The sequence below is a fragment of the Cryptotermes secundus genome, unplaced genomic scaffold (assembly GCF_002891405.2).
Source record: "Cryptotermes secundus unplaced genomic scaffold, Csec_1.0 scaffold356, whole genome shotgun sequence".
Taxonomy (NCBI): domain Eukaryota; kingdom Metazoa; phylum Arthropoda; class Insecta; order Blattodea; family Kalotermitidae; genus Cryptotermes; species Cryptotermes secundus.
Window position 1 is genome coordinate 601,751 of NW_019739946.1, and position 62,282 is coordinate 664,032.

At 38.1% G+C, this 62,282-nt stretch overlaps 1 protein-coding gene across 6 annotated transcripts; it reads right to left on the reverse strand.

The window, feature by feature from the left end:
* Positions 1-3,502: 3,502 nt before the first annotated feature.
* LOC111872090 (centrosomal protein of 89 kDa) lies at positions 3,503-49,956 on the reverse strand. Of its 6 annotated transcripts, none has more exons than XR_004513863.1 (12): positions 49,205-49,428; positions 48,017-48,211; positions 46,856-47,028; positions 43,115-43,341; positions 36,038-36,573; positions 33,973-34,111; positions 27,063-27,243; positions 17,920-18,087; positions 15,582-15,813; positions 12,565-12,734; positions 9,045-9,276; positions 3,503-3,865 (listed from the first exon to the last, which is right to left on the reverse strand). XR_004513863.1 is itself a non-coding variant. In XM_023865639.2 (11 exons), exons 1-11 carry the CDS (start codon positions 49,803-49,805, stop codon positions 9,177-9,179), a joined length of 2,124 nt encoding a protein of 707 aa, XP_023721407.1. In that variant the 5' UTR covers positions 49,806-49,956; the 3' UTR covers positions 8,517-9,176. The 6 variants fall into 6 exon arrangements, 3 of the variants coding, with proteins under 3 accessions (XP_023721407.1, XP_023721409.1, XP_033610415.1); XR_004513865.1 differs by lacking the exon at positions 3,503-3,865 and adding an exon at positions 6,790-7,850 and having other exon boundaries at positions 9,125-9,276; XR_004513864.1 differs by lacking the exon at positions 3,503-3,865 and adding an exon at positions 6,790-7,850.
* Between the last annotated feature and the right edge of the window lie 12,326 nt (positions 49,957-62,282).

A 62,282-nucleotide genomic window follows, 5' to 3' on the forward strand; every position in this document is an offset into this window, starting at 1 on the left:
CCCTGATAAATTAAAATATGCTATTATACCTATTTATAAAAAGGTGATAAAAACTTTGTAAATAATTATAGACCCATTTCCATATTAACATCCATTAATAAAATTTTTGAGAAGGTAATGTAAAACATTAACATTAAAAAACTGCTAAAACATTTGAAAGAAAATTATATACTAAGTAAATATCAGTTTGGATTTAGAGAAAATCAAGGGACTGATAATGCAATCTATTGTCTAATTTTGAGAATACTAGACTCTTTAAATAAAAAAATGCAAGTCAGTGGGATATTTTGCGACTTGGAGAAGGCCTTTGATTGTGTTAGTCATGAAATATTATTAAACAAATTAGGGTATTATGTAATAAAGGACAAACAATATAATCTATATGAATCATATCTATTAGATAGAAAACAGAGAACTGCCATTCTCAATGGATTAGATAGTAGCAAAGTAAACTCAAGATGGGCTAAAATAACCAATGATGTCCCCCAAGGATCCATAATGGGACCACTGCTGTTCATAATTTATATAAATGACTTACCAAAAATATTGGAGGTGATGAGTACTCCCATACTTTTTGCTGATGATGCCTGTGCATTGATTGCTCATGCCAACACAATAAAATTCAAAACCACAACAAATTAAGTATTCAGGATATTGGATGATTGGTTCAAAAAGAATTTAACGTCTCTTAATATAATAAAAACATATTATATAAATTTTACTGCAAAAATTAGGTGTAATAGAGATATGGGAGATCTTGATACTAACATGCGCTAATTCCACAAAATTTCTTGGTCTGACTATCCAAAATCAAATAACTTGGGATGGTCATACAGAAGACATAAGTTAAAAATTGAGTATAGCCTGCTATATGATAAGAAATGCAAAACAAATGGTCCCCATGAAAACATTAAAAAGTGTTTAATCTTCATATTTTCATTCTGTCATGTCACACAGTATAATGTTTTGGGGTAACTCGTCTTATGCTGAAAGAGTTTTTAAGTTGCAGAAGAGAGTTATAAGAATAATGAGGATGTGGCTCGAGAGATTCGTGTAGAGGACATTTTAAGGATATGAATATATTTCCTTTAAGAACACAATATATATATATATACACACACCTTGATAATGTTTGTAGTAAAAAACAGAAGAATATTTGATTCAAACAAAGTTCACTATGAAATAAATACTAGACACACTATGGATATACATGTGACCCAGGTTAATTTGGCGATATATGGAAATGGGGTGTATCATATGGCTGTAAAAATATACAATGCACTTCCTGATACACTTTAGGAAATTTCTAGTGATACCGTTTTAAAGTTGTAAATATTATTATTTGTATTCTTTATTACCTTTATCTTAAATTTTAAACTGGTTACTGTAATACGACTAATTAGTATATTCAACTTTCTAACTTGTCTTATATTATAAACTGGTTTTTAAATAGCTGTCATATTGTATAAGCATGATTAGTAAATAATATTTGGACTGAATTTTTTATCTTAAAATTGTCAATGTCTTACTTATTATTTTCAAGATAAATTTTTAGATGTGACTTAAATCTTGTACACTATAAACTTGTTATTTTGACAACTGCTTGATTTCTAAGCAAGATGAGTTTATATTTCTGGATGATTTCTATATCTATTGGTTATTTCAACCTTGTATGGATTTTATGGAATGTGAATAAATGAATGAATGAATTCTCTATCACCACACAAGTCTGCTAAGCTTCACAAGCTTACTGAAGTTCCTCTCACTGTTATCTGCAGTAAATCATTAAATTCCAATCACTGGCATGCCCAGCCATCAGTGGGTCTCCAATGTCATGAATTTTCACTTCAGAAAGACAATGAAATGAAATTGACTGACTTTCTAATATTATTTTATCACAGAACCCAATTGGTTATGGGGAATAGCATGTCCCAATATGCGTTACCAAGATGAGACGCAGAAAGAAACGGTATGAGAACTGGGGTTAGAGCTATATGTATTTTCATCCTTCAGAACAAGAGGAAGAAGTATAGATGGTACAACTAATCACTTTAATCACAGTGACTGTGCTACCATAGCATTAATAAGTTTTGTCTGACTGACGTTTAGAACCTTAAATGTTAAGATTTTTGCAATTGTTTACCGATTAAAAACTGCCTTTACATCCACGGAAATTTAGAGGGCTATAATTTTCATTTCATGCATCCTGTTGTGTTATAATGTACAATTTCTATACAATTAATATTTGAATATTGCTCCAGACTGAAATGAATGTTACTGCATGTCATATTTTGCACATCCCTTGACTAGAAGGCACTAACTGGTAACTGGAGTATGCTAATTACGGTGCCATGTACCTACTTACATCTAGATCAGCTGTATTACACTTCTGAAACATGAGATTGAGGTAACTATTTGTTAACATGGCCACCAATCGAGTATTCATCAAACTCTCAGCCCTGATGAAGTTCTTGTGTAAAAAAAGGATGGACACATTTAAAATGCTCATGTGTATCAGTGTTTGCTTGAAATCATCATTTTTATGCTATCCCTATGAGAGCATCAAATGTTAACATTCATGAACTAGAAATCTAGGGACAATAACTGAGTGAATGTGCCAGTACTTTTATGCTCTGTGCACATTTCCAAACTTGTTTAATTCCTGGGCTGGCTACACTACGTACCTTCTCCCAAAACCAAACCTTGCAGTACAGTGTGTGTCAATATAAAAACAACTATGTACAACACTTCTGGACTCCAAGGTTTTTTTTTTATTGTTAGTGGGGTGGGACTAAGTCACTGCGGTCACTTCTGGCCTATTCTACCAGCCCCAGCTGATAGGTGAGGGTGATTGTGGAGCAATCGGTGGAATGAAGATTGGCAGGGGAAAACGAAGTACTCAGAGAAAACCTGTCCCAGCACCACTTTGTCCACCACACCCACTTGACCAGACCCAGGGATTCCAAGGGTTTGTGGGAATAGGCTGAATATTAAATTTATAAACAGCTTTTATAATTTTTATTTCATGCATCCTGTTGTGTCATAATATACAACTTCTTTATTAAAACCATCACAATACAACTATATTGAGGTCAGTGCTAGTTTTGGCACAACGAATCGTTGTTTACATTCCCTACAGAATGGACAATACTTCGCACGATGAGGCACCGACTAAATAATTAACATTAATATTACTACATCTACATCACAATCCACCAATAACAGTTTTTTATATACACACAAAACATAGAATACTCCAATTTGTCAGTGGGAAAGCAACAAAATTACAAAACCCAACGAATGACTCGATGATGTAAAGCATGAATTGAATAATTTTATTCTTGTTTTATACTATAACTTTTGTTTTATATAATCTAACTTATTGTTTTTTTACTTCAAGTATTTTATATAATTAATATTATTGTATCCAATTTTACTAGTACTGCAGTTCAGTGGTGTATTAGCCATGTATTTACCTGATGATGGCTATTAATAGCCGAAACATGTAGCAGAGCCGAAACTAGGCACTGACCTCGATATAGTTGTATTGTGACAGTTTTAATAAAGAAGTTATGAACAGCTGATACCCCAGTTTGATTTCCTCTTTATGGTGTTAAGACACTAAAATTATCATAAAAACAACAGTGAATTATCTGATTTCTGTACCTCCTTGTACAAAACAATGACTAAATTTATTTAATAAATTTTAAGCATGTAATGTGCATAGCTTCCTAGCAAAATTGCAGACAGGTCCAGCCCATCTAACATAACCTAATTCTTCACATAATTACACAAGAGAGAATGCTTACTCAACATACTCACATAGGAAGAGCACAGTGACATCAGGGTATTCTTTCAATAATACCTGCAAGCAAACCCCAAAAATTAAATGTACAGAACCTGATTTTATGTACAACAACAAAAGAACATATTCTTCTGTTACATTCTGGGCTCAATATGTTATGCATTCTGAGCGCTCTTTTTCTAAAAACATATTTGGTTGTACACTCATGCTTAGTTTAAGCCTCAAAGTCACAACACATTGTGATATAACACCTGAAAGCTTGAATACTGAAGTCCGAATAGATGTTCATTCCTAGGCAAAAACTTGGTGAACACATTCCCATGGCAACAAATACACAAGAAACAACTGAGTAACTTCCATTGCTATGCAACAGTGATGTAAACATACTTTCTCAACAACAGAGGTTGTGTTTTCTGCGTGGTCTGTGCAAAGTGGTTATAAAGAAGAGTTCATTTGAGAAGTAGTAGTCAAGATGAGTCGAGTTTTGAGATGCCAGCCTCCCAAGATATGAGCTTGGGAGCAGGGGAATTGAATTGAGTCTACTGAAATGGCAAGAAAGGAATTAGGCTGTGAAAAGAAGGCTTCATGTGTGATTTGAAGCGACACTGAGACTATTATAAACCTGCCGCCTGGATATGACTAGTGAAGGCTGAGAACCCTAGTATGTGTACAACGGTGAACTGTGAAGTGTGTAGATCAGCGATAGTCCTGTACTGCCTGTAGTTCCAAGTGGAATGTATAAGGTGTCAATAAATCCAACCATCCAATCCAAAACCCGCCTGATAAGTCAAGCGCAGATCCCCTACATGTGACAATAAGATGAAGTGGCAGATGGGCCTCTTCTGACTTGAGAAGTTTGCTGGCAGGCATCAGATATTTGCTGCTATGCATACTAGCATATAGTGAGTGGCTGAATGAAAGCCCTGTGTCCTCTACAATGGAGGGATATCCACCAAGATATATATTTTCCTACTATTTACACAGACAGCTATATTCTGTGTGCATTTAAAAATTAGCTGAGTTCATTCCTACAAACTCACTTTTGTCTAAGGAAGTAAGTAGCCCAGTATGTTGACAACCGTGTATGAAAAGATTTGACTGTGGAAATTTTAGCATGCATCGCGACCAGTTGTTGATCTAGTGTACGTCCCCCTTTGATATTCTACCAGTTGCCATACCCTCCTGGTACTGGTGCGTGCTAGCCCCGTTGAGCCAACGAGGTTGGCCCTTGGTACCTTGATGCTTCCCCCATCTACCAGAGGCATTGGAAACTACTTGGGCGGGAAACTTGCCTAATTTTGCTCAGAGGTCTCCTAGAGACATGAGGATCTTTTACGTGCCATAAATCTATGACACGAGACCCATGGCTTAAAGTCCCTCCCGGAGGACTTGTTCTCTGAAATTTTCCGCCCTTAAAAATTCCATGACCTCCGCCGGGTTTGAACCCGCGTACCTTGAGTCATGAGGTGGGAACGTTACCCCTAGACTACGGAGGCCGCTTACTGTTATACTAAGTAAAATACAAGGTAGAATTGTGCACAGCCAATCAACTCTAGTAGTGAAACAGATTTCATAGTCATTATGTACATTCCCCAGATGACCTATAGCCACACAGTCACTACCTCTCTGGCTACTGTCACTGGAACTCAATATCTTCCCTTCCCTCCCTTCCTGCAAACAACAAACCCACCATAAAGTAATAGGCCAGTAATATGATGGAACTATCTACAACCGATACTGACTTGCAGCAAAGGCTTCTCTTGGGCCACATAAAATCAGGCAATAGAGCAATAACAGTCATATCAGACATACCAACAAATGATATAATCCACCATGCAACAAGACTGCCTAACATTCCTTCTAAATGACATTCTATCAGAACAAATCTGAAAAGGGTGCATGTATATTTGTAACATATGTATTTTTCAAACGTGTTCTTTGCAGTTCTGATACTGCATTTGGTTTCATGTTCATCTATTGCTGGCACATAATTATTGACAAGTTCATCTTGCTACATAAAATAGTGTGCACTCATGTTAATTTTTCTTTGTACTTCATTGAATGCACAGTACACCGAAAAAAATGTTTCAAATAAATTTGTAGATATTAATGGATTTAGTATTTTATGTTACACATTAGTATTTTGTATGTTAAAACATTTCTTTTTTTAATATAATGTGGCACATAGACTTGTTGCTAAGTGGTGGCTTTGCAAACAGTGGCCATTGCTAGGCAACATCTGCACCATACACGTATGCAACAACAGAACAATGGGGTTATGCAACCTGTTTTTAAGCAACGGCTTGGTAAACAAGTTCCTGTGGAAACAAACATGAGCGCAACAACAGAACAACAATGTTTTCTATTGGGTGTCAAAATGCATAAAAATGCAATGAAAATACAAAACATTTGCTAGACTGTCATAATTACAATTTTTCTGTTTCATATCTAAAAACAATGGTCCTAATCCTGACACATGATATTAATAACTGAGCCGTTCTAAGGTTTAGCTCGCTCACGTATGATGTCATCATGTTTCCCTTCACGGATTCCATCCCCACTATGCAGTATCCTGACGTCAGTCACGTGGTCCCATGTACCCTCTCGTGAAGAGGAGACTTGTACAGTTCAGTCGTGTAGACCAAGTTGACTTGGAAGGTCGGTTACTAGCCAGCAGGTTTGTTGTGGAAAATATTGGTTTCAGCTGGGTTTGTTCTAAATTCCCTTTTGGTGCTATCTGGCTGGCCGGTAAGGACTGCCCGCGGTCGCAAGCCATTGCTTGAATGCTTGCGACGCGCGTTATTAGATTTGGTTTGGTATTTTTTCAGAATTTGATTTGTGTTTGTATAGCCTGAGTGTTTAACGTCCTAATATGTCTAGTGTCGACACAAGTGGTGCCGACGGGAAATTGTTTTGTTCTAAATGAGCTTGCATTAGTTTCTTGGTCAAATGTGTCGTTTGTTATTTATGTATTGTTATATATATTTTTATTAAAATTGTATTTGTTCTTATCTAAGCCAACGAACTGAGTGTAGCTTCCTCCTCCTAGCTTGGATACCCCACGTCCATCTCGGGGAGCGTGGGAACCAACAATAAGTCCAGTAACGATTGCACTGTGCCCTTCCTCTTCGTAATAATAATCCCAGGGAGAAGAAGATGAAGGGCACGGTGCATAACAAATATAACAAGATCACAATATGATCACTTCAACAAACATATACCGGCTACTGATATTAGAATTCTATAACATCTTATTATGTAGTGTTCATCTCATGTCCCACTTATATGTAATATTATACTCATATCATTGAAATTAAAGTAAACGCCATAGTTCTCCACAGTATTAACTTAAATATGTCTAGAAATGTTTCTTTCTTGTGGGAACATCCCACATATCACACTATTTCTACAGTGCTCACTTTTCACCATCACGCATGCTAACCAATCAAATTGCTTCCAATGTTCGCATTTATACAGCACTTGCTGCTAGCCCGCATTCACATCATTACGCGCGCTAGCCAATCAGCGTTCTGCAAATTGTTGCTCCTCAAATGCAAGTTTTGCTCCGCCCACCGAGCACTGTATAAAAGGCGGAGCACAACGCTCGCAAGTCAGTCAGTCTTCAGTCAGTTCCACGTCAGTTCCTCAGAAGTCTTCAAGCAGTCTACAAGCAATCAGCACACTTCGTCGCCAGTGCTCAGTCTTCGGAGGCATCGGCACTTTGCTGCGCCAGGCACGACTGCCTTGGCTGTCTGGCGGTCACACCTGACTCACTGGGCAACTCGGCCGCCTCGATTCACCGGTGGTCATGCCCGACACACTGGGCAACTGGCGTAGCTACCGCCTCTCCACTCCTGTGACCGCGCTCGGCAAGCAGACCTTTTCCAGCAACCAAGCAACCTCCAGCAACGGCTGCACTGCGGCCAGTCAACTGACTCAGCCACCTCAACACACCGCAACCAACATCCCTTCCTACTGGCGCGTGCCACGCTACTTCACTGGCCAAGCATCTCAGCAACCAACGGTCGTTTTCAGGACCTACAAACTATTCCGAAGAAGTGGGTTGTCATTGAAGTAACGACAAAATCCCCACATTCTTATTTACCTTCATGTCACAAGATTCTGTCTTCAGTTGTCTTTTATTTATAACAAGAATGTAACATGAATTAAAAAATAAATGAAAACGAGGGAAAAAACTGAGGCATCGAAACATCGAAGGTTCCCATATTCTCAGCAGTTAATATAAGTTTATTTCAGCCAATAAGCACAGAGAATTAGGCAACATTTGGAGAGTCAGAGGCAAACTGCAGAGAGCCATTAACCAACCAGAAGATGTAGTAAATGAGTTTAACTTGGGGGGGGGGGGGGGNAAACATTTTGAGTGAAGAATCATGCCAGGTGTAAAACAGAGGCAAATAATAAAATAAGTATCCAGTTTCAATTTCATAGGCTACAGAATGTCCTACTCCTAGAATTAAGATATACATACCAAACTGCATATATTTCACAGAAAAAGCAGAAAAATAAAAAATAATTCTGAGATAAGAACAACAAAAATTTTATAAAGTGACAGAAATGCCTAGGTCAAATTGAAACTATGGAAACTGGACCACGAACTGACTGGATAAGAGAAAGATGGAAACAGATCCAGTTTCTGAAATGTCGTGTCCTCTATTACCTAGATTTCCGGATGATGGAAAAAGTCCAAAATCCCAGTAATTCTGTATGTCATCCACCTTCGTCAGAACTCTTTAGAATCTAAGAGATAGATTGTCAGTTGAAACATAGATTCTAAGATCAGTAACTGGATTTACACTCCTAGGCTTTAAGGGAAATAATACAGAAATATGGAACCAGTTAAATATATATATAGATCTGAACTCTGCTGGGAAAACGAAAAACAAGATTGGTATGAAGACACTTCAAGATGATATGAAATTAGACTTCCAAAGAACTGATTAAATCACAACCAGAAAGACAGAGATACAGGAAATACAAATTCAATTGAAGACAGGACATGCAAGACAGCATAGCTCTCAAATCAGAAGATAAAGAATTTTTGTACCTATTATTTCCTACTATGGACAGACTTGTGTTTTGAAAACCTATTAATTGTTTCAAAATTTTAAAAATTTTTAAACAGTTGCAACAATATTTAAATTTCCAAATAAAATTCTTGTGCAGTACATGTTTAAATTCCACCTCAATTTGATATGCATATCTTTCATACTGTACTTACACTTGGAATAATTTGGAAAAACATGATCATTGTATTTTTGTCAGCAAATTTGCATGTTCCGACTTCTCTTTTGTACATACAGACAGTTTTTAACTGCTGAGTTCTGCTGTGGTTTCGGAAGAGATCACATTCCTATTCAGGTAAGAAGCTGGCTTGCTTCAACTTTTCTTTTATGTGCAAATCCTCTGAAGTTGCTGCTCGCCACACCACTTCAAGGTCTTCCTGGGTCTTCCTGCAACCAATACAGCTTTGTTCACCATACAAAAGCACACAGACAAATCGAGAAATTGCTTTTTTTTTTATATTTCATTAACACCAGGAGTAGCCCTCAATAATCACAGGACAGGAAGCAGCGTCAGGCTCAAAGCTAGCCTGGATCTGGGACCAAAGAAAAAATCCTGTTCCTTCTGGAAATGAAACAGATTGTCTAGCACCGTGAAGGTCTGTTGAGGTATTTTTCCACAAGTATCCAGATGACCACCTACTGCTTTCAGGATTCAGGTACAGGACACAGAAGAAGAAACCCATGAGAACTATGAATATTGGTATCATGGGCAGATTACCTGATGTGTGCAATACAATGGGACTTTAGAGCCCCCTCAGTTACTGAGCATAAAAAAAAACAAAGAAACAAATTCCATAGTCTGTAGTCCGCAAGTGAACTATACTGACTGAGTGACCGCCACTTGTTGGCAAAGTTGGTGGCAACTTTTGCGGGTAAAGGGTGTCAGGTGGTCAGAGCAAGGGTATCCCACAGCCGTTAATTTCGGTTTTCTAAACCGGAGCTGCTTTTTCCTTGAAACAGCTCCCCAATTATCCTCATGAGGCTGAGTGGACCACGTTTCAGACCCACTACTTCTCAAGAAATCTGGTTATCTGATCTGTAGCCAGGAGCTCTGACCACTAGACCACAGAGGCAGTCAAGTTTCCCATAATGATTATATTTCTTTCAGTAACATGTATGAGTGATACTTTGGATAAATTTGCAGAAGACTACATCTTCTCACCCTGCTGCCCATTTTTTTACTTTATTGCTTTTCATCTAGGCCTAGTACCGCTAAAAAGGGTTACTTTTTCTGTTGGAAAGATATTTTGTCTTAACTGTCTGGCAGAATTCACAACATGGCAACTAGCAACAAGCAGTAGGTGAGAAGTAACCAGCAATATTCAATATCATATTAAAACATTTGATATTGTAAACATGCCAGTGAATGAAGTGGTCCTTGCATATGGCATGTTGCAGAAAATGAAAAAAATCACTAAATGGGAGGTTAAACGCCTGTGGGCCCAATTGTTTTACACAATAATAATAAAATCAGCAACTCTGCTCCATACTTCTCTGATAAAATCCACTTCGTGTAATCGAAAATAAAGCAATCACTGAGGTACTGATATGTTTGTACAATTTGCTTGAACTCAGTATCTCATTATTTTTCTCAGCCATATTAAAGCATTACTTAATGTTAGGCACATTTCCTTACCTGTGGTTATGCAAGATAATTAGCTGATGTGGAGGGGAAAACAAGAGCCATAAGCAAAGGGCAACAAAAATCACTAAATGAGTGAGCAAGTAAGTTGGTCAAAAAACCATGCCATATATCATTTCAGGATACTTCTAACTGCAAAACTGTCATATTTCTGGTGCGAACTGCTGCCATTAAACACCTTCAATTTATAAAAGTGATATACATCAACAGCTGCTAGTTGCCTCTTCTGTGTTACAAATTGCTTTGGCATGAATCCTGCCTTTACTGATGAGTAGTGTGTCATGTAAATTCTATAGTTTACAGTTTGTTACAGGTTTCAACTTCGCATAGAGTTCATTAGCTTCTGTATCATCCATCACTAAAATGCACTGCTACAACCGATGTATTTAATTTCAGATTTTTGTGGTGCAGTGTTCTTTAACCTTTCAAATTCAATTTTGAATGGGTGCAGTTTTATTCTTTTCATTTCTTTCTCTCAAATTTAGCTGATATAGTGTTATTTAACCTTATGTATATTTATTTTGTGTTCAGTTAAAAGAATGGAAGAAAAGTGTAAGCATGTAATTTTGAAAAGATAACAGATTACTTTTAAGTGCATGAACTTTTATTTTTTTATTATTTTTTGTTGTGTCTGTTTTTCCAGGACATTGTGAAAATGGCTAAACCAAAAGTTCAAACAGATTATTCAAAGTAGTAGGTCATTTTCAGGGTTGAATGCAGCACAGAGAGTGGGTATTTCTAGATCTTTGGAATATATATTGCTTTTAATTATCTATTCCACTTTTCCCCTCCATTACCATGGAAAATTTAATGTTTCCTGTAAGGTTATTAGAACAGGCTGACTTCAACTTAAATTTAATTCTAGCATTGATATATGGAATAAGACTTCAACAGGGGTGTAATACTAAAAATAAAAGCCCTGACGGAGTCTGGCATGGTGAAAGATGTGGACATGAATCATGATATACACATTTCTTGTCATTTAATTATAGCTTTGTAATTTTACAAACAGAACTGAATGACAAATAGTTCATGAAATGCACACAGGCCTACTCAAAGCACTGGGTCATTACTCCATAACTAAAAAAATACCAGGGTGTCCTCCTGGAGTTCCGTGTCTCAACTACAGCCCTGAGCTTGAAATAACAAATGAGGAAATGTAAAAATATGATCTTTAAAAACGTTCTCAACATATACAAATACATGGAACTGCACCATATATACCAGTATCAGCTCAGAAAAAGATATTTTACTTATTGAATATTTGATAAACAGAATAGTGCTGCCACTTACCATTTCATCAGAAAGTCTATGACAGAAGTGAAGTAAAACATAGATTTTCATCTGGGATGATTTCTATCACACTGAAGCTTCATGATGCTATGACCAACCAGATCTGAACTGAAGGTAACTCTAAATTAAAGTATGTGATCACACACCTTGCAGACCCAGCAGAAACCTACATATGTTTGCTACGTGATGAACTATTTTCTTTATTGCTAGTGGGGTGGGACTAAGTCCCTTCTACTGCGACCACTTCTGGCCTATTGTACCAGCCCCAGATGATAGGTGAGGGTGATTGTGGAGCAATTGGTGGAATGAAGATTGGCAGGGGCAACCGAAGTACTCGGAGAAAACCTGCCCCAGTGCCACTTTGTCCACCACAAATCCCACTTGACTAGACCTGGGATTGAACCCGAGCCACCGCGGTGGGAAGCCAGCGACTAACTGCTTGAGCTAAGGCACGGCCCTTCTGACGAACTATGTATGAGATACTGCATATGAGATTACAAATGACTGCATACTTCAAAGGAACTGAGCCATGCACACTGTTTGTACTGCCCATTATTATTAGAGCCATATAGTATCACATATTATGACATTTTTCCTTTAGTAGTTATGTAAGCCAGTTTGTGGCCAGTGCAAAGTTTCAATCCAGTAAAGTGCAACCATTGTGTGGTTCCCTCCATATTGAGTTTAGTTCCATACAATCTGTACACGAGCACAAGTAACATACAAAGTTGTTAACATACGTTTTCTCCTGCTGCAGACGACTGATGATAATTTCCTTCTGTTTGATAAGATTACGCAAACGCAGAAGTTCTCGATGGTATTCATCCTTCATTCTCTCCACGTCTGTCTCCTGTTGACGAATGCGTTTTTCAATCACATTGAGGTCAGCCCGTGCATCCTTTTGCACAGTCTGGAAAGGACATAAGAAAAAAGAAGAATGGGACAAATTTGTTTGTTGCAGATCAAGCTGACTGATAAATGTATCCTCCAGTCTGCCTCAAATGAACTAAATCCATAGAGCAGAGGCCTTCTTGAGAAGGTGACAGTCACTCAACTGATAAAAATCTTCTCTGTCATTTATGGAACTCAAATAGTCATCACCATGTTCACATGAGCCTGCTACTGGTTCCTAACCACAGCCAGATAGTCCACACTGTCAGACACCATTGAGATCTACTTTAATATCATCCTCCTATCTATACCTATATTTCACAAGTGGTCTCCAACCTTAAGCATTCTAATCAAAATTCTACGCACATTTCTCCTTTCTCCTATGCATTCTATATGCCCTACTCACCTCATCCTCCTTAGTTTAATCACCCTATTAAGATCCGAAGAACACAAATTGTAATGTTCCTCATTATGCAATTTCATCCATCCTCCTGTTACTTCCTCCCTCTTATGAAATTATTTATTTATTCAGGTTTATTTAACGACACTTTCAATGCCGCATAGTATATAGTATTGAATGGTGGGACAATTAGTGAATAATGTACTGGAAAGGATGTGTAGGGAAGCAGACATCATCTCTTTGCAGAACTGATGGACTGAGAGAGACCACAAACAATCTCAGACACAAGAGCCACCAGTAAGCTGAGATTTGAACCTAGAACCTTCTGGATTCAAGGCAGCAATACCAACATCCCAGCTGTGACATTCAGTCCTACCTTAGGCCCATATATTCTCCCCAACATGCTGTTTCAATCATCCTAACAGGGGCGGCCCGCGTATAGGCACTGCGGAACTGCAGCACCCCCAATTTCCACTTGATATTATCGATAACATTTATATAATGAGTCCTTTTTTCTTTAATTCTTTCTTTATACTTGTACAATACAATACATATTCCTTAAGCTTAATGTCAGTAGCCAAATCTTTGTATGGAACTGTGCGTTTCACAGTTGCAGCGGCAAGGTGTTCGTTGACTGTGCGCATGCGCACATAGGAAGCTGCACGCGAGGCTGCAAGGGAGAGGGAGCACTGCAGGAACGACAGTGCCGACCGGTGCCAACCCTGGCGTGCTGATGGAAGGTAGTTTTTTTTACTCCGTGGGTGTTGTGCTTAAAAAATATGAGTTAATTGTAGAATTAGATTATTATCCTGCTTCCAGCTATTCTATTAGATTCATTTTTTTTCGGTTCTTTTATTTAACAGAAAATTTTAACCATGGCCTTGCATCCCCGAGAAATAAGTTCTGTGACTGTAAGTGAACTTCAACAGCTTAAGTTTTCACAACTGTCTCTCCATGAGAAAGTTGCAGTTAAGAAAAGAGGTCGTTTAACACCTGATATTCTAATATCTCAGCCAGGCATAAGCAAGAACAAGAAATATATTCGTAGCTTTAATTCTGAATGGTACAAACGGAAAAGTTGGCTTTGCGGCTGTGAAGTAAAATATGCACTGTTTTGCTTCCCGTGTTTGCTGCTTGGGGGTGATGTAACGTGGACAAAAGATGGTTTTAGAAATATAAACAAAATGAAAGAAAAAACTGAAAAGCATGAGAAGTCAAAGAAGCATGTTGATAATGCAGTTTCACTGTCACTTTTAGGAACCGTAAGTATTAAGGAGAAACTTAGTGAGGCATGCAGACTTTCAATCAATGAGCATAATATAAAGGTTAAAAAGAATGGATTTCATTTTTAAATGAATAGATTAAGCTTGAACTGTAACAATTTAGGTTAAAGTAAGTAAAAAATGTTTGATTTTGTTCTTTTAGGATTTTATCAAGTTTCTGAATAAATTTTCTTTTTATACATGTTTGTTTCCTTTTATACAATTTTAAAACAAAGGCTACAAATTTTCTGGAGCAGCACCCCCACTAATTTTAGCTACGAGCCGCCACTGCATCCTAAGCATATTTTTCCCCCTCAATATGAAATGCCAAGTTTCACACCCATACAAAACCTTATAAAACAATATGTAATAGGTAGTATGCAGGAGGGACAAGAGTGTTCTCTTCTCTGTGTTGCACAGACCCAACCTCCTATCCAATTGGTACTGGGGGGCTCTTTCCTTGAGGGTAAATTATTCGCTTAGTGGGGGGTGGAGTCCAATTGGGTCCGCTCGGCATGGTGGCCACTGATTGGCCTATTGTAGCCTGCCCTGGGTGATTATGATGATGGAGAATTTGGTGGAATGAAGATTGGCAGGGGAAACCGAAGTACTCAGAGAAAACCTGCTCCAGCGCCACTTTGTCCACCACAAATCCCATTTCATCAGACCCAGGATTGAATCTGGGCTGCTGCGGTGGGAAGCCAGTGGCTAACCGCTTGAGCTATGGCATGCCCCTTTCCTTGAGGGTAAAGCAGCTGGTGTGTGAAGCTGACCACTCACCTCCAACTAGTCTATACATCCACTTCCCCATACGCCTTCATGGTGTAGTGTTTAATTAATTAAGCACAGGGACAACTTTACCTTTTATCTTACCTTGTATTCCGCATTAAGTAAGACTCATGACATTAATATCCAGTGTATGTACATAATTCTTAATTTTACACAACCCAAACAGTATAAAATAAATATTAGCAATAACATGAAGAAGATTAATAATTTAAAACAAACTCATATCAGAAAGAATTTAGTTAAAAAAAAACACTTGCCTCATGAAAAACTGAAGATGGCAAATGAAAGTTTGCCAAAACACTGGGAAGCCTTCAACATTTTATGCAGTGCATTCTTGAAAGCCTAAGTCACACATTTATTGGTGCTCTGATGTATGCAAAGCTCTGGTTTGTATGTGTTTTTGAAAAGCACTCACCTTAAGTTTGGTCTTCAGAGAACCCATACGGTAGACTATTGTAGTGCCTAGACGAGCTATAGAGTTGTTCTCTTCTTGTTTTGCATGCAGCTGACGCAACAGGTTCTCTTGCTCTGCTACAAGTTCCTCTGCAAAGGTCATAGCCCTCTGAAGCTGTCTCTTTGATGCATCTCGTGAGACCTGACAGGTAACCAGTTGATTCTGCAACTCCTCACACCGGTGCTGTGTCCTCCTGAGATGTTAATTGAAACATGGTGAAGTAAATCACAGGGCCATATATGGGCCCAGAAGGATCTACATTCACACACTATTTGAATTCTCTAATGGTTCCTTCCATTACTTTTAACTATTAAGCCAAAACTTTCTGTTATTACTGCTAATTTCATGGTAGAGGACCTTCCCTGCAAATCTTATAGGTACTAAGCTGGCCAAGAAATTACCTGCTTTATAGTACCTGAAAGTTATTTACTGACTTAAAAAAGGCTCACCACTGGAACCTATTCTGAGCCAGTTCAATCCAGACTGCACATTCATATCCCATTTTCTAAAGACCAACTTAAAAATTACCTCCTACCTGTGCCTACCTTTCCACCTTTCCAAGTGGTCTCTTGAATTTTCAGCAAAGGAAATTGTAAAATTGCAAGAAACGATATAAACAAAAGATCTGCAGAGACAAGAACAAACATTAGGTTATCAGTTATGTGATGGTTTACAAGGCAATGAGTCATGTGACACTACCTAGCATGTGCAAGCTCTCCCCTGCTCCTACATTAGTTGCCTCAAATAAATGGAGGTTACTTTCCGAATATCCCTCGTATATGATGTAGGCCAAGAGTAGGTACTTAAGCACAGTGTAGACTCTCAGTAGTTTCAAGTTGGAATTCAAGTTTCAAGTTCAAATTATGCTAAGATATAACATTCTTGTTAGCCTACTTTCCTCATTTTGAAGGAATAAAAGTAGGTTTATGAGATCACCTTGCTGTTTGTGTGTATCCTTTCCTGTCAACTTTTGATTGCCTGAACCACTCTTTGTGAAACTTGGTATATAATATCATGGCACCTGAGCCCATCTCAATGGTGTACTTAATAAATCCCTCCCTTGTGTATATCCCACCTACAGTTGCTAGGCAACAGCTCAGTAGACATGTTCCTGTGGCAATGAATACACACAATAGAAGAACTGTTAGAGATGCTGTTTTCTATATGGTCTGTGTTGTATCAAAGGAGAGTCTGTGGGTTTGTCTGTGTATCCTCCTGCCTTTGCTAGGGAATGGTTTGGGAATCACATTCCTGCAGCAATGAAGAACTGTTGGAAATATCATTTCCTATGCAGACCATGTCATATCAAAGAAAGCAGATGATTAGTTTTTACCAGGACGTCTTGTTTTTATAGGAAAAATTCTGTTAAGAAATCAAATTTATTTGTATGTCGCAATTCATAAATACAAACTGACCCATTGGAAAGAGACTGAAATGTAGAACAAGAAATTGTGGGAGAGACTAATCTCCTACTTTCATTTCCCTGTAATTTAAGCATCTGATATGATAGGTAGAAAGAAAACTTAAGTATACATGTGCAGTGAAGTCAATACAATAATACTGTCTGGGAGGCTAGAGTGCTAGTCATACTGATGGGAGCAATTAAAAGGTATACTGTTGAGATGGCCTCAGATGGCATAATACATATAACAAGTATCATGAAGAATGGTTTGGGTATTCAGATCAAATTAAGGTTATTACCTCGACAATCTGAGAGGCTGCAGTGTTGGTATTATTAATGCGAACGATTTCTGGTGTCTGCCACTGAGATGATCTCAGATGGCATGGCATATACATGCCAGGTCTCATGACAATCGGTTTGTGCATTCGAGTAACATTAGGGGTATTACTGTATCAACAATTTGAGAGACTACAGTGTTGGTATTACTGATGAGAGGAATTTATGAAGTGTGCCACTGAGATGGTTTCATCTGGCATGATATACATACCAAGTTTCATGAAGATTGGTACAGGCACTTAAGAAATATTAAGGTACTGCATAAGAAATTTGAGCGGCTGTAATGTTGGTATTACTGATGGAAGGGATTTATGAATTATGTCGTTGAAATGGGCTGAGGTGCCATGATATATATATCAAGTTTCATAAAGATTGGTTCAGGCATTCGGAAGTTAGTAGGTGGCATACACATACATACACACACACACACACACACACACACACACTTGCAAGAAGGAAGCTGATCTCATAAGTCTATTTTTATTTTTATATAGACAAGTATATACACACATGTAGTAACATATGGCATAAAAAGAATGTCACTACATTACACGAACATACTTGAGCAGCTTGTCGAGTGTCTTAACTTGGATCTGTAGTCGACTGTTTTCAGTTGTCGCATTAACAAGCTGCACCTCCAGATGAGGCTTCTGTGACTGCAGCTCCTGAACCTGGGTTGTCAAATTGCTCTTGTCTCCCTCATATTTAGTCTTCAACTCCTCAAGCAACCTGTAAGTAAAAAGAAAAGTATAGCTATCCCTGTACCAGGCCCTGAAGGCCCAGAGGGTTGTGAGATGTTGAGGGTCCCACACTATCTAGACAATCAGCTCGAAGATGGCGGTAAGGTCAAGCAACCTGTAAGGATTCAATATTTCAGGGCACATATACGAGTATGCAGTTTACTTGCGTCTCTGTGATTTTACTGTTCTGCACATTTTGTAGATGCACAATTAATCTGTAAGACGTATTCCAATTAGTGTTGATGTAAGTACAAATGTCACCTCAGGCAAAGAGAAATTCTGTTCCCCTCACAAAATTAAAAACAGATAAACTTTCTCAAAGCACACAAGATCTCTGTATAAGAAACTAACTTTTTCCATGCCTGAAGGCACAAGGAGGGCTGGAAGACCCAATGTAAGATGGCTGATTACTAGGGTCCGGATCTTTATGCGCTAAAAACACTTAAAATATGAACTAAAAACACTTAAAATATGTGCTAAAAAGCAGGAAAATATGCACCAAAAATAAAACAATATGCACTTAAGAAACAGGTCACTTTATTCAGACTCACCTATTTACACGTATCATTCACTGCAGAAAGTAGCATCACAATAGGCAACTGGAAGTTTTTCAGTGTTTTCTGGAGACAAACTATGTCCATTGTCGGTCAAAATGAGTTTATAGGCTGAGAATAATCTTTCTACATCAACTGACGTGATTGGACAGTATTTATACACTGGCGCCAAAGGTTCGGAACATTCATCTGGCAAAGATACCCTAATTCCACTCAAGTACTGACTAATGGAGTGAATCTTTTTTAGTCCTGGGTTAGATTTCAACACCTTTTCTAACTTGAATTTAATCTTCTCCCCAATTTTGCCTGGAGCGGAATTCGGTGAACAAGTTGCTTTCTGAACGAGTTGAAGTGAGTCATGAAGGAGTGCACCGCAAGATTCTAAGCTCTCAATCGCTTTTGAAACTGTAGAAAAATGTGCATGGATAAAATTCACATCTTGATAAACAGTATCACTTCCAAGCACCACTGTTGCTTCACAGACACATGCACACTCATCTTCAAGTATTGTAACCACCTGTTTTACTTGATTGAAATTCTCCTGATAAAATGAAACTGCGGATAACCATGTCCCCCACCTAGTTAGGACAGGTTCAGGTGGCAGAGGAACCTGAGGCAGGCAATTTTTGTAGAACTGGACATGAGCTGGTGCTTTCAGAAACAGTTTTTTCCCACTTGCAATTAATTCGCTAACAGCTGGAAACTATGCGCATATTTTTTCTGCAATATGGTGTAATCCGTGCGCTAAACAGGTTACGTGTATAAGATTTGGATAAAATACTTGTAAGGCCTTTGGTGCTTTCAACATATAGGAAGCTGCATCTGTGAGTACTACAAGCACCTTACAACAATTATTCTCAATTTCAGATGGCCATGGTAGTCGCAGAGAATCATTTAAAAATCTTGTTATTGTGCTATGGTTGGTTTTCTCTAGTACTTTGCAAGCAAGAAGATGAAGTTGCCGGGTTTGTCTGGATCTAGCTGACCAACTACAAAATTTGCAATGTATCGGCCACATAAATCGGTTGTCTCATCCACTGATATCCAGACACAGTTCCCTCCGATGTCAGAACGGATTGACTCCAGAGTAGATTCATACAGCAAAGGTAGATAATTTCTTCTAAGAGTTGATTCATCTGAGTTTTTTTTTAATTACACAATATTTCTCCAGAAATGATTGCAGAACTGGATTGCTTAATTTATTCCATGGAATGTTGCTGCAGACTAAAACCTTACAAAGATCGGCTGAAAATGTATTAACAGAGGACTTGGGTTTGACCTGTGTAAGAAGTAGTTGTTGTGGTGTGCTGTTCTTCTTCCCCTTCTTTGCCGTAATATGTGTAGTCGTTCTTGAGTGTTGTTCAAGTTGAAATTTCTTTTCATATTTTACTTCCTTTGCGCACACTTGATTGTACACGACACTGTCTGTTGAATAGTCGCTATTATCAGACACCCACTGAACTTTTAAATATCTACTGCTGCACTTTTCTTTAGGCATTTTCAGACATCAACACTTTTTTGATGCAGACTATTAAAGTAAAGAGTAACACATTAACTGAAGAGACTTCTCTCGAGACCAACCCTCTGATGCTACTGTCTGCTGTGGTGGTCAAAGAAATGCAGGAAAACCCCACCCCCTCCCTTTCGAAATAGCCAAGCTATCTGCTTGTATTGTAAGTGATAAAAGTGCTGTTACTCAGAGAGTTGAGAACAGCAACTGGCAAGGGATGTCCAAAACACAGGCAAAACCGATTTTGTTGGAGAACATTGAAATTATCCTTAATTCCAAACATATATGCAGAAATATGCTCTTACATTTAGAATATGCAATAACGACCAAAAACCCTCAAAATGTGCATTTGCATATGCATTTTCAAAAAATCCGGGCCCTACTGATTAGTGTATATCAAGATCTCATATTCCCTGGTGTATGAGGATTGAAAACAAAGGTGCTGAACAGGAACCTATGGAGGATGATCGTGGAGGAGGACAAGAACCACACATGGTTGAAGTGCCAGAAAAGAACAAGAAAATTACTCAAAACTTGGTTAGAGTTAATAACACAGAATTTTGAACCACTCTGAAGAAATCTGTCATTAGGTTTGTAATTTTTAAAAGTGCTTAATTTATTTTGCTGTGTAACACATTTACATAACAGCCAAAAAATGGTCATAACATGAGGAATTATAATCAGAAATCAATCTGGATAAAAAAGGGAAAGGGTTTGTAAAATGTGCTCCTCCTAAAATTGTGCCATCCCAGGCTTCACTTCATTCATCTACGCTGTCACACAACCCCTGATTTCAGTACATCTGAAAATGGAAGCTAATGAAGATAATGAATGGGCCACTAAAGTCAAAGTCCAGGCATGTAGGAGCCAGGATGCCTCTAGAAAAATTCTGAATGTCTGTAATATTACATTACTTTTGTGTAAAGGCACTGCAATGTAATATCCTTCATGAACTCAAGTCTCCTGCATTATCCAAAATACATAGATAAAAAATTGGAACAGATTACTTTAAGTAATAATATCAGTCCAATCCAATAAAATCAGAATAAAACACTAATAAATTGGGCCTATATTCTGGACAGTGTAGCAGCCTGCTCACTCACCAGATACAGCCTTTTTCTGTTCTGTAAACTTGAATAAAAGCCTTGAAAATTGAAAGTTTTGATGGTGTGGTGGAAAAAATTTAACACATTGTAATAGTTCAGCTTTATGTGGTTACAAGCACAGAATCTTGGAGATGCTTGCAACATTGGCAGGAACACTGTAATAAATGTTTACATGCTGAGCGAGTACATTTTAACTTTAAATGTCCGAAGTGCCCCATTCGGGCCAGTGATGAGTAAGGTTGTCGTGGCCAAAGTACCCCGTTTTGGCCAGTCAGGCATTTAAACTCCACTAGTGGAAGTGCGCGCACACGTCGATAGTAGAAGCGCATGCACAGTCCTAAATATTTATTTTTAAATGTAGTAATTACCAGACTGACTTGAGTAAAACCCTAATAGAGGAATTAAAATGATACCTAAGTGAAGAACAACAAAAAGAGTATATGTATGAGTTATGCCCAAACTCATCCACGAGCCAGTACTTTTATTGCAGATTCTGGAGATTAATGTGTTAAAAATATTGTAACGTGTTTAGCCACTGAAGACGCCGTTCAGATTGTTAATTGGTTTATTTAACAACCTACAAGTCTTGGCTACAATTAATTATAACACTGTTACGGGTTTCCACGCTTTACAAACCCTACACACAAATCTCTTCACACTGTCCTCAGTAGTCTACATGTATTCACAGTACGGGAGCAATACAAGTCTCTCTGTATTACACACTCCCAATTACACAATTACTCATGCGTCCGGTTCTTCTTTCCGCGACTGCTGCTATACTCCAATTACTCGCTTCATAGGCTGCTACACTTTAACTGTGCTACTCCTGATCACACACTCTTTAATTGCTCACTGTGGCTAGATTCCAACTCAACTCGCAGGCTGCTGCCTTGGGAACTGTCTCCGGCGACGGCTACATTTCAACTCGACTCAACTCAACTGTCTTCGCAGCCTGTGCGGTTCTCTTATAAACCCTCAGCTGGACAATGGGAAAACGCCTTGCTTCCTTGTTGCCTACACGCTGTGTTTGCCGATAGCCTAGCAACGCTGTTGGGAGTTGCTTACGGCTACGTAGCAACTGTGGCATCCCGTGTTATGTCACCCGCGGGGAGAGATGGGGTGTTGACTGGCTTTGCTTAGCAACCGCTGTTTACTTGCTTTGCATAGCGACCAGCGTGCTGGGACTCAGCTCACTTCGGCTCCGCTCGGCACGTCACCGCTGGCGGGGGGGAGGGGTGTCCTCCATAGTGCAACACCTCATACTGCTCCCTCCTTAAGGCTGTTCGTCCCGAATAACCTAACGGTGCACCCCCATTCCTTTTCTTCCAAGGATGTGCTTGGTGGGTCTCCTATTGTTTCGGCTACTCCTCGCAGCGACTATTATCTGGCCGTTACAACCACTCTCCTCTTAAGACCAGCTCATCTCGAGCGGTTTCCTGCTACGTGCCCGAAGATCCAGTTGTATCACATTCGTCGCTCATTCAGTCTTCATTCATTTTTGCTAGGGAGGCCGGTGCTCCTACTACCGGTTCCCCCCATACGGGCTGTTTCCCTTTTTTCGTTTTGGAGGAGGTTGACCCCTCCACAGTGCCCAATCCTTGTTTACGTCTTCCCTGAGAAGTTCTTTACGTTGACGTAACAGCACTTCAGGTGTGGTCCGCACTTCCTGACGTCGTCGTTCCTCCTGGTCTTCCAGCCGCTTACTGGCATAACCATGCCCACTGCTGATTTCTGTACACTGCTATGGGCACCCCGCAATTTTTGAGGCTCGTCATGAGGCTGCTTGCAGAGACGGTGTAGACAATTGTCGACAGCTAATTCCTTTCTCTGGCATCCGAAGGTTCCCTGGGTAGTTGCCTTCTTGAAGGCATTTCTCCAACGTCGTGCCACTGTTGCATGACGGGATACCTTCCTGCAGGTGGCAGCCAACTTCTTCTGGGGTCCACAATTTCCCCATGTCAGATTCTTCATATTCCGCTGGTTTCAGTCCCTACGCTTTTTCTGCTTCGGTTCTCTGACCGGCATTACTTCGGCGTCTTTTACGGGTACCTCTCGTTATTCTGCCGCCTCAGGTTTCATGTCCACTGAGGCCGGCTCTTCTTCTTCTGGACATGCCTCCATTTCTCGGCAGGCCATCGTCACTCCGACCGGTATCACTATGGGGACCTCTTCTTGTTGTGCCGCCACAGGTTTCGTGTCCACTGGGGCCGGCTTTTCTTCTTCTAGGCATGCCTCCATTTCTTGGCAGGCCATTGTCACTTCCCGTGTCTCTGGTTGAAATGCGGACACCATCTCCATGTGGCTGGTTCCCATTTTTTCTCGCAAGGCAGCCGTCCTTGCTTGGATAGCTTCAATTTTATGTTGGAGTGTCTCATCCAACTGTGACCACATAGATTGCATTTCGGCCTTCATTTCTTCCTTGTCAGCCTTCCTATCGGCCGCCGCCTTTTCTTGGTTGGCGTCTAATTTGGCCATTAAATCTTCTTGATGGGTTTTCATGTTGGTGTCCATTCTTGCCAGCATTTCCTCTTTGTCTTTCTTCCTATTTGCCTCCATTTCTTCCTCCTCCGCCTTCCTTTCTTCCTTGTCAACCTCCATATCGGCCTTCATCTCTTTCAGCATTTCGAATAGTTTTTCCATTTTCATATGGCAACACTGTAAACACAGACTTCAGTCTTCAGTTCAAATTGTGGTGTGTTTATGTTTGTAGACAATTCTGACACCAGTGTAACGTGTTTTGTTACTGAAGACGCCATTCAGATTGTTAACTGGTTTATTTAACAACCTACAAGTCTTGGCTTCAATTAATTATAACAATGTTACAGGTTTCCAAACTTTACAAACCCTACACACAAATCTCGTCACACACCCCTCAGCAGTCTACACATATTCACAGTATGGGAGCAATACAAGTCTCTCTGTATTACACTCCCAATTACACAATTACACATGCGTCCGGTTCTTCTTTCCGTGACTGCTGCTATACTCCAACTACTCGCTTCATAGGCTGCTACACTTTAACTGTGCCACACCTGATCACACACTCTTTAACTGCTCACTGTGGCTAGATTCCAACTCAACTCGCAGGCTGCTGCCTTGAGAACTGTCTCCGGCGATGGCTACATTTCAACTCGACTTAACTCAACTGTCTTCGTAGGCTGTGCAGTTCTCTTATAAACTCTCAGCCGGACAATGGGAAAACGCCTTGCTTCCTTGTTGCCTAGTCGCCGTGTTTGCCGATAGCCTAGCAACGCTGTTGGGAGTTGTTTATGGCTACATAGCAACCGCGGCATCCCGTGTTACGTCACCATGGGGAGAGACGGGGTGTTGACTGGCTTTGCTTAGCAACCGCTATTTACTTGCTTTGCATAGCAACCAGCATGCTGGGACTCGGCTCACTTCGGCTCCGCTCGGCAAGTCACCGCTGGCGGGGGGGGGGGGGGTNGGGGTGTCCTCCATAGCACAACACGTCACAACATATAGTAAAATTCGATGTCTATACCTTCTTTGTTGTTATCTGCTTGATGTCTATATAGGCTGAAATGAATCTACAGTATTAGATTTCACTACGAACACACAGAAAACAGATCACACTTTGTATCGCAGCCACGATGCAGCTGTCTGTTCATGTCCACAGAAAGGGCAATAATCTTTTGCAGCTATAACGGAAGGTCTTAGCACTGAAGAAGGGACCCCTCTAGCTATTTCTTGAATAGCCATGCTTTCATTCTTCTGTCATTTAGTCAAAAGATTTGAAAATCTGAAGAGTGTAACAAAGATGTAAGGTTTTCCAGCAGAGAACCAAATTATTTTATTGCTTCCATATGTCTTATGGCACCAGGGACTGCTAAAATTTGTCAAGTGCTACAGAGACAAATTTATAATGCAGAATAACTCTGTGAAGAACTTGGAAACCAATTTTACAGTACGCATCAAAATTAAAAGAAAAAATTGAAAACAGAGTATAACTTTTTGTATAAAAATTTTCAGATCTTCCCTTGTAATATCCGACACTATGTTCCTTGCTGATAGAAACAAAGTTAATTCCATCCATTAATCATAAAAATTGTGTTAGACACAACATTTTTAAACACAATGCTTAAAATTGTTTAAGTGCCCTAACAGGAACGGACCACCTCGTGGTACTGTAGTGGTTGAGGGGCTATGCTACAAGCTGGAAGGTCGCGGGATCAAGTCCTGATGAGGTGATTGGATTTTTTCAGTTGACCTAATCCTTCCAGCCCCACTAGGCCCCGGGCTTTAATCAGCCTCTAACAGAAATGAGTACAAGGACTTAATTAAATACTTTTCCTGGGGGTAAAGCGCAGTCAGCGCGTAAGGCTGACAACCTTACCGCCATCTTTGAGCCGATTGTCTAGATAGTGTGGGACCCTCAACGTCTCACAACCCTATGGGCCTACACAGCCTGTTACAGGGATAGCTTTACTTTACTTTTTACTTTAACATGAACGGACATTTGAAAGCAGAGTAGCAATGTGCATTTAAATGCACACCAGCAGCAGGCATTTAAATAAACTCTGGCAAGCCCAAGCTTACCACAATATCAAAAGCCAGGCGTTTAAAGGTTAAAGGAGATTAACCTCCCAGTCACTGTCTTTCCCACCTTCTCAGAAAATGTAATGCTCTCATGTTGCCCTTGTATTCTCAGCCAACTGAAAAAAGCATGCTGACCACAGGTGACTAAAGAGATGGAGCTTAAGATATGAATTCAGTCTCAATACTTTTTGACCAGGTCTTATAAAATAAAAGAGCCAAGTGTATGCTATACTCTATACTCATCTTGCATCAGAAATCAAATAACTATGAGATAGGGCTAAAATTTATTTTGTACAATTCAAATATTAACACTGGGAATTGAATATGAAACAACATTACAATAAATTCTCTGGAGCATTAATTATTATTCAAATTCATACATCTGGGCATGACAGTAAGAAATCAAACTTGCATCCATAAAGATGCAAAATGCAAAATAAACTTGGGAAATGCTTACTGTTGTTCAGTTCAGAATATTTTTACTTTCCTGTCTCCCATTTAAAACCTAAAGAGTAAGGCATGGTACAAAAAAACATCATTTTTACTGCTGTTTTATGTGAGTATAAAGTAAGTTTGGTCTCTCATTCTAGGGGAAGAACATAAGAATGAGGTTGTTTAGGAACAAAATGCTGAGGAGAATATTTGGATGTAAGAGGGAGGAAAAACAGAATAATGGATGTTATAGAAGCAGGATGTGAGAGTGTGGACTGGATATAGGGTATGGTTTAGGCAGGCTCCTGCCATCATGGTGATGAGCCTTTAGGTTACACAAACGGTGGGAAATTTCTTCATCTGAAGAAGACCTATGACTTCCTCAAGGACTCTGATCCATGGGGTTCATCACTTATGGTAAAAAGTAAAGTTGTCCTTGTGCTCAACTAATTAAGCATTATGCCATGAGGGCATATGGGGAGTGGATGTATAGATCCACATTTTTCTTGACCTCAGCACTAGTTGGAGGTGAGTGGTAAGCTTCATGCCCCAGCCGCTTTACCTCCAGGGAAAGGGCCCCCAGTACCCATTGGATAGGTTGGGTGGACCACAGATGACATGGAAAAGTGAAAATTTTTGCCTCACAGGGACTCAAACTCCAACTCCTGACCTCCAGCCCATAGTCAGTCACTATACTGTCTGAGATATCCCAGCTCATGGGGTTCATTACTTAAACATAATAATTACCTTCTTTAAGGAAAACAATAATTCACTTCTAAAGTTCTTTTTCCAGTGAAAAACTTACCGCCTACACTCTGAAACAGATGCAGAATGTACAGAAAATGGAACTTTGCTGTCAGCATCTTTCTTCAAATGATCATATTCCTCTCTGAGTACTGAATATTGGCCTTTTAAGGTCAGTAATTCCCCTCGATACTGGTGAAATTTATTCACCAACATTTCGTTGTCTTTTGTCAGCTCTGCAACTGAATGAAAAAACAGACATGATGCTGACTGGCAGCAAGCAGTGTACTGTAAGAAATGTTCATGCTAAGTAATCCAGCCAACCCTGAATTAATTTGATTCACTTAATTATTCAACACAAGCTATCTCAGAGCTGAGACACAGAACTGTCTAGACATGTGTTGCATACACTCTGTGTTCTAAATTATGTACAATTTTTCTAAGTGTAAAAAGAATTCATTTGAAACATTTTTAGATTTCTGGACATCTAGAAACAACGAAGGTTTTAATCAAGTATGGTACGTGGAATGTAAGAAGTCTGTATAGGGCAGGTTCACTCATGACAGCTGTAATAGAAATATCAAAACATATGTTAGATTTAGTGGGAGTAAAGGAGGTCAGATGGGACAGAGGTGACACCAAACCAGCAAGCAAATATACATTTTTCTATGGAAATGATAATTTTTCTACCCAAATTGGTCAAAAACAATAAGATGCTTTATTGCCACTCCTTTTCAACTTAGCTTTAAAATAGGACATATGTCATTAGGACATATTCTAAAGGTCCAGGAAAACCAGGTGGGACTGAAATTAAATGGGACATATCAGCTGTTGGTCTACACTGATGATATCTGCTGGGTGATAATATATAATATATGTTGCTGTCTCATCACTGATGAACTTTTTCAGTTGGGTCACTAGTATACCTATACCATTTTCATAATATAATAATTCTGGCTGATTTCTAAGCCAGAGATGCATTGCTCACTTCACATCTTCATAGGTTCTGAAGTGCCATCCTCTTCATTGCTTATTTTATTACTCTCTTTTATTAGAGATCAACTGAATATGGAGGCCATGGTATGATTTCTAATTCCCGGTTTCAAATTATGTCAACTGTTGTTAGGTGGGTTCCTGTCACCATGGCATGGCGCGTCCTCAGGTGGTGGATGGAGGAGATGCCCTCAACTTTTGGAGGGAAGCTGCGAATATATTGAATAAGCAGTTGCGGACAGCTGACAAGGGGTGGCCCTCCAGCTTGGGAGTTGGGCATGGGGGCTAACAACTCCTCACCGTAAAAAATTATTATGTTACGGAGAGATGAAGTGACAGGAGGTTGGTGAACTGCATAATGAGGAGCTTCATAACTTGTACTCTTCTCCAAGTATAATTAGAATGATCAAGTCAAGGAGGATGAGGTGGGCAGGTCATGTAGCACGAATGGGGGAGACGAGGAATGTGTATAGGATATTGGTGGGAAAGCCAGAAGGAAAGATACCACAGGGAAGACCATGGCATAGGTGGGTGGACAATATTAGAATGGATCTTAGAGAGATAGGATGGGATGGTATGGCTTGCATAGATCTGGCTCAGGATATGGACCAGTGGAAGGCTCTTGTGAACATGGTAATGAACCTTCAGGTTCCATAAAATTCTGGGAAATTCTTGAGTAGCTGCAGAATTGGTGGCTTCTCCAGAAGGGCTCAGCTCCATGAGTAAGTAAGTTGAACTTCGCCGACAAGCAGTGGTCACTTGGTCGGTACTGAATTGAATTGAATTGAATTTATTTACATTCTATAAATCCTAAGCAGGTTAGTACCTTTGGATACAGAACAAGTCAAAATGTTACATACATAAGTACAGGCAATTTTAGCTTAAAAATTAATATAACTTAATTTTACATCATTCTCTATTTACATTGAAGTATTCATCTAAAGAGTAGAAGGAATGAGCATGTAGATAATTCTTTAACTCTGATTTAAACTTTTTAGTATCATTGCCCAAGTTTTTAATACTTTGTGGCAGATTGTTGAACACTTTTATGCCAGTAAAGTAGACTCCTTTTTGATATACTGATAAAGTTGATGAGGGTAGGTGGAAGTTATATTTTTGTCTAGTATTCATGTTATAGACATCAGAATTTAATTTGAATTTATCTTTGTTGTAAACAACAAATAAGAGAAGCGATAATATGTATTGCGATTGAAGAGGTAGAATTTTTAATTTCTTAAATAATTCTCTACATGAATCTCTACTTCTACATCCTGTAATGATTCTAATTATATTCTTTTGTATTTTAAAAATTATTACACTATGTGAAGAGTTCCCCCAAAATATTAATCCATAGTTCATAATAGAATGAAAGTAGGCATGGTAAACCATCTTCAATGTTTCCTGTGACATAAAAGGCTTAATTGATCTCATCGCATAGCAAGCTGCATTTAATTTAGGTATAATTTGTTCAATATGTATTTTCCAAGACAGTGTACTGTCTACATGTATTCCAAGGAATTTTGTATCAAGTACTTTACAGATTAATTTGTTGGCATAACTGATGTCCAGATCAATTTGGTGGTTGTTTTTAGTTGTGAATGATATGTAATGGGTTTTATCAAAATTTAATGAGAGTAAATTGGCTTCGAACCATCTGTTTAAGGCTTCAAATACAATATTTATGTCATTTTTAAAGTTTTCAAATTTAGAGTTCTTAAATATTATACTAGTGTCATCTGCATATAGAATTGGTTTAGATTTATTGTTGATGGTTTTAGATAGATCATTTATGTAGAGAAGAAAAAGTAAGGGACCTAAAATTGATCCTTGTGGAACACCGTGCTTTATAATTCCCCAGTTTGAAAATGCATTATGACTGGAGTTTTTATTATTTATTTCAACTCTTTGATACCTGTTTTTGAGGTATGATTTGATCCATTCATTAGCTTTGCCAGTTATTCCATAGAAATTTAATTTCGATAGTAAGATATCATGATTAACACAATCGAAAGCTTTTGCTAGATCACAGAAAATCCCTCCCACAATTAATCTGTCATTGAGAGCACTTAAAATATCGTTAGTTAGTTCATAGGTTGCTTTTTCTGTTGTTAGGTCTTTCCTAAATCCAAATTGCTCTTTGACTAATATGTTGTTAGAATTTAAGTGTTCAAGTAGTCTATTATACATAACTTTTTCAAAGACTTTTGAGAATGAAGTCAATATGGATATTGGTCTGTAATTAGAGATGCATTTTCTCTCTCCTTTTTTAAAAAGTGGTTTCATTACAGCGTATTTTAAGCGTTGAGGAAAAGTACCTGATGATAAAGATTTATTACATAGATGATTCAAGGGTGAACTGATGTAAACAGAGCTTGCTTTAAGTAATTTGGTAGAGATTTCATCATATCCATGTGAATTTTTGGGCTTAAGGGATTTAATAATGTTTTCAATTTCCTTCCTTGTTGAGAATTTGAGATTTATATTTGGAAATGAATTGTTAAAGGCACGTGACAGATAGTATATTGGATTATTATTATTATTATTATTATTATTATTATTATTATTATTATTATTATTATTATTATTATTATTATTATTATTATTATTATTATTATTATTATTATTATTATTATTATTATTATTATTATTATTATTATTATTATTATTATTATTATTATTATTATTATTATTATTATTATTATTATTATTATTATTATTATTATTATTATTATTATTATTATTATTATTATTATTATTATTATTATTATTATTATTATTATTATTATTATTATTATTATTATTATTATTATTATTATTATTATTATTATTATTATTATTATTATTATTATTATTATTATTATTATTATTATTATTATTATTATTATTATTATTATTATTATTATTATTATTATTATTATTATTATTATTATTATTATTATTATTATTATTATTATTATTATTATTATTATTATTATTATTATTATTATTATTATTATTATTATTATTATTATTATTATTATTATTATTATTATTATTATTATTATTATTATTATTATTATTATTATTATTATTGGAATATGTTTTCTCAGCTAATGAAAGGAAATATTCATTAAATGCACTTGCGATAGCTTGTGGATTGTTAGTGGACTTCCCTTCAATATTCAAACTTTGTACGTCTTCATTAACAGATTTCTTTCCTGATTCAACTTTCACAATATCCCAGGTGGTTTTAATTTTATTGTTTGATTTTAGAATTTGGCTGTTATAGTTATTCTGTTTGGCTTCTTTAATGACTTTTGACAAAATTTTACAGTACATTTTGTAGTGACTTTTTAGTCTTGGATCATTACTGTCCCTACTGGCCAAATATAGTTGTCTTTTGTGTTTACATGAAGTTTTTATTCCAATTGTTATCCAGGTGGATTTGTTTTTATTTTCATTTTTGACTATTTTTAAGGGAAAGCTTGAATAAAAGATCCTCAAGTATGTGTTCAGAAAGCAATTAAATTTAGAATCAATATTATTGCTGTCAAATACATTGTCCCATGATTCATTACTTAATTTTGTGACAAAATCTGCCATCGTATGCTTGTTGATTTTCCTTACTGTTTGATATTGTTGATTACTGGGCTGAAGGTCAATATTATTTATTTCTATGAGTTGAGCATCATGATCGGATAAGCCATTTATAAAGGGTCCTACAGTATAGTCTCTTAATTTTGAGTTATCAATGAATATATTATCTATCGCTGAACTAGAATTATTTTGAACTCTTGTGGGAAAGTTAACAGTACTGGAGAGATTGTAAGATGATAACAAAGAGTCTAAATTTAGTTTCCTATTACTGTCGATGAGATAGTTTATATTTATATCACCACAAATTATAAATTCAACTTTTGAACCATGCAGTACATTTAGGATGGTTTCTAATCTATTTAAAAAGTGATTGAAGTTTCCAGATGGGGCTCTATATAAAGTCAGTATACAAATATTTGAAAAAGGAGAGTCTAACTTTAGAGCACATGCTTCCAGATCCTGGTCTTTGCAATAATCTTCTAAATTTATTTTAGTAAATTTTAGGTTTTTGTGTACAAAAATACTCACTCCTCCTTTCTCCAGTGTTTTCCTACAGTATCTAGCACCTAAATTATAATTTTCTAAGTGAAGATGTTCTAATTCCAGCTGTTTCATGTGATGTTCAGTAAGGCACAGTATGTGTGGAAGATTTGAATTCATGGAGCTTATTAGTTCATTTGTTTTGTTTCTCAATCCTCTTATATTCTGATGGAATATTCTTAGTACTTTATTATTCACTGAATTTAGTAGACTGCAATTACCTTTTCTGATTTCTATTGGTTCACTAACATTATTGTCTGAAAGATTAGTTTCTTTTGCAATTTCTTTTACTTGATAAACTTTACTTGCACTCTTTATCCTAAAAAATGATTCTGAACACCCATGACAACTGGAATGTGTCTGCCCTTAATGCTCTCTGCAATGAGTCGCGTCAGCTTGTCCTTGCCTCGAGGATTAAGATGCAAACCATGGACAGTATGTTCGCTCCTCAATATTGAAGAGACATCGATCGCATCAATGTGGGCCGCGCCGACCTCCACAAGCATATAGTTCACTTGTGGACTAAAGCCACGGAGTTTGGTTTAGTTGCATGAGCACAGTGAGGGCAAGTATTACTGTGCTGGAGGCAAACCTGATTTGCAAGAAATTCCAACACTTTGTGCCAATGATCAACTTCAAAATGGTCCTCAGTAACTTGTAGCATGCAGCAGAGTCCGTAGCTGTCCCTTCTTCCATGTAATATTCCAGAACAATACCGTTCATAACTCTGAATTACATTAATATGATTTTGACAGAAGATTGTGTCATGTGACATGTCTTTGTCCTTGGGGAGCTGGGATGCTATCATTCCATATTATTTTGCTCACTTCCAGGTTTAAAATGATGAATTCTTTTCGTGACATGTTCAATTTATAAAGAAAATCTACCTTTGTTTACACAGTTTCTTGGAATGTTATAACCTCCACTGCTGAAAACTCTGAGACCTCTTGGGAAACTTAGGCATAGATGTGAAAGTAACATTAAAATGGATCTTACAAAAATGTAATACATGCATGAAAGGCACCACCTTTGATTTTGTATCATGGCAAAAGTTGTGAACAAATGTATGCTTGTTTTTGTTTCAGGTCAGGCTTTAACTTTTGTTGTTGTTCTGGCTTTGTGAACACCTAATTAATTATGGACAACAACTTGAAGGAATGATTGCTCCAATTTATATCGAAAGCAGACTCCATCCGATTAATGTCACTATTGTCACATATGACAGCTCTGACAGCATTATTGCAGCCTAGAGTCACAATATGGTTTGCAGGGCATCATCCACTCTTTGCACATAATATCTAACTTCTGCACCCAACCATACATCTGAATGTTTGATATCACAGACTGTATGGTGACGCATTTCTGTAGATTTAACACCATCTGCATTCCAAAAACACATCCCACTTTGCCATTCAAGTTTGGTAGATGTCTTGACTATGACACAAATTGCTAATTCATTGCTATAAGCAACTGATTCATCATACAGAGTTACCAAACGTATCCAGAGTGACAAATTTTATTGGCCATAAATGTATGTAGTCTCAGTGTGCAACTCCCTCACCATTATATACCTTTAATCACATTTTTTTATCTTCATTTGACACACCTTAGCATTTGTAGTGTCTCTGCATGAAGCCCTAGTGTTGTCAATCATGATTTACATTCTGCAGTTCTCCCCCCCCCACCTCCTCTCTATGTTAATGCATGGATAACTGTAACAAGCAGACTTCTTTACTCAAGATTTCATATAAATGTATGGTCATTGGAGAAGTTCAACAGAGAACTGAAGCTGTGATAGTGCACTGACATATGCAATATCATTACAGGACTGAAAACTTCCACAAATGTTGACACACTCCTACCTTTTTCATCACATGCTACTTGTACTTGCTGCAGCTTGTCCTTGTGCAGCTGTAGCTCATTCATAAGTAACTCATTCTGTTCCCGTGCCAGGCTACAGTCCTGCTCTAAGGTGTGCCAGGTACCTGACTTCTCTTCTGCCTACAACAGATTACCTTCATTAACATGAAAATGACTTCGCTCATAAAGTCTATATTCCTACTGCATAGGTTTCCAGTCCTACAGATGACAATGATGAGGTTTTTTCATGTTTTGTACACCTCATTACTTAAGCATAGATTATATGTTAAATTTACTGGATATAGTCTCAAAGTTTATAAGCATCACCATATTCTTGTTGCTGACTTACAAACAATATTCATGCAAGGAGTGTGGTATGACTATGATTTGTCTTAAAACTACATTTCAAATCCCAGCCTCAAATGGCCCCGTAGTTAGAAATATTCTGTTGCATATTTTTTAAAGGCTTGCTATCATTTCAAGATGCTAAATTATGTAATGGTATACTGACTATAGGCAATTAAAAAATATGATACAGTGGTGGCCTCCAATGGGGTAACATTTTCACTGCATTCTTTTAAAATCAGTCAGCTGGTTCAAAAGTTGGAAGGGGGTATATACAAAGAGTATGGTTACTTCATTAGCCTACGTTCTCTCCTTAAGAAAGGAATTTAGGCCACAAATGGAAACATGTATATTTTCAGTGCTGTATGAGCTGAACAGCCTAATCCCAGATTTGGTCACAATCACCTTATTCAGAAATGGCTTCTACTCAGCAAATGAGCACACAAACTCACAACCTACCTATTCACCTACCCAACTCCGTAACAGGATCTTCCTTGATCATACAATATTTACATGATCATGTTTCAGCCTATTCGGATACTTGAAGGTTTGCCACTGTCAGCACACAAGCTCCTACTGCACCCAATCTTGAGGCAAACAACCAGTTTCTTAAATATCGATTTTAATAGTAATAAAAGCACAGGTCTCTGAAGTGGTCTCTTTCACAGAGATACTCCAATGAAAATGCTGCATGCATTTTGTGTTAATCCATCCATGCCATATGCATGGCTCATCTGACTGTTCTTACACAGTACTGAACAGCGCCAGGCAAAGCACATACATTAAGAAACTACTCATTTTGCAATTTCCTTCATTCTGATATTGCCTCTTTTAAGTCACTCACTCACTCACTCACTCATGGAGCTGTGCCCTTCTTGAGAAGCCACCATTTGTGCAGCTACTCGAGAACCTCCCAGCATTTTAACGTACCCGAAGGTTCATTATTGCGTTCACAAGAGCCCTCCATTGGTCCCTATCCTGAGCCAGGCCAATCCAATTCATACCACCCCATCCTATCTATCTAAGATCCTTTTTAATATTGCCCACCCACCTATGCTTTGGTCTTTCCAGTGGTGTCTTTCCTTCTGGCTTTCCCACCAATATCCTTTATGCATTCCTCATTTCCCCCCATTTGTGCTACATGCCCTGCACACCGCATCCTCCTTGACTTGATCATTCTAATTATATTTGGAGAAGAGTACAAGTTACTAAGCTCCTCATCATGCAGTTTTCTCCAACCTCCTGTCACTTCATCTCTCTTTGGTCCAGATATTCTCCTCAATACCCTGTTCTCAAACACCCTCAGTCTATGTTCCTCCCTTAATGTCAGAGACCAAGTCAGAGACCAATACAGAATCATAGGCAAAATTATAGTTTTGTATATTATAATTTTTATGTTTTTGGACAGCAGACAAGAAGACAAAAGGTTCTGGACTGAATGGTAGCAAGCATTTCCCTGAATCTGACCTCCCCTTAATTTTCTCCTGAATCAAATTTTGATTTGTTACTGTCATTCCCAAATATCTGAACTGTGCCATATTTTCAAAACATCTGTTACCTCTCTTTATGTCATGATTTTGCCCGACCACTGATGCAATAATTGATTGACCATTATCTAATAACTAACACCATGATAAAATCACATCTCAGATATTAATTTTATTTACACTTTACACACATCCCTTTCATAACTTCTCAACATATGATAAATGTAATATTCACCTGTTTATTAGATTCTTCCAAGTCCTGATACAATTTCTCATTTTCAGCAACAACTTGCTTACACTTTGTTACAAATTTATTTAAATCTTGTTCATAACTACGGATCAGATCATCTTTCTCTCTTATTGTTTCCTGATATGCTTCAAGTAAGGGACCAAGTGCATTTTTGTTGACATTTCTCCAAGCTGCAGTAGCTTCTTTTTCTTGAACTTCGGCTGGCACAGTCTTCAGTGGAGGTAACTCTCCTGCACTGCCCTGTTTGTGCAGTCTCTGCTGGCACCGGTCCAGCTCAACATTAAGCCTATACACTAAGTTCTTAAGCAGTGCAACATCTTCACTTAGCTCTTGATTCTGAGCCTTCAGAGCAGTTATCTGTTCTGACTCAGATTCCTCCCGACATTTCATGCCTTCTAACTCTGTCCTATAATTGTCTCTCTGTTCCTCAAGGTGTTTGCAGTTTGCCTCCAGTTTTAAGAATTTATCTTTCAGCATCTCAATGATCTCCTCTTTCTTGCAAAGGGCTTCATCTACAGTAGCTGAAAATACAAAATAAAAAATGTCTTTCACATGAAGAACAGACATCATGGTACAGTATTTTCTTGAAAAAACTGACAGTTACTTAGCTGCACAAGAGACCACAGTTGGATCCTACCCTGACACAATTTAATCCAGTCTGAATTTCTACATCCTCTCTCTCCAAGACCAATCCATCTATGTTTAAAGTCTCTTAAGTGACTATTCTTAAATGAGGTTTCCCTTTTAAATTTTCCATGAATTTTTCATTTTTCCTTTACATACTACATACTGGGTCCATTTCACCTGGTTCTGATTTAATCACATTGTTATGGATCTAGATATGTTTTGATGTATATAATGAAAAATACAGGGTTTCATTTCATCAGAGGGAGATTAATTTAATTAGAGGAACTGCTATGACAATACAAATTGGGTTAGTAATGGTGGGAACTACATGTGTGCATATTTGGGTTTCAGTATCCCAATGTCAAATATCTTCAGATTTTACGTAGCTTACCGAAGTGATACTCAAGAACTTTCTGCAGAATTCTAGGGTTCCAAAGAACAGCCTGGGAATCAGTGTGTTAATGCAATGTTCCATAAACATTTTATGATAGACTGTTAGAAATGCAGTGGGTTTTGAGGACCAGCACTCTGTCCATCTCACATCTTGCATTACAGGTAATGGCTGCTAAGTCCAGTTATTACTAACACATTTCAGTAGTTTAATTTTAAATATAAAAATGAACACTGTTATGTGGCATCACTGAAATGCATACAACTCAGCCATCTGAACCTGAGTCTGATGTCTTAGTGGCTGAAGTGGATGAAAAAAGGCATGAACTGAAGATTGAAATATACAAAATCATAATTTTACCACTTGTTTCATATGGGTGTGATACTTGGTCTTTTGCCCTATAGAAAGAGCAGAGATGAGGGTGTTTTGATGATGAAATGATAAGAAGTAACAAGAGGCTGGAAAAAATTCCATATTGCAGAACTTTATAATCTGTGCTCTTCAAAGACTATCATTAATGACTGGATCAAACAGAATAATAATAATAATAATAATAATAACAACAACAACAACAACAACAACAACAACAATAATAATAATAATAATAACAACAACAACAACAACAACAATAATAATAATAATAATAATAATAACAACAACAACAATAATAATAATAATAATAACAACAACAACAACAACAACAACAATAATAATAATAATAATAATAACAACAACAACAACAACAACAACAATAATAATAATAATAATAATAACAACAACAACAACAACAACAACAATAATAATAATAATAATAATAACAACAACAACAACAACAACAACAATAATAATAATAATAATAATAACAACAACAACAACAACAACAACAATAATAATAATAATAATAATAACAACAACAACAACAACAACAACAATAATAATAATAATAATAATAACAACAACAACAACAACAACAACAATAATAATAATAATAATAATAACAACAACAACAACAACAACAACAATAATAATAATAATAATAATAACAACAACAACAACAACAACAACAATAATAATAATAATAATAATAACAACAACAACAACAACAACAACAATAATAATAATAATAATAATAATAACAACAATAAGGGGCCAAGGGGAAGAAGAGGCACAGATCCTCTCCGACCCCAGGAATATAGATGCGAATATATAGACTCTCTATACTCAAGACCCGTGATGAAGAATCACACCCTACAAGAGGTAGCCCTGTTGAACATCTTAACAGAACATGGCGGATCTAGAGGAGTAAACCTCGAAAAAAAATCCCTAGCCCAAAGTGTACACTACCGTGCTGATGGACTACAGGAGCACCTGCGGCGGAGGGTGAGAAGCCATAAACGGTGAACTCTAAGGAGCGGCAACCCTTGGTTACAAGCAGCCTTACTGTGGCAGGCGGGGCAATAACGCAGCAGACAGAACAATTCCCTAGCTACTCGTGGGACAGCGATGGAAAGAAATGCAAATGAATATATGTACAAAGGCAGAAGGAGTAGAGCGCAATCCTCTAACGATCAACAAGGTGAGAATTGTAACCACAAAGAGGAAACTCAACGTCGACCACCTCCAAAACAACCCAATGTCGGGGAATCAAACAGCGAAGACAAAGCTAATATACAGATGCGATGGAACAAAGAGGAAATGAAGGAAGTTGTGTGGTGTTTCCTGGCATCAACAGGCAATTACAAGGAAGCATACGAATTATGGAGAAGCAGAAACCTAAAAGTAAGGCCAACAATGAATGCAAAGCTGCTGCTAAACCAGAAAAACTACATTCTGAAGAATAAAAGGCTTACAGACATTGAAATCGATGAGATAAGGGAAAGCATTAACGTATATACAGAGGACAGCACAGGAGACCATGTAAGAAGGAAGGACGATAATGTAAGCACCACAGAGGATGAAATGCAGGATAGAAGCACGAGAGAGGACGCAGAGCAGAATGTGGAGAGGAACGAGTTAAAGGAACAACTTCAGGTAGCACGGCACAAGGTGAGGTTCTTACAAATGTCAGAAAGAAGAACACTGCTGAAATTGGAAGAAAACAAGAAGCTGGTTTGCCTTAAGGAACAAGTAAATGGAATAATAAAAGAACTCTTGGAAGAGAATCAAATAAACATAACAGAAGTGAACCACTTGATATACGCTGCAGCAACAGTTATCACAGAAACAACTATTAAACCTAGGAAAACAATGACAACCGGAAGATTTAAAGATGCTTGGAAACTAAGAATACAGAAACAGATAAGCAAATGGAGAAAAGACTTGTCCATACTCACTGAGTCAGGCTCTGGCTCTGATAACATTAAACTGAACACAAAAAAGAGGAAAATTTTCCAGAAGTACAAAATGACAAATGCCAGAGAAGTAGCAGAGTTAATAGAAAAACTAAAGCAGAAAATACAAGCAAAGGCTCAAAGAATCAGAAGATATGAAAAAAGGAAAAACCAATACATCCAGAATAAAATGTTCAAGGAAAACACAAATCGATTTTATCGACACCTGGGGGCAAAAGCTATAGAGGTCACAGCTCACCCCAATATGCAGGAAGTAGAGTTCTACTGGCAGGCAATATGGGAAATGGAAACACGACACAATGAAAAGGCAGAATGGATAAGAAGAGAGGAAAAAGGAAGAGAAGGAACCAGCGACATGAAGTGGATGCCTATAAAAACTACAGAATTTACCTCAGTTTTGGCCAAAACGCACAACTGGAAGTCTCCTGGAAGTGATCAAATACAAAATTATTGGCTAAAAGAATTCCCAGTTATGCACAGTTATATTGTAGAAGCTTTCAACAAAATAATAGAAAAACCTCAACAAATGTCCGAATGGCTGACTACAGGAATAACATACCTACTTCCTAAATCGAAAAACACTATGGACCCAAAGAACTACTGACCGATTACTTGTTTATCGACTATGTATAAGATGCTGATAGGAATTATTGCCAGAAGAATTTTGTTATATTTGGAGGAGCACAACCTATTGCCAGAAGAACAAAAAGGATGTCATCCAGGAAGTAAAGGATGCAAGGACCAGCTGCTGTAATCAAAAGCAATACTTGAGGACTGCAGGAGGAGGAAAAAGAACCTAAACATGGCTTGGATTGACTATCAAAAGGCATTTGATAGAGTGCCCCACAGCTGGATAGAAAAGTCAATGGAACTAGTAGGAGTGAATGATAGGATAGTGAAATTTTGCAAACACTCCATGGAAAAATGGAACACAAAGCTTCAGCTGAGAACAAACCAGGAACTCATGCAATCACAACCCATTAAAATAAACAGAGGAATATTTCAGGGTGACTCATTATCACCACTACTTTTTTTGCATAGCACTTATTCCGCTAACTTATGAATTAAACAGATCTGGATGTGGGTACCAGGTGTATGGATCTGAAAGGAAAATAGGTCACTTGTTGTATATGGATGACTTGAAACTGTTAGGAAAAAGTGAGGAAGAATTGAGGGACGAGATTAAAATTGTAAAAACATTCAGTAGTGATATAAAAATGGAGTTTGGATTAGAAAAATGTGCCAGAATTTCGATAAAAAATGGTAAGGTTCAAAGAAAAGAGCATGTAGAAAACACAGGGGAGAATGAAATTAAAGAACTAGAAACAAATGGAGCATATAAGTACTTGGGAATAGAAGAGAACCACCAGATAGGACACAAGAAAGAGAAGGAAAGACTGAAGAAGAAGTATGTAAGAAGATACCAGTACTGAGATACAGTTTTGGAATTATTAACTGGCACAAAGAGGAAATACAAAAATTGGACAGGAAAACAAGAAAAATGTTAACTACCTATGGACAGCATCACCCAAGAGCAGATATAGACCGTCTGTATGTTCCTAGAAAAGAGGGAGGACGAGGCCTGATACAGATAGAGGCGGCTTACGTGGCAGAAACCACAAACCTAGCGGAATATATAGAAGGAACAGAAGATCAACTGACGAAAATTGTTAGGACACACCAATGCAACACAAGTTCTTTGCCGAACACAGCCTGCAAGTACACAAAATTTTTACAAAAAAAGGCAATAGCTCAGAAGACAAAAGAAAAATGGGAAAAGAAAAGAATGCACGGACAATACCCACGCAGCTTAGATGACACTCTGGTGGATAAGGAACAGACCTATCGATGGTTGAAATTTGGAGGCATTAAAGGGGAAACAGAAAGCTTAATCGTAGCAGCTCAGGACCAAGCAATCAGTACAAACTATTTTAAGAGAAAAATATTGAAAGAAGAGATCGGAAGTAAATGTCGACTGTGTAAAGAATATGAAGAAACTATAGACCATTTAACATCAGGATGTCCTGTTTTGGCGAAGAACGAATATATAGTAAGGCATGATAAAGTTTGCATGCATTTACATTACTCAATATGTAAAGAATTTGGAATTGAAGTACCAGACAACTGGTACTCACACGTGCCTAAGTCAGTATGTGAACATGAGGATATAACGGTGTTATGGAACCAAGGCGTACAAACAGACAGAGAGGTTCTGGCAAACAGGCTAGACATAATAATTAAAAACAAGCAAAAGAAAACTTGCATACTTATAGATGTATCAGTACCATCGGGCAGGAATATAGTACAAAAAGAAGCAGAGAAGAAATTAAAATATAAAGATTTAAGCATCGAAATTCAGCAAATGTGGAACATGAAATGTTTTGTGATACCAGTAATTATTGGAGCCACAGGTACAGTCACGAGAGGGTTGAGAAAATATTTGGAACTAATTCCTGGTAAGCACTCCATAGATTCACTGCCAAAAACAGCTATCCTGTAAACATCACACATATTACGGAAAGTGCTACAGTGCGAAGCTTGAAGCCTGAGTGGTGAGGTGCATCACTGGTTCAAGAAAAAGGAATACCAGGAAATAAACCTGTGACAAGAGATGATGATAACAATAATAATAATAATAATGGCAGGACATGCAGTATGGAAAGTAAAGATGAGAAATGCATACAGGATTTTGGTTGGAAAATGTTCAGGGAAGAGACCACTTGGGAGACCTAGGCATAGATGAGAGGATATTAAAATGGGTCTTAAAGGAATAGGATGAGGATATGACCTTGGTTCATCTGACTCACGGGGGGATTCAGTGGTGGGTTCTTACGGATATGGTAATGAACACAGGTTTCTATATGAGGTGAGAGATTTTTATGTCTACCTGAGTGACTTAGCTTATCAAGAAAGGCTTTATCCATGGAGCCATGTAATATGATCACACATTACTGCTTTTATTAATGGACAATACGTTAAGGAAAAAGCAGAGTTTTACCTGTGCTTAATTAATTGAGCATCATGCCATGATAACATATTGGGCACTGGAGGTATAACTCTACCATTCTTGAACTCAGTGCTAGATGGAGGTGAGTGATCACTTTCATGACCCAGCTACTCTACCCCTTTATAGATTGCATTCTGTTGTATATATAATATTTATCTTATATTATAACTGTCGACACAACAAATAAAGTGGGAATATCTTCAATGAATACAACATATGTTGGTACAATCTTACTTATTTATGTAAGCTTACATTAAATAAGAAAGATATATATACAAACCTCTGGTGTCTTCTTTGAAGATATTTCACATTTATTTGTTGTGTTGAAGGTTATAACATAAGACAAATACTCTACCCCCAGTACCTACTGAATTGGAGGCTGCATGGGCCCCAGAGCCAGTCTACACACTGTGGAGAAAAATCTCTTGCCCTGCCATGAATTTAACCCTGGCTGTCCAGCCTACAGCCTAGTCACTATACTGATTCAGCTATTCCAGCCCCAACAGAAACTTTTTCAGACACATCCATTGCACTTTTGCTGCACCAAACGAGAGACACAAGGCATTGACAGCAACCACAACTAACAGAATGCATGTCCTGTACATCTGCATTCAGAGGGTTTTCTGGCTGCTGTTGTGTACAAGTTTCTTTGTTTCTCACTGTATGTACAACATGCACTCACTCACTTTGCTGACAGCCTGAATCTTGACTAGAATATGATAGCTGCTGCACAGTTAGGTTGAGTTCCTTATTTTCATTTGTCAGTCTATCCAACTCCTGCAACAGAGCAGCACGGCTTCCAGATCGGCCATGACTGTGTTGCACATCAGTAAGAGGAAGCTTCCGCCTAGGTTTTGGTTTTGGTTCTTGTTGTTCTGGTGGGAACTCAAGTGCTTCTGACTGACACGGATCCCTGTTTAATATATGAAGCCAGTATAGCCAGATTAAGTGATCAAATATAGTTGGACCATTATGACAAGTAATCACATGACAGGCTGTGCCACACATTTACTCTGAAAATCTTATTTCTTTTTAATATCCACATTTCACTGTTCAATCCTACAGCAGGTTTGTACACTAACACAATTACTCTGAATTCTGTTCCCTCTGAATTACAGTGTTTCTACAATCAGCACAATTTAATCTACTGGATATAATATTTTTTACCATCTTCATTCATTTTACCTATATTAAATAGTTTACATCCCACGTTATGTGAAACCCAAATTTAGTGTTCCCACATCTAGCGAAATAATGTATTTCCTGAATATTTTTTCTGGTCTCAAATAAAACTGAATATAAACAGTGTTTAATTAAAGGTGCAGTCACACAGAGCGCTACATATGTGACGCATGCTACGTACGCTATGTTTGCTATACGAACATAAAAATATCTCCCTTTATTGCCAATGTGTCAGGCCACACGGACTTCCGTACGCTACATACGCTATGTTTGCTATGTTAGCTGTGTCATTGCAGAGTGTTCGATTCTCGGCTATATTCTTAAAACATCGCGCTGGATGGGCAGGCACACTGGGCTCGCTTCCAGGTGTCAGCTGCGCGCCTCAGTAATTTCCCATTCTGATTACAACACGTGTTACGTATCATTCAGCACAGTATTCGCTTAGATGAAAATGACACTGGAGGAATTAATTGAAGAAGTAAGGAAGTATCCATGTTTGTGGAACAAAGGGTTAGAAGCATATCAAAACCAGAACATGCGGGATAATGCCTGGGACATGATTTCTGGAGAACTGAATACACCAGGTAATGTACAAACATTGTTCTTTTACCTATAAGTGAAGAACTTAAAATATTTTCATCAACCCGATTCATTCAGAAATATTTTTTAATTTAACTTCATCTTCACGTAACTGCTTTATCAGATGATACAATTCACCAAATTTTGTTCTTCTTAAGTTCACGCCATGCACCCACTTCCTTTTATGTTTACACAAGGAAAGTAACAGCAAAAGCTCATTGTCGGAATCATTGCTGCCCCCCACGGCACACTATCGGCCAATCTCTCATTCAAGACTGTGCAGTTTTGTGCCAAACATAGCTTTCTGTGTGGCCATGCGGTGTAGCGAACATAGCGTACACAGCATACGTAGTGTACGTAGCGAACATAGCGTAGCGCTCTGTGTGGCCACACCTTTAGAGTTCTATCTCCCTGGGCATATTGCCATGTAATCCAGTGAAGTTCAACTGATACTTTGAAGGAACATGTTTTACATTTACATTTACATTTATTTTTCACTTCATGGATCCAATCATCTCCCCGTAGGGCTGAATATAAAACATGTCACATATAACAAATTCATGATGACTACACATCATTTGTCCTTGGTCCAATAAAATATATAATCAGGCCTCACACAGATAGCTCAAGGTTTCAGGACAACACACATAGGTCGTGGAAAAACCACTGTCAAATTCACACCTTGCCATTCCACACACACTGTAAAGCCGTATCATCCAGTTACATTTTAAAATGTTAAAATTCATAACAGAAACTGACATTATATATACTACTACACTTACAACAAGCAAGTCTCAACAATGTATAATTCACGCACACAGACCATTTATTAAATCTTAACTTTTGAGCCCCTTGCATGCTCAACAAATTCATCAATAGAGTAAAATGCATTACTTTGCAAATAATTTAATAAAACAAACCTAAATTGCTTTTTATAATTTTTTAAAACTGTGATATTTGATGGCAGAGTGTTAAATAGCTTGACGGCTGAATAATACACCCTTCTCTGATAGGATGATAAATGTGTTGAAGGTATGTGAAGGTGGTCATTCCTTCTGGTACCAATCACATATAAAGAGTTATTGGTTTGAAATGTTGCTCTCATCTTTACGGTAGAAGAGTAAGCCAAGCAAGAAACCAGTATGAAGCAGGCACCAAGCAGAGCTGAACTACATGGCATGATATCTGAGACGATAGCTACTGCTGTGTGAACCTCAAAACCAACCTCTGTCCAAAACGTTTCCTCAGTCTTGCTACATAAACATTTTTGCTGTTTAGCAGAAATTCACCATCTTTCATGGAACCCTGTGTTCACTACCATGTCCACAAAATCCTGCCACTTGATCCTACCCTTCTTCATGCTGCTTTCTTGTTTGGCTTGCTCTTTGACCTTGAAGATGGAGGTGACATGTTCCTCCAAAATATCACTTGACTTTTGCTGGACTACATGGCATTATATCCCAGAAGAGAGAACTGTTCGTAACTGCTCTGGGCACCTCAAATCTTACAAAGTTTTATCTTCTCATATTCAGTGAATTTTCATCGGATAAATAACCTGAATATTGTGTAAGAAATTCCTGACTTTACAGAAATACCTGAATCAGTATTCACATTTGTAAGATTTGAGTGGTACTTAGGAATAGTTCTATCTTCTGGGATATAACACTGTAGTCCGTTGAAAGTCAGCCAACATTTTAGAGGAACATACCGCCTCCATCTTCAGGGTTGAAGAATAAGCTGAACAAGAAACTAGCTTGAAAGGAAGGTAGAATCTGGTACTGTGTACCGCGCCCTTCGTCTTGCTCTCCTTCTGATTATTATAATGTTATTATTCTTACGAAGAGGAAGGGCACAGCGCAATCGTTACTGGCCCTATTGTTGGTTCCCATGCTCCCCTAGTTGGACATGGGGTATCCAAGCTCGGAGGAGGAAGCTACACTCAGTTCGTTGGCTTAGATAAGAACAAATACAATTTAATAAAAAAATATATAACAATACATAAATAACAAACGACACATTTGACCAAAAACTAATGCAAACTCATTCAGAACAAAACAATTTCCTGTCGGCACCACTTTTGTCGACACTAGACATATTAGGACGTTAAACACTCAGGCTATACAAACACAAGTCTAATTCTGAAGAAATACCAAACCAAATCTAATAACGCGCGTTGCAAGCGTTCAACAACGGCTTGCGACCGCGGGCAATCCTTACCGGCCAGCCAGATAGCACCAAAAGGGAATTTAGAACAAACCCAGCCGAAACCAATATTTTCCACAACAACCCTGCTGGCTAGTAACCGACCTTCCAAGTCAACTTGGTCTACACGACTGCACGGTACAAGTCTCCCCTTCACGAGAGGGTACATGGGACCACGTGACTGACGTCAGGATACTGCATAGTGGGGATGGAATCCGTTAAGGGAAACATGATGACATCATACGTGAGCGAGCTAAACCTTAGAACGGCTCAACTGAACACAGGACTCCATAAAATATGGTAAATTTCTTGAGAGCTGAAAGGCTATTAACTGTTCAAGAAGGGCTCTATTCAATGGAGTTACAGAATGTGTTGGTTGTCCTTCCATTCTTGCTGGTATATGTTACTCCACTGTCTCTCACAGAAGAGGCTATAACCAAAATGTTATCAGAATGTGCACATACCTGTCACATGTCAATTCTTCTCTTCCCATTAATTGGACTGATGAGTCTTTCTTATATTTAAGCCTGTGGTGATGATGGTGCCTTCGTGGATGCACTAACAGTTCAGTTCTGCTACTACTCCCATCCCCGACACCATTTTGTTTAGCTATCAATGGGCCTCTCTGCTTGATGTGCTGTTATTGACATTAATATTCAATTACTGGCTCAATTTTAAAAGTTTAAACAACCAACTACTCTAAATGCAACATTTATTTTCAAATTATTTTTATTTTCCTTCATCACTTGTATCTAATTAGGCTAAAGATGTACAATTTCAATTACAAACTAATTCTTAGCTCTTTAATAATGGTTTCTCATGTCCCAAGTATCAATCAATTGCACAGATTATAAAGTGCTGAATGGAAGAGAGATTGTGAATGATGTGGTAGTGGTTGCAACCAATTTTAAGGCACTATTCCAACATTTGCCTGAAAGACTAACAGAGAACAAAAAAACACAACCCAACACAATCTATGCATAAGTAATCTATACATTAAAAGTTTACAACATGTTTCAGCCTCTTGGCCTTCATCAGGTGTTCTACATATATCTTTAACTTATGTTCTTTTCCATACATTGGTCAATGTTTATATGAGGTTGTACTGTCAGACGTATTAGTGCAATGCTTTGTACATTTCTTAGTTACAGTATCGAAAAATTAAATATTAAATGCAATATGTTACATGATATTTCTTATTAGTTGAAATGCTTTAATTACAATCAGTGAATATAATATTGTTTCTGTGACATGTTGTAGTGCAGACTGCTGTCATGCTTTATTATTGTGGGTTCTTGCTGGAGTTATTTTTGATGTGGTTTGAAATATGAATTGTATTATTAGTGTGTGTGCATATTATGGGGCACATATTGGGGTTGGTGTTAAGTCATAAACAACAGAGACTATTTATACTTTGAGAATTTTGGAGTGTAACATTTTTGTGCAATAATATTTACTAAAGAATCTTATTTCAGGAATAAAGTAATTTTGGAATGCCTACTTGTCATGTGTAAAGCCTAGTCTGAGTACAGAAATGACAAATTTTACACATTTGCTGGAAGGACTAGGAAGACATTTTTGATCTAAGGATCTAAGGACCATATGAATGTCCATATATGCTGTACCTTCCTAAGGAGTCTCTGCTGTGTTTCCGTTTCAATTTCACCTGCTGTACCATCAGAAGTTGATTGGATATTGAATGATTCAGGCTTCTCTGACTGTGAAGTAAATCTGCTTTCACTAGTTTCAACCAGAAACATTGGCAGTGATGGAACTGTAGTGAATATTGGTGGAGGCATCACTAACTGCTTAATATCATCCTGTAATAAATTTTATAAAAAATTAAATTAAATGTTCCACATTTTTATGTTAAATTTATCACGAAAGTGCCTAAGCTTGATGATGCACTTTATACTATTAAAATATCCTCAGACAGTCCAGTTGTGGATTCTTTCAGGTCAAAAGAATACGTACAAATTTTGATGTTTCAGCTGGAACCGTCAGGAAAAGCTAATTTAGAAATTATCAAAACCATCAACACATTGAAGAAAGCAGTCTTCTGGGATGTTGCGCCATGTAGATATTGTGTTATCCGATGTTTCGGAGGAACATATCGCCTCCATCTTCATGGTGGAAGACAAGAAGAAATCCGCGAGCCTGCTCACGCTGGTTCATTCGCAGATTTCTTGTCTTCTACCTTGAAGATGGAGGCGATGTTCCTCCAAAACATCCGTTAACACAATATCTACATCGCGCCACATCCCACAAGACTGCTTTCTTCAGAGTGACCGCCGTGAAAACCTCAAATCTTACATCAACACATTGTTATGACTTAAACACAGGATCTGGATTGTTTATTGGACTTCCTGAATGCTTATTATATGAGTACATAAGAAATGTTAGGTGTGTAACCATTTTGAATGTAAGCATTTTCACTGTTCAAGAACTAGAAACAAGTCTATATGGCAAATAATATTCTTCACTGTAGTTTAATGTCCAAATGAAGAAAATTAATTCATAGGAGATTTTCCATGTGTACATGGTTAAGGAAAGTTGTTCCTATAACATTATATTATGAAGATGTACTGGGAAGAAGAGGTAAAGCTCCACACACATTCTTAATCTTGGAATTAAATGGAGATGAGCAGTCAGATTCATGCTCCAGCCACTGTAACCCTGGGGAGAGTTCCTGATATCCACAAGAGAGAAGGATGGGTGGACAACAGATGGTTTGGCAAAGAAAATATGTACAAGCCACATACGAATATGATGAGAACAGAAGAAGTTCACTGCCACGCTCACAAAAAGCCTACCATTGAGCTGTGAGACATATCAATTCACTTCACATGTTCACTACTTTGAAGTTCCATTTTAATATTTTCATGACTAAGATTTACTAATATAAAATCTGTATTTGTTTCTTCTGTGCATGTCAAATGCCCTGTTCATGTCATACTTCTTGATTTCATCACACAATTAAGAGATTTCGAGCAAACATTATAAACCTTATCATTAATTTATTAATGCCTCTGGTCCTTCATCTTCTTACGTTCAGATTTCCTCCTCAGCATTTCGTTCATACTGATCTGTGTCTACGAAACATCCTCAGTCTCTTTATTTGCTTAAAATGAGAGGGTACGATTCACACCCACATAAAACATGAGGGCACCAGTTTGAATGAAATGGAAATTTCATCACATCTTCTAATTTAATAATTCCTGGACATTTACATATATAGTCATTTTTGTTCTGCACATTTACAGCTAAGACTTAGACCGTTACACTTTGAAACAATTAATGTACTGCACTACAAGGGTGTACGAGAGCAAAACAAAGGGTAATATTTCCATTGGTCAAATACGTTTTCAGTGCATTTTTTGGCGAATACAATAAAACAGTATATTGACACACCATTCATTTTGAACCTGTGGTTTTTGTCGATATTCTTAACATAGTCATTTGACAAGCCAAACTAATAATGAGATAAGTTTCACAGACGCGTAACAAATCTAGCGGAGGTTATGTTAGGTTACACTACGATTTGTAAACAACAGTTCGCATGTCGTTTCGCTTAGATATATCGAAAATGATATCACCGGTAAAAGAAAAGTTAGATTTTACACAGTGGGTGCCAACTGGTGCACGAATGGGGGAGACGAGGAATGCGTATACGATATTGGTGGGAAAGCCAGAAGGAAGGCGACCACTTGGAAGACCAAGACGTAGGTGGGTGGACAATATTAAAATGGATCTTAGAGAGATAGGATTGGATGTTATAGATTGGATTGATCTGGCTCAGGATAGGGACCAGTGGAGGGCTCTTGTGAACACGGTAATGAACTTTCGGGTTCCATAAAATGCTGGAAAATTCTTGAGTGGCTGCACAATTGGCGGGTTCTCAAGAAGGGCTCAGCTCCATAAGTAAGTTCAATATCACCTCACCCATATCCTTTGGGTTGGATTTGAGTGAAGTGTTATTAAACTTTGTCCACAAACCTTTCCAAAAATAAAAAAATAAAAAATAACAATGGAATAAGAGCCCCTGCAGCTCTGGAGTACAAGAGATAAGGTTGCAATTTATTTTTCCGGAGAAAGATTCTCACTAGTGCCTGGAAAGTCATAACCTTTCTTTCACATGAAACACCTCTTTAACCAAAGGCACTGAACATTGTGAATTGTAACATACATGGAATAATTGTATTTAGGAAAGCTGAAGGTGGGGAAACTTGAAAGAAAATTCTGTTTCCATCAGAGATACATATATTAAAGCCCATAATTTCCTCATAACTTACACTTGAAAGCCATACAAAACACAGTTTTTCGGTTACATGAAGTATTATAAATCATGTATTGCAAGCAACAATACCCATGTTCCCATTTATTATTATTTTCATTAGAATGATGGAATTCGAGAACGTGAACTACACTCTTGTCAACAAGATTAAGACTGCATTTAATGATAGAAAATCTGATATATTCAGTACTGGGCAGAATAATATGGCGGAAATAATAACATATCTTAAAGAAATATAATGAATACTGAAAATTTGGTATCTATTCATATTGCAGTTCAGTAATGGAAAGGATTATATGGAATAAGTAACACATCTTACAAGAATGTAATGACTACTTGTAACGACACCATGCAGGAACCTCAGCAATATTTTTCATTTACATTTTTAATTACAATGTACTACATGTAAACGAACTGTATTACTGTTAACACAAGATGATACAGAATTGACCCCAGCACCAGCAGATGCCAAGGACGACATATGGTCTTTCAGAGGGACAAGCAAGCTGCAGGTCAATTGAAACCCCCAGAATGGAGCAGGAAGTATCCCGCTGTGTTTTCTGGGAATTTCAATGCCTAACTTCGATGGTGCGAGTCTTTGAAAATTTGAGACGTGACAGATACGAGTCGCAATAATTTTCGGAGGGGCGTACAGAGCGATAATTAGCGTACCTTCATTTATTTGAGAGCTGTCAGAGGGACCGTCTTGTACTTAGGCCAAAATTTACATGGTGCTTGTTAGGGATTGGCTGAATGTAAATCAGAGAAACACCCAAATTTTAGGTTTAGCCAATCAGCAAAATTTCAGAAGAGAGGAAACCAGGCGTTCCTGGAACCATCAGGACTTCTGCATCTCCAGAGCAGTCAGTCATCAAAAGGAAGTAACAGGAGTGAGTCATCAAAAGGGAATAGCGGGAGTGAGTCGCAAAAAGGGAATAACAGGAGTCAGTCGGCTTAGGGAGTAACAGGAGTTAGTAGTAACCTCCCGGACGTTAAATTGGTATTTGCGAAGTCCGGTACACAAATTAAAAAGTGTAATAGGTAGTCCTCGTTCACATCTGCAAATAAAGAGCAACAGTGTTGAGTGGAGTGTGTGTTTCATGTGTTTTCTATCTCCTTGTGTGAGCAAGGCCCAGAAGTCGCCCTGAGACAGAATCTCGTCCTACCGTCTGAGCAGTCGGAACCCCAAACGCCCACCTATCCATATCCCCCCCCTTTGTTTTCCCCGTTCCAAATTCGTGGTTTGACCCAAGTCCACTGGCACCCATACAAATTCAAATTCAGAGTAATCCCACACCCTACCCTGAACCAGACGACAACAAGGAGGGGGCGGATAAAAATGGAGACCAACTTAAGGGTACTAAGAGGACAGTTATGAGTGGCGAGTTATAAGTGCCGACCAACTTGTGGGGCTAGAAGTCTCACTACATGGGTCAGTTATATACTGAAAATCTGGTATCTATTCATATTTCACTTCAGTAATGTAAAGATTTATATGACAAAAGTAACATATCATACAAAGAAAGGTAATGAATACTGAAAATCTAGTATCTATTCATATTCCAGTTCAATTATGGAAAGGTTTATATGGCAAAAGTAACATATCTTACAAAAAATGTAATGAATACTGAAAATCTGGTATCTATTCATCTCCCAGTTCAGTATTGGATACGTTTATATAGCAAAAACTAATGATATGTCTTAAAGAAATGCAATTACTATTGAAAATCTTATGTTCATGTTCACTATTTCAGTACAGGTAGGATTATATGGCACAAGTAAGAGAAGGAATACACCTCTAACACCAAAGTGAATAACAATGTAACAAAATTGAAACAGGTAAAGAAATTACATAAATAGTCCTGCCCACATTCAATCCTGATACTGTTTCTGCTTCTCAGAGTTTCAAACTGTGGTGGATAACATAACTTGAACTTTGCAAGTCAATTATAAAGTAATGCCTCTTCACAAACAATTTCCCACACAATTTTCCATTGAAATTTAATTACTTAAAGATAACAACAGTAAAGAACCAAAGGTATGTCAGTCACAGGAGAGGAATACAAAAGGTATTTTGGTAGGATAATTGGAAGGATATGTTGGGGATACAAATAGAAAAATTAGATGGATGTTGGGAGAAATGGAGCCAAGGGGGCGTGGTGTGGACAGGATTATTTTATTATTTATTATTTTTATTGGAGTGAGAGACCATTTGGTACTTTGGCTAGTTGTAGCTTATTGCACCAATCCTAGATGATGGGTGATTGTAGAGCAGTTGGTGGAACGAAGATTGACGGGAAATCGAAGTACTTTGAGAAAATCTGTCCAAGTGCCACATTGTGTCCACCACAAATCCCACATGATGAGGCCCGGGAAGCTAGCGCAGGAGTCGTGTAGTTGAGAATAAGGGGCAATGAGTTCTGTGAGAACAATGCAGTGAGGTCGCGGGTTTCATGAAATGGTAATTTCTTCGGGCACTGAGCAGCTGTTTGCAGGGAGTCAGAACAATGAACTTGGTCCTGATGTATGCCATCAATGTAGAATTCGGTACCTGTAGGCAATAATGAATTTCATGGCCGTAAATGTACAGGTAGGTGGCTATAAGACGCACTGGAGATTTATCTGTTGGTAATACTAATATACGCATGTTGTTTCTGTTGTATATGTTGGTAATACTTATATACGCATGTCGTACAATCTAACCCATCTAACCCGATCTAACCACATGGCTCAGTTCCAGGCAGTGATGTGGAAGGGTGGTTTTTCGTATGCGCACGTGCACGCTAGTGCGTATACCAGATGATATTACTGGATGTAAAAGTGGAAGTGTGTCGATCAAGAAAAAATAAAAGAAAGGTTTCACAACAGGTTATGGGCCCAGGACGCTAGCACTGCGCGTAGTATATAATTAACTGAAGAGTTGTGGATATTTTTGAGTATTATCAAAGATGTCGAATCCAGCTGCAACCTTGCCACCGATTGAAAAGCTGGACGGTCGTTTAAATTATTCTGATTGGAAATTCGGAATTGAGGTTAGAACAGTTTGAAAACTTGACTGAGTATACTCATGCTTTTGTGGACATTGCTGATAAGCTGCGGTCAATGAAGAAACCTCTTGATGACGAATTCGTAGCAGCAATGATGTTGGCAAATTTGCCTGATAGGTTTGAACCAATGAGACAAACCTATGATAATTGTGGTATAACAATTTCTACTGACTTGATTTCCAGAAAATTGCAAGAGTATGATGACACGAACTCATATAGTAAAGATGTGGCTCTTCTGTCTCATGGAAAGAACAGTTTTCCAAGAAAACCTAAGTGTTGGTTGTGTGGTGAAATTGGCCATGTACGGATGGACTGCCCCAAGAAAGTGCAGAATTCCTCGAAACAGGGAACTAAGAAGAGTTTTTCAAAGCAAGAAGACAAGATGTCAGCTAAGAAAGAGAAGACATCTCGTCGCGAGAATTCCTACTTCGCAGCACGGACATTGGAGACCAATGATGATTCTAGTTGGTATGTCGACTCAGGGGCTACTTCTCATTTGACATCTCGACAGGATTGGTTTAAGAAAGAGAAGGAGATGACTGGAGTAGAAGTGTTCACTACGGGAACAAATAAATTAGAATGTCTAGGATCTGGCTCTGTTCGGGTAAAGTTTAAGAATGATGACTCTATTTCAAATATTAGTAGTGTACTGTATGTTCCAGAAGCCAGAACAAACTTGTTGTCAGTGAGTAAATTGGTTGATAAAGGACATGTTGTTGTGTTTGAGGAATCTGGTTGTAGGATTTATAGTAAACATAATATGTCTATTAAAGGTAATGTTCTAGGTACTGCATCTAAGGTTGGGAATCTGTTCAAAATGGACGTGGAGGATATGGAATGGGTCAACCTGGCAAAAACTGATAAAGATGAAAATTATCAGCTCTGGCACAAGAGGTTAGGTCATATTAATCCAACCAGTATGAAGATAGCTAAAAATGGAGTATGTGAAGGTATTTGTTTTAATGACACTGTACCGGATACATGTATATCTTGTATAAAAGGCAAGTTTGCAAAGAAACCATTTAGGGCACGTAAGAGTAAAGCAAAAGGATTACTGGACGTAATCCACTCAGATTTATGTGGACCTATGGAAGTTGAGTCCTGGAATGGAGCTAAGTATATTCTTACCTTTACTGATGAATTCTCTAGAAAGGTTTTTGTATATTTCATAAAGTCTAAGAGTGAAGTGTTTACTGTTTTTTGTAATTTCAAGGCTCTTGTTGAGAATCAAGTTGGGAAGGCTATTAAAACCCTATGAACTGATAATGGTGGGGAATATATTTCTAAACATTTCTCTGATTATCTTGAGCAAAATGGGATAGAGCATCATGTGACAGTACCTTATAATCCTCAACAAAATGGATTAGCCGAAAGGGTTAATCGTAGTCTTTGTGAGATGGCCAGATGTCTGATGAGTGAAGCAAAGTGTAATAAGCGAATGTGGGCAGAAGCCATCAATACGGCAACTTACATTAAAAATAGGGTTCCACACAAAGCTTTGATAAATAAGACGCCACAGGAATGCTGGTCTGGGGAAAAGACTAATGTATCCCATTTTAAAGTATTTGGATGTGTGGCATACATGCATGTACCAAAGGAAAATAGGCTTAAATGGGATTCTAAATCGAAGGGGATGTGTTTTGTAGGATACTGTGAGAAGTCTGGAAACTACAGACTGATTGATCTGTCCAACCCTAAATCGGTAACATTTGCACGAGATGTCATTTTCTTGGAAAATGTAAGGGCTAGTGTAGATGAAGAGAATGTAAATGCATCTACTGATTTCATCAAGCCTAGCTATTTTGGGTCTGAGATCTCTGATAGTGGGGATCAACCTGATGCAGAAAAAGTATTAGATGACTCTACTGTAAATCTGAATGAGAGTGATCATACTCCGGTTGCATCTGTATTAAGTGATGCTGAAACTGATGATGTACTTGCAGTTCCTGTACAACAGGTTGAGAATGAACCAGGTACAATGATGAGGGTTAGACGCCCACCATTGTGGTTGCAGGATTATGAAACTAATTTCATGACTGTTGAAAGTTTTGTTGACAACTGTCCAGATTCATATTCAAGTGCTGTTAGAGGACCTGATAAAAATAATTGGAAAAGGGCAATGAAAGAGGAGTATGATGCACTCATTCAGAATAATACATGGAATCTAGTAGAGCTGCCCAAAGGTAAGAAAGCTATCTCATGTAAGTGGGTGTATGTAGTTAAAAAGGACTTACAGAGTGATCCCAAATACAAGGCACGCTTAGTTGCTAGAGGTTTTTCTCAAATTGATGGGATTGACTATAATGAGACTTATTCACCAGTTGTTGGAAGATCTGTAATAAGATTTTTGTTAGCCTTGACTGTTGAGTTAAATTTGAAGATGTATAGTCTTGATATTTGCACAGCCTTCTTGAATGGAGAATTAGAAGAAGAAATATACATGACTCAGCCTGAGGGTTTTACTGTTGAAGGATTGGAAAATAAAGTTTGTCTATTAAACAAAGCTTTGTATGGATTGAAGCAAGCTTCACGTACATGGAATACTACTATTACTAAAGAGTTGGTAACTCTTGGTTATGAAGTTTCTGTTAATGAGCCATGTATGTTTTACAGAAAGATGGATGATTCATTTACTGTTTTAGCATTATATGTTGATGATTTCTTAATTGTAACCAATGATATCTCTGAAAAAGAAAGACTTGTAAAGAAACTAGGATCTAAGTTCAGATTAAAAGATCTTGGAGAAACTAAGTACTTGTTAGGTATGAGAATTAGGAAAAGGAATGGAAGTATTTATGTAGATCAAGAGGAATACATATGCAAGATACTGGAAAAGTTTGCCATGATAAACTGTAAAAATGTATCTACACCTCTTCCTGCTGGTTGTAAGCTAGACAGAAACAATTCTGATAAGTTAAGTGAGATTTTCTCTTATCAAAGTTTGGTTGGCTGCCTCAATTACTTAGCTCTTATAGCAAGACCTGACATTGCTTTTGCAGCCAGTTTCCTAGGTCAATACAATTCTTGTGCCACGGCTGAACATTGGAAATGTGCCAAGCATGTATTGCGTTATCTAAGAAAAACTAAGGACCTGTGTTTGGTGTATTCTAAGACAGGAAAATCCATTGTTGGGTACTCTGACTCAGATTATGCTAATGGAGAAGATAGGAAGTCTTACTCGGGAAACATTTTTGAATTAGCAAATGGACCTATTTCTTGGGAGGCAAAGAAGCAGAAAAGTGTTGCACTTTCTACTACTGAGTCTGAATATATTGCTCTAAGTGAAGCTTGTAAGGAGGGTTGTTTTCTCAGAAAAATGTTGATGGAACTATTAAATGATGACTCTCCAATTTTGATGAATGTTGACAATCAAAGTTGTATCAAGTTAGCCTCAAATCCAGTATTTCATTCCAGATGTAAACACATCGATGTACGATATCATTATGTAAGAGAGGTAGTACAGAATGGATTGATTGATCTGGAATATGTGCCTACAGAAATTATGAAGGCCGATATAATGACGAAGAGTTTACCTAAGGTGAAGCATGAATATTTGCTAGATGCATTGGGCATGAAACCTTTTGATTGTATAAATTGAATTTATATGACCATGTGATTGTACCATAATATTTTGGTTATTATTATTAATTAGAGTTATTTAATTTACATGCTATGATTATGGGGGAATGTTGGTAATAGTAATATATGCATGTTGTTTCTGTTGTATATGTTGGTAATACTTATATACGCATGTCGTACAATCTAACCACATGGCTGTACCAGTACTGTTCCAGGCAGTGTGGTGGTAAGTTGGTTTTTCGTATGCGCACGTGCACGCTAGTGCGTATACCAGATGATATTACTGGATGTAAAAGTGGAAGTGTGTCGATCAAGAAAAAATAAAAGAAAGGTTTCACAACATTATCTGCGGCCAGGGACCATACAACAGTGCATATAAGTTCAAGTTAAAATTTCCGTTAGTATAATCAAGCCTGTTAGCACATTTTTGCCGAGAGAAAATTCAGAGTTTCAGTTGAAGGCAAAACGTTTGTGCCAAGAGAAAAGAAGTGCCACGCACTGTACAGCATATGTATAAATGAACCTCCCCTCCCCCTCAAAATACTAGTGTATATCTAGGTGTTTGCTGCTGGCACCTATGTATATTCGACTGAGAGCAAAGAAGGGTATGTTCTCTGAATGCTGCAGCGAGGTCTGGATGCGATTGAGACGCAATGTGATCGCTGTAACAAAAGAAATGAAATTTTATGTCAAGAGAGTTAGATCGGTTGAGTGTCATCTCATATTGAAAGGACGAAGAACCCCCTTCGTGAGTCATGTGCAACATCTATATATTTTTTGGGAAGGGGATTAGATTCAGAAATGATCGAAGCCAATGCCTTCACAACATTTATTAGAGCATGCCCCTCATTGGAAAGTGAGCGATTAAGCCCTAAGATGAAATGTACCGTCCACAGAGCATTATTTATGTCTGCAATGTCGTATGCTTGCATTGGGATTTGAGGCAAATATCCATGTTTCGAAAGGGCAGCACTTAGAAATCAAGGTTCTCCGCAACAACACCAATATTCCAAGGCGTAGAGCGGTCAGCAATCAGAAGAGACAGAAGATCGTAAAAATGCAAATGTTCGGAATAGTGGATAAGGCGAAGCCCGACAGAACACGAGGCTTAAATTCTGCGGCGGTGAAGCTTAAACTGTGTATGATCGTTGAAGTGACTAAATTGCCGGTCTAGCGTGAGCTAATGAAAATAAAGCAGAATCTGTTGTGGACTGACAGGGGGCTTATAAATATTACCAATAAAGCCATGTGCAATATATATGTATAGTTGTAAAGGTCGTGACATGTAGTTTAGAGGAGGAAGGATGAAATATAGAAAGTAAATGACTGTGAGAAGTGAGAAGGGATAGGCCCGTCTTGTCATCAGAAAGGATTCGTATTAGAGACCAAACAGTGAAGCTTACTTCAAGACTAAGATCTGGTCATGAGCGTCTGAATGGGCTCTAAATTATGAGAAAGCAACTGGCCTACCGTCAGTCGTAAAATGACTTTGAAACGAAGCAAGAAGGAAAGAGGAATCTTGTAGAAACGAAGCGGTGGGATATGTGGAAGATGAAGGCGAATAGTTGTCATAACCATGGTGGGCCTTTGGTAAGGCATTGGTTTATGGTTTAGAAGTTACGTGATTGGAAGACATAATTATTTTTGTGAAAAAATATAAGAAATCTGTGCATGTAGGAAGCAAGCCGTACTATATGAGGAAGGTGAAGGTAACAAATTTGTATAGATCTGGTGGTACATTGGTGAGACATTTGCGTAGTATTGGGAGACTGCTGTATCTTTTGTCAATAGAAATGGAAAAGTCAATAAATAAATATGATTTTTCTGCAGCTACAAAATAGAATATTAGGAGGATAGCAGAAGTTAGTGTAACAGATGTTATGGTGGTCTAGAGGAAAGGCGCTGATGTAGTAAAGCAAAGGTCGGTGATTCGTAACCACCAGGATTAATGTAATGAGTAGGGCCCGGATTTTTATGACCTAAAAACTATAAATATATGCATGCACTTATGACCCAAAATTATGTCAAATATGACCTAAAAAGTGTAAAATATGACCTTAAATATTAAATGGGACATAAAATTTCACAATTTTAATTACAACTTTTACTAGAGTTTAAGAATAAAGATGATGAATATATGATAGTAGGTCCTACTTACCAAATTAGCCCTATTATGTCTCTGAAGGAAAGAAAACTGATGGAATTTCAACATTTCGTACTGGATTAAACCATTCATTTTCTTTTTAATAGTGATATTTGCGTTCATATTTTAGACAAACACTGGTGCACATGGTATGAACACTAACTTAACTCTGTGTTGTGGCCCAATTTTGAGATTGGAAATTTAAGGCATTGCCTTAAATGTTTCGAGACTTGCGAAAAGTGTTTTACAGCCATTACATTAGTATGTCAACACCTGGACAGGCAACTAGGTTAAGAATGTTGATGATCAGCATTTATGCATAATCACATAAGTAAGAAGCTCCGCTAACTCGGCCACTGGAGTATTATATTATCAAATACGCAGCGATGAAGTACCACGGGCCCACCCACAACCGTAGGGGTAGCCAATGGAAACCTTCCACCCCGAAATTGAGGACGAAAGGAGGAGTTAACCTCCCTCTTTCGTCAACCGCCGATTCAGCAAGTTAATGATATAAATTGCCGAATTTAGGAGACTTAGGGATCAGATCTAAAATCGTTATAACCAGTTGTCAGCTGGACTAGTCAAGATGGGCCTTACGAGCGGTGGAAGTTGGCCTGCTTCTCTTATTCCAAGTAAGTCACGTTTACTCATATAAGCCATGTTGTTAAATAGTATTGTTGATAAAAGTGTGTGGAAAATATTGAAAGCAAACTCCAGTGTGCCCGGTGAGCCCTTAGGGGAGAATACTAGAAATCATGTAACATGTAATTGCCTAGGATGCTAGTCCGGCAATATGGCTGTGTTATAGTGTATGTGTCAAGATTACTGGTAGTGTGTAGTGATAAATATAGTATGTGGGTTTTTAATATGTATAACTTTACGGGCAGATTATTTTAGGGGAGAACATGAGGAAGAGTAGCAGGAGGTAAAGACACTATGCAGACCCGACTGTGGGTCAGTCTTGTTAATATTGTAAACAATGTAAATAAGAGTGTAAATAGACAGGGTAGTTAGAGTAGGATGTACCGGGATTGTGATTCACTCCTCCATAATCACCTTTCCACGACCGATCCCGTGGATCCTACCAATATGAAAGGCAACAGCAGCCGAATGCAACCACAGTTAAGGGGAGGTACTAGGAATAGACAGGGATAGGCACCTGCCACGCAGGCAGTGCTTAGTAGCCCTTATATCAATGCCCCCTTAAGACGTAATAAGGGTAACAGTGGCGGGTGACCTCCACCCAACCCCCGCCATTAAGACATAATTGGCGACAGTGGTGAGATATCCTGTCCACCCGTCATAGAGGATAATATGGGGTAGTTCCCACCATAGAGATGACATACGATAGATAGAGGTGGGTCAGACCCGGCACGCCCGCTCTACGCCAATAATAAGAGGTGACAAGGATGACAGGGCCAGCCAACAGAGAATGCTCGACTGCTGCACTACCGGCCCTTAGTACTTTCATCACCTCTCTTAGGACATAAACTAGATGGTGGCAGCTTTATGAGAGAAGGAAGCCCAGAAACAGGAGAATCCTAGCTGAGGGTAAGCCAGGATTATTGTGTTAACTCCTTACAGCGTAAGCTGTGGTGGCAAGGAGGGGTACCTCCACGCCCCCTGCACCACGGCATTACACTCTGTTATCTAAAAACACCATTTAAAAGAACACAAGCTATTCACGTCTCAATTTTCACTGTTACATGCATTTTCAAATTTTCAAATTTGAAAGATCGCCGATTATCACTAAGGATAGTTTTGTATTTGGAAAAACTTCGTTCCACATCACATGATGTGACAGGAGCATATTTGAAGAATGTCAAGTCGTTTGGTGACAGTTCTGTATCATCTTCGAATGTTGCTAGTTTACCGGAAAGTATATCTGCAATCTTGCATAATCTTGAATAACCAGCATTCTGATGAACACTTTCTATTTTGGTTTTAATCCTGTCACTTATTTCACCACGAGTTCGGTTTAGTTCATTCTCAATGCTCTTTACAGTGTCCAATGCGCCACAGAGTGCAGTCACTACAAATTCCAGGCGAGTTATGGCACCTGAAATTGAACAGAAGTTTGACTTTATGTATGCCAGATTTTGTGCTAGAGTGGTAGAGAATAAGTCCTTGACAGCTTTAATTGATGTTGACTCACTGCTGTCAAAGCCATTAAACATTTTCTCAATGGCTGTGTAATTTTCACCATAATATGCCACAGCATCCAACCATGTACCCCACCGTGTGACGACAGGCTGTGGAGGAAGTGGCAGTAGAGGAGCTTCTTGTTTAAATTTCTGCACTCGAAGAGGGGCCTTGATGAATATTTTCTTTCCGTTTGAAACTAGCCTATCTACATCAGGAAAATGTCCTCGAACTTCTTCAGCCACTCTATGCAATGCATGAGCGAGGCAAGTAATATGGACCATTTTCGGGTAGAGGATTCGAAGTCCTTTGGCAGCCTTCTTCATGTATGGAGCGGCATCTGTTACTAGGAGAAGGACATTATTTCGCTGTATTCCATTTGGCCACAACAACTTCATGGAATTATCAAATAGGACAGTTATAGTCGAATGATTTGCTCTTTCGAGAACTTCACAGTCAAGAAGAAATCTCTCTCCAGGTTGATCTTGTTTCGGGGTCCCAACTATAACATTCGCATTATACAGCCCATCTACGTCAGAAGTCTTGTCCAAGGAAACCCATATCTTGTTGTCAGCAACAGATGTTAGAATCTTATTTAACATATCTTCATAACATGTAGAGAGATAATTCTTTCTTAACGTCGATTCACTTGGGATAGGATGACTAGTGTATGTCTCCAAAAA

Excerpts from the sequence above, each read along its gene's own strand:
- LOC111872090 (XM_033754524.1), bottom strand. Across the intron at positions 12,735-15,581 it reads CTCTGAAGACCAAACTTAAG|ACTGTGCAAAAGGATGCACG; the intron begins GTGAGTGCTTTT and ends TGTCCTTTCCAG. Across the intron at positions 9,277-12,564 it reads CGTCTGCAGCAGGAGAAAAC|GAAGACCCAGGAAGACCTTG; the intron begins GTATGTTAACAA and ends TATTGGTTGCAG.